At 43.7% G+C, this 52,938-nt stretch overlaps 1 protein-coding gene across 1 annotated transcript; it reads left to right on the top strand.

The window, feature by feature from the left end:
• The first annotated feature begins 19,924 nt into the window (after window positions 1–19,924).
• On the top strand, window positions 19,925–25,844 carry STMN4 (stathmin 4). The gene is made up of 5 exons (XM_049632412.1): window positions 19,925–20,020; window positions 20,688–20,768; window positions 21,182–21,390; window positions 22,501–22,692; window positions 25,687–25,844. The coding sequence occupies exons 1-5, from the start codon at window positions 19,939–19,941 to the stop codon at window positions 25,744–25,746; spliced, it is 624 nt and encodes a 207-aa protein (XP_049488369.1). The 5' UTR covers window positions 19,925–19,938; the 3' UTR covers window positions 25,747–25,844.
• The last annotated feature ends 27,094 nt before the right edge of the window (window positions 25,845–52,938 follow it).

Genomic DNA, 52,938 nt, shown 5'->3' on the forward strand with positions numbered 1-52,938 from the left:
ATGTTGTATAGTTTTTAGAAATTGCACCGGTGTGAGTGTAGCAGCCTGCACGTGCAGTGATCAGATAGTCTGAATTGTTGTACGAGGCAAGGACCATATTTCCTGAAGTTTGGAAAGCGACCAGAGGTTTGTTGAGGGTCCCCCAGGCGAATGTGCAGCTAGCCTCGTAGTAGAACTACCTCTGAGACAGGCAGGGCCCCCTGGGGGCCTGGGCACTGACCTCTGGGTCCCAGGAAGTGTTAAGTGTGACCTGGTGAGCCAGGTCATTGAACAGGGACTGCCCTTATATGCCTGGCTTTTGGATAATCAGTCATCTCTGCTGCTGCTTCTTTCCACACTTCAGCATCAACCGGAAGATGTGGAGCCCCCTTTCCCACACGTTAGACACTCATGTTTCCACCCTTGGAAGGGACGGGTGAATGGAGTCCCACAGTGCAGCCAGGCCGCACATGTGTGTCCAGGGGATGGCCTCATGCGCCCATCTGAGTGTCATTGCCACAGTGTACCACAAGCTGTGAAAAGTGACAGCAGAGCAGTGTCGCTGATCCGCTCCTCATGGGCCCCTAGTCCCTTTGACTGATGTCCAGCTGCTGCATTTAGATGGATTGAACGCAGACAGCTGGCTCGCCTGCAGCCGATGCAGCAGGCCCAGGGATGGCCTCTGCTCACCCACCTTCCTCAGTGGAGCGCGTGACACCTTCGGACATTGGGGTGTAAGGAGCACGCCGTCCAGCTCCTTCCCCGCCGTCTCTTCCCTGATGACAACCCCACCCCTCTGAACCTCCCAGCTTTGACCTTGCTGATTTCTCTCCTCACTCTTTTTATCCTTTGGACTCGATGCTTGTCACCTTTTCTACAATAACTGTGATTTTTTCTCTCTTCCACCCGGGTACTTTATGCCATCTTGGGGAGGCTCTGGGACTCTCCCATCTGGTAAGGCTGGTAGAGGGGCTCCATGTGGCTTGCCCACCCTCCCTCTTCCAATATTACTGCCCCCCTATTCAAATCTAGGCCTCACCACTTTATGGGAGACTGTGCGAGTTACCTTGACCATTTGACTCTGTTTCTTGTATAAATGGGGTGGCGAATCCCTTTCTCACCAGCTGTAGTGAGATTTACTGATTATATATATATATATATGATATATTTGGTCCATCACAACGTACTGTGTGTATATATATATATATATATAGTCCATCACAATGTAGTATATATATATGTGTGTGTGTGTGTGTGTGTGTGTGTGTATAGTCCGTATATATATGGTCCTTCACAAGGTAATACAGATATAGATACGGTCCATCACAACATGGTGGTATATAAATATATATATATAGCCCATCACAACATAGTATATATACATTATGTGTGTGTGTGTGTGTGTGTGTATGGTGTATATGGTCCATATATATATATATATGTATATATATATGGTCCATCACAAGGTAATACAGATATAGATATAGATATGGTCCATCACAACATGGTGTGTATATATATAAATATACACACACACACACACAAACATATATATATATAGTCCATCACAACGTAGTACTCAAATGGTAGCTAAGTGACTCTAGAAACAAGGCAGCTTTCTGCATTTCCTTTCTCCCCCTCCTTGGTCTCCGGTTGTGATGTCCTGTCCTCCCCGCCTGGTCCCAGCCCCCTTCTCCTATCAGTCAGTAAGGGGGACTCTGAGCACTTCCCTCCCCTAGTAGCAGAGTATCTCTCATTGGCTGCCATCACCATGGCAACTCACTGTCTCCTCCCCGTACCCCACCCCCCTTTCCAGAGCAGCAGATTGTGGAGTTCCAGACTTCTCAGCGCTGGAAGGGAGGAGGGGGGAGGGGAGAGAGGATGCCTTGCCTGCAAAGGCGGCCATGGGGTTCTGGTTTATTTGGATTCCTGATACCAGCCTGGGAGGCAGTGTGGCCTCTATTATCTCTGCACATCCAGGAAACCATTTAGATACCCATAGGCACTCTTGATTCCTTTTGAAATGAGACAGCCCCGGGCCTGGGGGAGGGCGGTCTGGGTTCATGGCGTGTGGCGTGCGTGATAAGCATGTTGTTCCAACAAAAGAAGGGTTTTCATCCGACTGCCTTTGCAGGGCCGCTGGGGGTTACAGGACAGGACCTGTGTGAGCAAGCATTGTGAACTCCAAAGGCTGTCAGGGGTCATTCGTTATTCTGGTCACTCCCTCACCCCTACTCAGTATGGTGGCCCAGAGTGGGGCAGTCTAATGGGTGCTTTCTTCTCTTGATGCGAAGTGGCTGGTTTGGAGATATATGTCCACACGGGCCCCTGGAGGACAGCACAGGGCACTGGACAGTGAGATGCCAACCCTGGGTCCCAGCTGTGAGGTCCATGCCAGGGCCTAAAAACCTACTTCCTCCCCAGCACGTCTACAGAGTGGATACACAGGGCATCCTCCACCTGCACAAACTGATGTGCAAATGCTCTTTGGTGCTCTCGCAATTTAAAAACAATTTAAAGGCATGGGCTGAGTGAAGGTGACTTTTGTGTGTTCTCGGTCAGCAGGGATGTGGTGGTAGAGGGTGAGAGTCAGTGAAATTGACTGTAGGTGAACAAACCCTCTGTAAAAAGGGTGAGGTGATGAGATTCTGACACAGGCCACCATGTGGATGAACCTGGAAGACATGATGCTAAGTGAAATCAGCCAGACACAAAAGGACAAATACAGCGTATGATCCCAGTTGCATGAGGTAATACATGAGGTAATGAATTTGCTAGAAGAGGCAAATTCATCAGGACGAAGAGTAGATTAGAGTTCACCAGGAGCCAAGGGGAGGGGAAAGAGGAGTTAGTGTTTACTGGGAACAGAATTTCAAGGCGGGAAGATGAAAGGGTTCGAGGGATGGGTGGTGGTGATGACTGAACAGCACTGTGAAGGTGCTTAATGCCATCCAAGTGTATACGGAGAGATGGTTAAAGTGGTAAGTTTCGTGCTATGTATATTTTATCGCCACAGCAGAAATCCACCCTCTCCCACTGGAAAGAAGGAGGTGAGGTGAGGTGGGGTGGTGGGATGCTGCCTTGGGGGTGCAGGGATGGAGAGCCCACTCAGCGAGGCTTTGATGGGAGAAGCATTCTAGAGAAGGGGGTCTAGTCTGGCAGGCTGCCTGGCCCTGCCACTTCCGGCTGACTGGCAGGCTGAGAAGATGGCTTCAGGGCTCCCTGCCTCCCCTCCCTGAGGGAACTAGGGGAACCACCATGGGTGACCCGTCACCTCCGGTCAGGGTTCCATCTGTTTGAGGCATCACCAGGGTAGTGATGGTCCTCAGCTTCAGTCATGGTCTCCTTCCTTCTGGAAGGCCCAGGGGAGTTGGGTGGGCTGTGAGGGCCCACCAGCTCTAGTCAGGTTGCCACAGAAGAGGCGTGGCCAACATCACAGCCAGGTGGCAAGAGGGGAGCCCTGCTCTCCTGGAACCCGCCTGCCAGGCCCTCACGAGCCCCAAAGCCTGGGGTGTCTGCAACCCCTCCTTGCCTTCTGACTCACTGTTCAAACCCACCAGCCCTTCTGACAGAGCTGGAAACAGGCACCAAGCCCTCCGGAAGCTATTTTTAGGGTTCATCTGTTCTTTTTGATTTCTCCTCTAGATGCCATATTTTCCCACCCCCAGATCTGAAAGAGCTAAAGATTCTGGAAATCATTCATCGCTCCCCCTCTCCAGGTGCTCTCTCTCTGGCCGGACAGCTGAACTTGCAGGCGGTGCCTTCGCCCCCACCTTCTCGTACCGTTCCCTCCCTCCTTCTTTCTGCATCCCTACCCTTACCCTCTGGCCCCCAGCGCCACAGGCAGCATGGAAAGCAGGTTGTTTGTCTGACATCATCTTCCACTCCCTGGCCTGCTAAGAGTTACTCACTCAGGCAATCCCTGCTCCACCAGCGGAGACTGTCCAATTGCCAAGCAACCCCCTGTCAGCCAATCACAGAGCTCAGAGGTGATGTCATGGCGAGAGCCAGCCGTGGTGCTGATGTGGAGAGAAGCCCAGGGTACCACTAATTGAGGGAGTGAGGAAGGAAGCACCTCGCCTGAACAGGACCACAGGTAAGTGGGAATGGAATGCAAATTCTTTGAGGCTTTTCAGACAAAAGAAAAAATTATTAGCAGCCGCAGGGAGGAGGAGCGAGGGGCCTGGCGCCCTTTGTGTTGCCTTTTGGTTTCATTCAATCAATGAAACTTTGTGAAATCCTGGCAGAAATGGGGTGAGGTAAAAAGAATGGGGCTACCCCGAGGGGCAAGGGTGGGCTACAGGCAGTCCTTCTGTTCCAGAGCTCGGAGGACAGGTGCGAATTGCCAGGGTTTCTTTTGGGTCAGATGTCCATGGTGAGTTCTTTCTGCATAAAAATGTTTTGTTGCTTTGGGAGAAAGGTTTTGTTCAGAGTCCGGCTTCCCTTGGAGCTGGCTCTGACCCGTGATTTGTTTCAGGCTAGAAGCTGCTTTGTGTTTTACATTTCCTTTCTCAGCCACCGTTTTTCTTGGCTCCCTTTCCCCTGTGTATCATCCTTTTCTTTCTCCTCTGTCTGCACTGGGTTACTTTTTGCTCTTGGTTCTAAGGATGCAATGAGATCACCACCTCTTCCTGGCTCCGCCTCGCCCTGAGGTCAACCCATCCTACCTGGGCAGGGCCGGCTGGCTGTCGGGCTGCAAACTGCGGGAACCCACAAGTGCCACGCCCTGGTCCCCGCTGGTGGCCGAGCCAGGCCACTCCTCACTCAGCCCACCGCCCTCGCCTGGAGTTTAGGCATTGCCCTCTTCTCATCCAGGGGACCAGGACCTGGATCCGCTGTCCAGTGGCCAGCCTTGTCCCCACGTGGCGGTGCTTTGTTTCATTCCTCCCAGGAAGACACAGTCAGGTGTGGAGGGGTCCCATTGTCCTGAAAAAAGGCAGGTGCCCGGAATCCCTTGGGGGGCTCAGAATATTGAGGTAGCTTGAGTCCAAACACCCTGGGCAGGAATACCCTCGTGTCTCAAGACCAAGAGAACAGTGGGCGGGGATGGCCAGTGGTGGCCCGCTGGAGTCCTGCGGGGTGGGTGGCAGACTGAGAGAGAATGTGGGAGAATCTGTCTCTCCTGACGCTGAGCCCCTCTCTAGGGGGAGGAAATCTCTCCCACAGGCAGGGAGTCAGGGTGCTAGGGGGAATGAGATCATCCTTCTGTTGAGGAGATAATCATAGTGCTGGAGAGAGTGGTGAGGAAGCAGAGGGCCAAGGTCTGATTAGCAGCTCCATTGAGCAAAGCTAGAGTCTCCAGAGACTCTGCCCTGTCCTCTAGGGCCAGCCAGCCCCCTCCTCTCAAGCATGCCCCAAGCCCCCACCTTGCTGCTAGGAACTCCTTGAAACCCACTTGTCACCAGCACCAGAACACCTGTCAGCAGGTCCCAGACCTTCTGCGATCCCCAGCTCCATCTGGCCCACTCCTGGAACAAGTTTGGAGTGGACGGGGATCTTTAACTGCTAGATGGATCCACCACAGAGCATTGTAGGGAGTGAGCTCCCGATCACTGAGGGCATTCAAACAGAAGTTGGATGATCACCCAGGAGATCGGTTATAGAGATTTCTGCATTGTGTTGGAGACTGGGCTAGATTAGTGTTTTTCAAACTGCCGACTGGGATCCATTAGTGGACTGTGAAATCAAATCTGGGGGTTGTAACTGATATATATATTTTTCAAATAAAATGGAGTTAGAGTAGAAAAAAAGTTAAAACACGTTCCATATAGTAGAGTAAATATTTCCTATGCCATTTTTTAATTATGTATTTTTAGTTATATAAATATTTGTAAATAAATTATGTTTATGTTTATAAACATATTTAATAAATGTCATATTTATAAATAAATACACCCATATTTATGCCTATATTTTAGTTATGTGTATATTTATGTGTATCCACGTAGATGTATCAATGACTATATATGTGTGTGTGTGTCAGTATTAGGACATATACATGCTGGCTCATGATATAAAATGAAGTTCTTTATTGTCAGTCCCAGTAAGAAAAAAAACATTGGCTAAGGGACCCTTATGACCTTTTCTAAGACTATAAGCCTATGGATAATTCTTACTAGACTATGAACTTCTTTTGAACATTTTTTTTTTAATTTGGTAAAATACACATAACATGAAATTTACCACTTTAGCCATTTTTACGTGTACAGTTAAGTCGTGTTGACTATATTCCCATTGTCATGCTGCCATCACCACCATCCATCCCTAAAACTGTTTTTATCTGTCCAAATTGAAACTCTGTTCCCGTTGAACACTAACTCTTCATTCTCCCCTCCCCCCCAGCCCCTGGCAACCCCCATTCTACTTCCTGTCTCTGTGAAGTTGACCATTCTAGGTACTTTATATAAGTGGAATCACACAGCATTTGTCTTTTTATGACTGGCTTCTTTCACTTAGCATAATGTCCTCAAGATTCACCCATATTGTAGACTGTGAACTTCTTGATTTAAAAAAAAATTTTTTTTTAACATTTATTTATTTTTGAGAGAGAGAAAGAGAGAGCGATAGAGTGTGAACAGGGCAGAGGCAGAGAGAGAGAGGGAGACACAGAATCCAAAGGAGGCTCCAGGCTCTGAGCTGTCAGCACAGAGCCTGATGGGAGGCTTGAACCCACGAACTGTGAGATCACGATCTGAGCCGAAGAACTGTGACCTTCTTGAAAGGAGAACTATCTTGTTCAAACATGTCCCTATGACAAGTGTCCAAAATCCAAGTACTGTGTTTAAGTGGAAAAACTATCTCTTTAGGGAGATCCTGTGTTCTAAAGGACCCATCAAAAATGGAAAAATCTGTCCTTCCTGAGCAGAGTGTTGAACAGACATACTATTGGCTGGTGGGGTGGTGGGAGTGTCTTGCATTTTTTGGCTTAATATCTAGATTTCCTTTTGGCTCAGTAAAAGAAATCCAAGGGCCAAGCACAGTTGCTGCTTCTCTTATCTGACTAGGCCATTTAAACCACATTTGCCCTGTGGGACATGAGTGGGCTGACTGATGAGGTTTAAAGTAGGACAATAAAGATTGATGAACTGAGATCCAGAGTAAAGTGTGACAGAAAGGGAGGCAGAAAAGGAAGGGAAGAGAGAGGAGAAGAGAGAAGGACCTAGTGTTTATATTAAACCAATCACATAGAAAGAACAGGAAAATTCAGATCTTCTGTGCTGTTGATTTTATTTTCTTTTATTTTTTAAAGTTTATATATTTATTTTGAGAGAGAGAGAGAGAGAGAGTGAGTGAGAGTAGGGAAGGGGCACAGAGAGAGGGAGACAGAGAGAATCCCAAGCAGGCTCTAACATGAGGCTCGATCCCACGAACCGTGAGATTATGATCTGAGCTGAAACCAAGCATCGGATGCTCAACCAACTGAGCCACCCAGGCGTCCCTGTGCTGTTGATTTTAAATGATTGGATATTTTCAAAATCAAAATCCTAATCCAAGAAAAGCTTAATTTTTCCTGAACCCTTAAGATCCTTTCTCCATACCCCTTGATATCTTTGTTTTATTTCCCACTTACCTGGAGACTATCATTTGCAGACACAGAATTCCCAGAGATTTTGAAATGACAGGTAGGTAGAGCTGAGACCTTTATTTGGGGAGAGGGATGGGAATTTGGGGAAAAATGATAAAACATGCAAAATGTAATTTTTATAATGTTCTGTAGAGAAACAAACTCTACCCCGCTTTTTTTTTTTTTTTTGGCTTGGCTAATAAACATTCATCATGTATGACTGAATTTGCTTATTAAGTTAGAATTTGCTATATTTAGAGATGTGATAGACTGGAAAAATGTTACTTTGTGTGTTTTTCTTTGAGGAAGAGTAAGGACAAAGAAAATCTCTTCTGATATTTTAAAAAACATTTTCTAGGTTTTTACATTTTAGTTCCACTAGGAAGACAGGAAAATACACAGATAATGGGTACATTACCCCTGCCTCCCCATACACATCTATCCTTTCCCCCTTCCTTCTCTCATGCTCACTGGTCTTTTCTATCCATTAAAACTGATCGCCGCTGTGCGTCCATTCCCTTAGGGTCCTCTGTCAGAGGTAGGTGGTAGGAAGCAAGAGGACAGAACAGATTGAAAGGAACAGGGGTCTGGGGTGGTTGACCTAATTTATGGCAAGGCACAGGCAACTGGGAGTTCAGAGAACAAACCGGAGACTGTGAATCCAGAGAAAGGAGCTGAGTGCAGGCGACAGGGTGAAAGACCCAGCGGGCAAGGGGGTGGGACAGATGCAGAGTTCCAGTGGATCATTTGGGTGTCAGCGCCCTGAAATGCGAACCAGGTAGAAAGCAAGGTTGAAACACAGAATGTGGAAACACTAACACAACTTGACTATTGATCCCGGGATAGGTTTGTCTTCTGCATCTGCCATCAAACAGATATGCAAGGACTCAGTAGGTATTCCACAAACCCTTCTTGAAAAATATATTACCCCGGAAGTAGTCTAGGTAGCCAAATTTTTTTTTTATCAAATTAAAGAATTCAAATACAAAAATGATATGACATTGCTAATGGTTACCAAGAAAGAAAGCACTAGAATTTAGAGTCTTTGTCTAAATATAATCAACGCATTTACAAAGCTGAATGCAAATGTCGAATATCTTAAGGCCAAGGAATGTGTCTATTAAATTTATCTTTATATATACATGTATATTGTCTTAGCATCTCCCATAGTGCATATAGTAGGTTCTCAATGAATGTTTGTTAAATGAATAATTTAAGAAGGAAATCATTAATAATAATCCAGAACTGAAAACACAGTCACTGTAACAAAATCAGAAATTTTGTAGGGAAGGAAATTAAAGTATGCAAAACTCTCATCTCTCACGAAGAAAAACATTAGATACTGTTTTCTCCTTAAAGTAATAAAATATAGATAGAAATGATTTTAACTTAAAGATCAAACACAAGATGTGAAACATACAAAGCATTGGGGAAGAATGAAAGAATAATGAAAACAAGAATAATATTGCCAAAGGTGAGACTGTCCCTTGATTATAGGTTAAATGTAGGTTGGGAACCTGACTCTGTTCCTCCTACTTAATCTTGGGAAAGGCACCGAACCTCTTGGGGCTTCTGTCTCTTCATCTGAAAAGGGTGGGCAATGCTAGAGATCTCCAGGGCTCCTCCCATCTAAGGGCAGAGAGCTTGCCCCCTGGGAATGTCTACAAATCTATTGCTTGTTCTCTGCTGATGTGAAAATGATTTAATTTATTACACTTGGTGGGTCATGTGTATGCATTTTAACAGGACTTTTTTTTTTTCTCATAAAAGGCTTTTTATTCCTTCATTTTCTAGCTTGAACATTTCTTAAAAGTTTTATTTATTTATTTCCAAGTTAGTTAGCATATAATGTAATAATGATTTCAGGGGTAGATTCCAGTTGATTCATCCCCTATTTAACAGGATTTTCGAAGCCATTGCCTGATGCAAGAGAGAACTTAGTAGTGAGAATTTTAAGCCCTGGGGCTGCCCATGGTGGGAAGGCAGATGTGGGGCCCAGGAGCCTTTGTGTGCCCTTCATCCACATGCCCTAGGCAATCATCTGTCTTACTTACATTTTCTCTTGGCCTTGGATATGAAGAAGTACCATGGAGCTTTGATGTAAGAAGACACTAGTTCAAATCCCGTCTTTATCATTTTCTGCTTGTATGATTTTAGGCAAATCAAGTAATTCACCTGAATTGATCATCAGTGAAATGGGTATAATAGCACCTATTTTATAGGATTTGGAGAGAATGCAATGATAAAATATATATGTCCAGATTGCAACCATGTAAAAATAATGGACATTAGGAAAAAAGAAAAAAACTAGAAGGAAGTGCCAACAGGAAAAAGTAGCAACCTGGCAGGGATTTCTTTTCGTTTCTCTGTCACACAGATGTTTCAAACTAGGATATTAATATGCTTATAATTAAAACATTACATATAAAATGTACATATACACATATACGCAATTGAAAATGTCTGATAAACTGTAAAGTACTCCAAAATATTGCTATTGGTGTCACTAGGACTCAAATTACAAGAGTTTCTTCCATATGCTGATGCTTCCAAGTAATCTGAGTCCAGGGTCTCTCATTGTACCTGGGTCGCAATGCTCTGCACTCCACCCAGAGACCCTGAATGGAAGTCCATGCCCTGGAACTTTGCTTCTGTTTTTTGTCTTTCCTTTTTTTTTCTTTTTAATATAATTTATTGTCAAGTTGGCTAACATACAGTGTATACAGTGTGCTCTTCATTTTGGGGGTAGTTTCCCTTGATTCATCGCCAACATACAACATCCAGTGCTCATCCCAACAAGTGCCCTCCTCAATGCCCATCACCCATTTTCCCCTCTCCCCTGCCATCAACCCTCAGTTTGTTCTCTGTATTTAAGAGTGTATTATGGTTTGCCTCCCTCCCTCTCTGTTTGAAACTATTTTTTCCCCTTCCCTTCCCCCGTGGTCTTTTGTTAAGTTTCTCAGGTTCTACATATGAGTGAAAACATGGTATCTGTCTTTCTCTGACTTTCTCAGCACAAGTGAATTCCATCTAGTTCCTCTAGTTCCACGTTGCTGCAAATGGCAGGATTTTATTCTTTCTCCTTGCCAAGTAGTATTCCATTGTACATAGAAACCACATCTTCTTTATCCATTTATCAGTTGATGGACATTTAGACTCTTTCCATTGGAACTTTGCTTCTAGTATGTTGATTCTTCTGTAGATGTTGAATGGAAAATAAAAGCAGCCCAGAAAGTGCTATCGCTGTAGATTATTTGGGACTCATTTCCCCAGACTTAATTTTCCTTCTCTGGCTTGCCTCCCAATGTAGCTATTACAACTAGGAGGGGTTCCTCAGACTTAGGCCTCCAGAGGTGTGCACTTGTCAACAGGTGACTTCTCCTTATTTCCTAGAAGTGCAACCGAAGCTACATTTCTGAGTCCGTTAGGTACTGTCTGGAAGTTGCTCCTGAGCATGGTTCCCACCTCTCCTATTCTTGAACCCCTTAGAAGCAACCCAAGTGAAGGTGGTGTTCAGGTAAGCGCCAGCTCCCCAACGCCAGCTAATCACACACTGTTGTGCCTGTCCAGTGTCCTGTGGATCTCACTGGCCCAGTCTTGACCTGTGCTCTAATATCCGCTCCTTCTGCCTTTATAACTGCTGGAGAATTGCTGAAGACCCGCGGAGCATCTGCAGAACTTCCAGAGGCCCCGAATTCTCACCCAGGGGACCTGTTTCACATTTTCATCACCAAAAACCCCCGTGGTTACTTTAGGACCCGGCTGAGTGTTTGGCACAGAATTAAATAGTCAATAAATAATGTGGAAAGAATGAACCACATTCATGAAAAAAATAATTTCTCTCTCTCTCTCTTTGTTAACCTAGATATGGCTTTCCATCAGAGTCTTCTGATCAGCACAAAATAACCAGGGGCACTGTGCAGAGATGATATGATTTTGTGACATTGAGGTAGTTTGTGCAGCTTATTTCCAGCACACGCATAACTTCGGTAGGACTAGTGATTGGGACAGATCTAAAGAGCCACCTCCCTGTCCTGCCTGTGTTAGAAGACCTGGATCAGAGCTCACTGCATCCACTCCACAGTCCCTCTATTGTCTCTGAACACCCCTGCCCCAGACCACTCTATTCAAACCACTTGGATGTGTTAGCTTCCTATGCTTCAAAAATAGTCCTCATAAGATTTGACACATCCTGAAGGCCTTATCTGGGCATTCCTTGCAGTGACAAACAAAATGCTGGCTCACTTGGGCAGTGGACAGTCAGAGTTGCCTTGGGAGTTCCGGCATGTGCCCAATAAATAGCCATGTGGCATTAGAGACTTTGGTGTTCTTGTCTATCAGCTCCTGGTCACCAACTGCATTATAGAAACCCTGGGAGCAGGGGTCACCATTTTTGGTCATGTAGAAAAGTTCTTCTGCATCCCTTTCTCTTCCCTATTCCTGCTGTTCTGGTGGCCCCCAAGTGAGCTTTTCCCTCACATCCTCGTGGTTGGGAGGAGGGAAAGGATCAGTATGAATGGTGAGGGCAAACACTTGGACCCTGGTCCCATCTTGGCCATCAACTCAGTGTGACCTCAGAATCTCTGATCTCTGGGAGGAGCATCTGGGCACTTTGGAAGGGACAGTAGTTGTTGTGTGGGAATCTTATGTGCAGTTCAGGGTGTTGGTTTACGTGGCCTCTGCCCACTAACAGCCAAGAACACCTCTAGTCTAGTGACTACCAAAAAGTCCCACATATATTCCTGGGAGTGGGCTGCCCTCATTGAGACCCTCTGGCTAGTGATCACCAGTTCAGTCCCCTCCATCGCTGACATTCTGATATTCTAGGAAAAAACTGGGGGTTCTGATCTCTTCACTTTGGACACCTTGCCCCCCACTGTGCCACATGAGATCCCCTTCAGTCAACAGCCTTAATTTCTAGACCTTCTCTCTCAGCCACCCTCACTGCCAGTCAAAATGTACTCATTCTGCGTCTTACCTCTTCATGGCCTGGGTCTCTGCTCCATGGGGTTACCGCTGACTAATTATCTACCAGTTACGTTAATGGTTCAGTCCATCAACAAAAATGTGTGATCACTTCTTCATACATAGACGCTTAGATGCTGGCACTGGAGTAAATGTACAGGTCAGTTTGTAAATGAGAAAACAGTGCTGGGTGGAATGCAAACAGTCCAAGGTGTTACTGGTTCTAGGCAGTTCCTCACCATTTTGTGCCTAGTCCTGGCTTCCAAACTTCTTCTCCTAATCTTTCCCTCAAGCTGATGTTGCCAGAAGAATCTATTTTTGCATGAGTAGCAGCTAATGGCAGAGATGGGCTTTAGGATGACAATCCCAGCTCTGCCCTTAACTACCTGTAGGACTTGGTGTCATCAACCTGACTCTGCCGAGCTTCAAGTGCCTCCTTACAAATAACCTCAGGGAATAACTTGAGATAACGCTTGTGAATTTTCTGGTACAAGCAGGTGTTCAAGATGGGGTAGCTATTATTATTGCTATTATCATCAGCATTACCATTTCCTCTCTCTCTTCTTATCCAAACGATGAGGGCAGTGCCTTCCTACTGAATAGAATATAAAGTACAAATGCTTCGTCTAGCCTGGAGGTCGCTGATCTTCCCACTGCTATTCCTGGTCCCAATGAGTCTTGCATGCAGCCCAGCAGGTCCTCTGTGTTCCCCCCAAAATCCAGTCTGCACGCCCACACACTGTCAAGTTCTGAAGCCATGGCAGCGAGAGAAGCACCTGCAGAATCTGAATTGCAGCATAACCCAGCACACTCTCACTTTTGCCATTGGAAGCTTGAGTCCCCTCACTACGGGCTTTGCTGGATCAATAACTGACAGCCCCAGGGTGGGGCTGCCCAGGGAGACCCTGCCTCTTGACCAGCAGTCTGCACCCATCAAGAATGCTTGGGAGTGAGCGCGGGGCAAGAGTCAGGAGGCCACTGTCGTGGGTTCTGGTTTTGTGCTATTGGCTGAGTGAGTGTGAGTCATCTACCTTCGGTTGGGGACCGCTTTGATCTTTGCTATGGCTGGATACAGTCATTGTCCTGGTCTTTCCTAGGACTGGGGAGGCCTGGGACTGGCCTCCGCCATAACAGAAAACACACAAAGAGCCTCTGGGAGGGCTAGAGGTTTGCCTCAGTGCAGAGATTTTTTTTTGCCTTACGATGCTCTGATGTGTGATGTTTCAGATAGGATTTCCCCCCATGGGACTGACTCATGTCTACTCTGGCCTCTGTTGTCTCTCTTTTAAATGTTATTTACTTTTGAGAGACAGAGAGTGAGTTGGGGAGGTGCAGAGAGAGAAGGAGACAGAGGATCTAAAGCGGGCTCTGTGCTGACAGCAGAGAGCCTAATGTGGGGCTAGAACTCATATACTTTGAGATCATGACCTGAGCCGAAGTCGGACCCTCAACTGACTGAGCCACCCAGGTGCCCCTGGCCCCTATTGTCTTTTAGTCTTCATATTGCCTCCCTGAATTCCTGGCATTTTGTCCTCTGTAAACTTGAGCAATAACATCGCTTAACGCCCTTCTCTGGCAGTTCTAGGACAGGCCTGGGGGCCCCATTGCAGTGCAGGTGTTTTGCTGTGGCCTGACAACATAACCCAAGCCACCATGCCGTTTAACAGATTCCCAGCATTGTGAGAAGCTTGTAGGGACCAGGCCAAGGCTGGTTTGTGGGCCCTCAGGTTGATTGGATGTATCCAGGAGAATGGCCTGAGATGTTGGTGTCTAAGATGGGAGAACAGAGGCCAAAGGGCCATTCTGAAGGGCCTCCAGGCTACGGGTTAGCATAACCAGATCTTCCAAGTGGTGTGCGTCCAATCTGGGTCTAACCCACCAGCCAACTTGGAGACCTCACGTAGCCGGGCTAAGTGCTGGGGAGGCAGGTATGACCCACCCCATTCGACTCTGATGCTCCCTGTTAATTAGGGGCAAAGTCGGGCTCCTTCCTGTGGCTGCCACCACCCAATGGCTTGGGACCTCTTTGCGCCGCTGGCTTCTCTAGAAGAGTCTAGGCCCTCCCCTCTGCCCCCTTCTATCCTTTCTCAGAATGTCCCATGGGGAGCAACATCTTTTGGGTCTTGAAGGCAATAGAAATGTCACGACTATGGCATGAGGATTTCTAAGGGCCCCGTGTACCTGTAGGTGCAAATATACAAATTATCTTAAGGAACAAATTGACTGTGTATAAACACTGGTAGTTGAGATAAGGTGGAAGAATCATGGGTTTGAGCCCTGGTTCTACCACTTACTGCATGTATTAGTTTCCTGCAGTTGCCGTAACAAATTGCCACAAACTTATGACTTGAAACAACACAAATTAATTCTTTCACCGTTGTGGTGTGCAGAAGTCCAAGATCAAGGTGTCATTCTCCCATAAGACCTTAGAGGAGGGAAGTTTTGTGTCTCTTCCAGCTTCTGGTGGCTTGTGTATGCATCAATCCAATCTCTGCCTCCCTCTTCAAATGGCCTCTCCCCTCTGTGTGTCCCTTATAAGGACTCTTGTTATTACATTTGACGCCACCTGGATAATACAGGATGATCTGACCTCGAAGTCCTTCACTTAATTAAATCCGAAGAGACCCTTTCCAAATAAATCCACGTTCCCGAGTTGCAGGGGTTAGGACGAGGACGTATCTTATTGGGAGACACCATTCAACCCACCCCACTGAGTAGCCTTGGAAATGTCACTTACCCTTTCTGAGCCTCAATTTCCACACCTATAAAACAGGGACGATAATCTTTACATCATAAGGCTCTTATGAAAATTAAAATGAAAGCATTTGCCACATGGTAGATGCTCTATAAATACACATTTTTGATTATGTGGGCCCCAGTCCTGTGAAACAGCTTTCAGTTATAGCTCCCTTGGCTATGCATGCCTCTGCCCATCTTTGGAGTGTCTCCTGTTCCCTGCCCTGGTCTTCCTTCTTGGCCTCTCGGACCTTTGTTCTCTACCTGGTTCTTCATGCTTCTATAACTCCCAGCACAATATCTTCCCAAGAAGTGTGGAAAGCACTCACTCATATTTGTAATTAAACCGTACCTTCAGGCCAGATCGGCTTTCCCTGAGTCTCCAGGACCATGGAGGACCTGGCTGCTAGCATCCTTTTGGCCTCCTCTGGCCAAAAGGGAAGAGCTTACAAGTCAGAAGAGCTGGGTCCCAGAGCCAGTTCTACCACCAAGTAGCTGTGTGACCTTAGCCAAGAGTCTCAGTTTCTCTAAGCCTCAGGTTCTTCATCTGAAAGTGAAGCTGATGATTCCTGTCTTGTTAACTCAGCCTCAAGTGAACATTAATTGGGATAACGTGGGTGACGGCAGTTGTCATCTGTGCTCCAAGAGTGGAGGGCCTTGATCATCATTCCCAGCTTAGGCTGAGGGGCGCAGTCCCTGATTCCAGGTACCCACCTCTAGAGAAAAAGCCCAGTTCAGTCCCCCTTCTTTCTCAGAGTCCCTTCTCTGCCTTACTTCACTTATTTGGACCCCTATGTCAGATCCATTACCTAGGTTAAAATCTGATGAGGCTCCCTCTCCTGGCAAGGACCCTCTCACCCTCCCAGTCACCTCATCAATCAGCCCAGTCGTGGGCTGAGATTGTGTGGAATGGAGCCTCATGACCAGGGATGTCCCCTCCAGGCCCTGTTCAGGGACCCACTGGTACTGTCAGGATCAGCTTGACTCTGAGTAAAGAGGCCTATTGTGCTGCACAGCGAAGGGGGCGGTGCATGGCAGGGCCCCTGGCTCCAAAGAACATGAAGTTGCTGGAGGGAACTTAGTGCTTTTGACCTCGTTTCAGAGCTTTGACCAGAGCCGGTTGACCTGGCTTCCAGTTGCTGTGTTTTTAACTCTCTAACCGCATGACCCCGAGCAATCCACATAAACCCTCTGAACCTCTGTTTCCTCATCTTCAAATGGCAATGACAGTCCTTAACTGCAGGGATGGTGAGGACCAGAGAGGTAGTGACTCCGAAGCAGGTGTGTGGGGGCTGGTGGCCACCCTGATGGAAAAGGCGGACGAGAGGAAACACGTTTATTAAGTACCTCCTTTTTGCTGGATGCTGGATATATGCATTTCTCATTTAACGTGTGCAATTTGAGGTCAAGTCTGTGTTGGAGTCCACATGGGTCTGGCCTAAAGCTGAGCCCGCTGCTCCTGTTGGCACCCCTGCCCACCCCCAGCCAGTACAGACCCCGGTCCCCATTGGGAATATGCCTCATTAAGGAAGGAAAGTGACTCTGAGTCAATCTCAGAGTCCTTTGCCTTGTGAGGATGCAGGCAGGGAAGCTGTTGGCTCATGCCACCCTGGCACAGTGCCCACTGAGGGTGGCTGTGTTAGTCAGCATTCTCCAGAGAAACAGAACCAATAGGATGCATACAGAAAGAGATTTATTGTGACGGATTGCTCACGCGGTTATGGAGGCTGAGAAACCCCACGATCAGCTGCCGACAAGCTGGGGACCCAGGAAAGCTGGAGGCAGAACTCCAGCCCAAGTCTGAAGGTCAGAGAACCGGAGCTCTCGCGTCTGAGGGCAGGAGAAGACGGATGTCCAGCTTAAGCAGAGAGAGCGAATTCACTCTTTCTCCGCCTTCTGTTCCGTTCAGGCCCTCAACAGATTGAGTAAGGCCCACCCACACTGGGGAGGGTCATCTTTACTCGGCCTATCCACTCAAATACTAACCTGTCCCTGAGAGGGGGTGTCCCTGAGACATCCAGAAATAATGCTCACCAGCTATCTGGGCATCCCTTAGTCCAGTCACGTGGACACAAAAATTAACCACCACAGCGGCCAAGGATCAAGTGTTCCCCATGATGGCTACTTACTGCTGGCTACTCCTCATTCCCTTGCATAGCAGCCTTCAGTAGACGTCTGTCCCCTACTGTCCCTGACCTTCTCCCTCCCTGCTTCTCTTGTTTCACCTCCCCCTCCTCTTTTTGCACTCTCTGGTCAACCATAGACGTAGAGATTTCTCACCACACTCCCCCACCTCCAGCTTATGGCTCCCTTAGCACAGTGCCCTCCAGGCTTAATTCCGACTCATCAGTTAAGACTCAATGCAGGTGCTGCTAACACCCGGGGTCCCTTGCTGGCTCCCCAGGCCTCGTGCTGAGCATGAAGCCCCATCTCTGTGCTGCCACAATAATCCTGCGTGCAGATTTCCATCTCTGTACCAACCGCATTGTGATGACATTATTCCTTAATAATATTTGTCTCTTCTCATAGTTGGTCTTAAACGGGGTCAGGGAGTGTTTGGTGGGTAGTGAGTGAGAGGCCATGTGAACTAGGATTTTGACAGCCTCTGTGCAATGCCCTCTCACCCCCTATCAGAATGGGCTGGGAGGGGTAATAGGGAGAAATTCAGGACACAGAGTTATTTTGTGAAAACCTCCCAAGCCATTCTGACTTAAGATTTGTCTCTCACCTTAGCCTTTGCTTTGGCCCAGCCACTGAGCCGCACAGAGACAAATGAACAGCTCTTGACATGTACAGTTTTGGGAAATCCATGTCTGATGCTCAGGGGGGCTTGAGACTAGAAAGCCAATTATGAAGCTATCCTTAGTGCCCGGAAACTAAACTTGCTTGCGGTAATATGGAAGAGGGGGGTCTGTGTTTGGGAAAGGGAGAGTGGGTGTGTAGAGGTCCTGGAGGTGGGGGCAGACCAGGTGCGTCCTGGGAATCCCTCCCCAGTTGTGCAAAGACCTTTCTTATGCGAATAACCTGTCACTGGTAACATGCTCTCTTTCTCAGATTTGTGACAGCGTCCTGAGCTGGTGACAGACCTACTCTGTGACTTTCAGCCAGATTCAGCCCTCACATTCCTGAAAACATGACTCTCGCTGGTAGGTACAAAAACTGTCTATGCAGCGGGGTACCGTAGGGCAGGGTGTTTCTGTACACACATATATGTGCTTACATAGACACAGAGAAGGGTAAAAGATTGACAGAAAGTATACCCCAGGATTAAAAGGCGTTATCTCTAGATGGTGGGTGGGATCACAGCTGAGCTTTTCTTTCTTTTTTTTTTTTTAATTTTTTTTTAATTTTAATTTTTTTTAACGTTTTTAAATTTATTTTTGAGACAGAGAGAGACAGAGCATGAACAGGGGAGGGTCAGCGAGAGGGAGACACAGAATCTGAAACAGGCTCCAGGCTCTGAGCTGTCAGCACAGAGCCCGATGCGGGGCTCGAACTCATTGACCGCGAGATCATGACCTGAGCCGAAGTCGGCCACTCAACCGACTGAGCCACCCAGGCGCCCCTTAAATTTTTTTTTTTTAACGTTTAGTTATTTTTGAGACAGAGAGAGACAGAGCATGAACGGGGGAGGGGCGGAGAGAGAGGGAGACACAGAATCTGAAACGGGCTCCAGGCTCTGAGCGGTCAGCACAGAGCCCGACATGAGGCTCGAACTCACAGACCGAGAGATCATGACCTGAGCTGAAGTCGGACACTTAACCGACTGAGCCATCCAGGCGCCCCAGAGCTTTTCTTTTACTCATCTGTGTGTGTTTTAAAAACTTTTTACAATGCACACGTATTATTTTCACACTGGATTATGTTTTCAACAAGTAAAAGGAAAGAAGAAGGAGAGTGCCTGGGCACCACACTGGGTTTAGCTGAGAACTGAGAGGGCCTGAGGATGTGGAGCTGAAAACAAGGTGCACTGGCCCCAAGGTGGTGGGGGGACAGGCAGGATCACAGGCCAGGGCCAGGGCAATAGTGGGCTGGACTTGACCATATCAGCTCTAACTTGTGACCTCTTGGCTTTCAAATCCTCTCCTGACACAAAGAGACTAGACGGTGGGGGTGCCTTTATGGGCACCGGCACCTGTGCTGGGAAGGTCAGAGAAGGCTCACAGCCTGACCTTGCCACCCAGGGAGAGGCAAGACCGGAGGGATGGTGGTGTGCATCTTTACCATTCAGAGAAGCACTGCTGAGTACTTGGACTAAAATGGAGCGTGGATTTCCTGCATCTCGGAGCAAAGTAAATGGAATATTCTGGGCAAGTGTGAGGAGACAGAGAACTAGGTCCAGCGCGCCAGGTTGGGGTTTGTGGTCTTTACCAGAGGGCATTCTGCATTCGGTACTAAGAAGGGAAACAATGTACTCAGGAGAAGATGGGGTCATCTGGGTGCTCTGGAAGGGTCAGGTTCTAATAAGGTGGACAGAAGTGGATCTGAATCACACACAGGAATCCTAAAATGGGCCGCTCAGGGCAAAGGGGGCTGAATCCCCAGGCAAGGGGTAGATTTGGGTGGTTTAGGTGCCGCTGTGGAGCCTGGTGACCCCTGGCTGCTCAGGCACCCAGACTCACACGGAGCTGACTCTGGAGACTCGGAGGGAGTCACCACCTTCTGCCGGTGTTTCTGCAGCCTACAAAGAGAAGATGAAGGAGCTCCCACTGGTGTCCTTGTTCTGCTCCTGTTTTCTGGCCGATCCTCTGAATAAATCATCCTATAAATACGAAGGTAAGTGAGGGCCACAGTTGAGGGTGTAGCTTGTGGAGGACTCCTGGGCTCGTATCCACGAGTAGCACGCTCCTGTCCCAATTTTATGAAACTCTCCTCCCCGTGTCAAGTTTTCTTTCCCAGAGCCAGTAAAACCACTGCAGCTGATTCTGAGGGTCTAAGCATCAGGCAAAGGCTGGTGTGGGGCTGCAGCCCGGGGGACTAGGTAGCAGCTGAAGGTGAATCAGGCCCTCTGCCTCCTGATCTTATCTTTTCTTCATTCATTTAACAAACGGACGCTGTGGAAGATGCCGAGGTGAGGCAGTCAGAGATTCTGCCCTTGGGGAACACCTGGAATAGAAGATGAGTGCAAATCACTGGATTCCACAGTTGATAGGTCTCCTTAGTGAATGGTGGAGATGCTCTGACGGAGTCCAGAGCGGGGGCGAACAGGAGGACTTCCCCCTGCAGCCAGCCAAGGAGGTTGTGCAGTAGCCATGTTGCCTGGGACCTGTGACAGGGTCCCAGGACACTGGCAGGGGGCACTGAGTGGCCACATTCTGCTCAGGGAGGGGTGGGGAGCAGGTCACCTCTTAATTTCCGTGGGATTAAAAGGAAGGGACAGGTTTGTTTTGGAAACGAGAGATGGGAGTTGCTTGGGTTACCTGAGATTGTTTTTTCTGTCTAGGCTGGTGTGGGAGACAGTGTAGGAGGAAAGATCAAAGCCAGCGGAAAGACAGTGCTGACTGGAGAGAAAGAAGAGAGCAGGGTAGGAGGGAGCAGGGGAGAGGTGGCAATAGGCTGAGCCATCAGATTGGTAGTGGGACGAGGAGTGGACGGGTGGTGGGTGGTGGGCAAATGAGCCACTGGCTGCCGCTGAGGACAATTTGAGCAAGAGCTCAATGACGGTAGGAGCCTGTGGCAGAAACAAAAGTGAAAGCAGTTGCTACGGCCATTATTAGAAACCGCGATGCCTGGGACCTCTACTCTTGGAGCCTGAGCCCTTGCCATGGCTACCAGCCCCTTCAGCCCCATTCACCTTAGGTGCCTAGTTCAGGACCAACCCAGAACTGATTGCCTTGGGGACCCTAGAGCTCCCATATACGTGTGCATGTGTGCATGCTTTTGGGGCACCAATCTAGTTTACAGGGGGTGAGCAGCCCCTTTTATTGCTTTCTTTAGCAGACACAGTGGACCTGAACTGGTGTGTAATTTCCGACATGGAAGTCATTGAGCTGAACAAATGTACCTCGGGCCAGTCCTTTGAAGTCATCCTGAAGCCACCTTCCTTCGATGGGGTCCCCGAGTTCAATGCCTCCCTACCCAGGCGGCGAGACCCATCACTGGAAGAGATCCAGAAGAAACTAGAAGCAGCTGAGGAGCGAAGAAAGGCAAGTGCTGTCCTTTCTTTCCTCTATCTCAGCATGAGGGGAGGGACTTAGAGAAGACAGGTGGTGGCCCTGAGCTGAGGTCAGGTCACCACCAACGCACAAATATTTCGGCAGTGCCTCCCATGGATAGGGCAGAGAATGGAACAACCATTGAGGGAAGCAAAGAAGTGAGGTAACTGGTCTTTAGGAGCTTACAGTTTGGTTAGAGGGATAAGGCACTGAATTACATATGCCCAAGAGATGGCCTTATATGCACACCGACAAGAGGAAGACATCGGCAAACACTATCGATTTAGGGAAAGGCTAAACAATTAAGGAAAAGGATCCTTAACTGGGGAAAGGGTAAGAAGGTCATGGTGTGGTATACTTTCACCCCCTTGTGTGCCTTCCATGTTTCCTATTGATTCCTCTGACCCATCTTTATGGAAGCTCTTCATCTTTTTTTTTTGTAAATGTTTATTTATTATTTTTGAGAGAGAGAGAGTGCAAGCAGGGGAGGGGTGGAGAGCGAGGGGGACAGAGGATCTGAAGGCGGCTCTGTGCTGTCAGCACAGAACCTGACGTGAGGCACAAACTCACGAACCGTGAAATCGTGACCTGAGCTGAAGTCAGACACTCAACCTACTGAGCCACCCAGGTGCCCCATAAGCTTTTCGTCTTTGAAGGAGAAAATAATCTTCTCCCTTGAATTCCTATAGCATTTCCTCTCTACCTCTTAGGGCATATGTCACATGCTAGTCTGGGTTAGACTTATGTATATGTCTTATCTCTAGTAGACTTTTTTCTTCCCCAAGTTGTTAGGATAGTGCTTGGCACTTGGTATATCATCATTTAATATTTGTGAAGGAAGGAGGGAGGGAAGGAAGGAGTGAAGGAAGGAGGGAGGGAGGGAAGGAAGGAGGGAAAGAAGGAAGGAAGGAAGGCAAGAGGGCAATGAGAAAAAGAACTGAGGGTATGGTGGGAGAATCCAGAGTGTCTCAGCTTCCTGCCAATGTGCCAGGCTCAGGGAGGCATCTATTCTGGGTGCGCAAATCTTAAGTGATGGTGGTGAAAATTCACCCTGGTATGCTCACTTTCAAGGGCCTCTCTCTCCCTTTTGTGCTTCCTTAGTACCAGGAAGCTGAGCTCCTGAAACACCTAGCAGAGAAACGAGAACACGAGCGGGAGGTGATCCAAAAAGCCATTGAGGAAAACAACAATTTCATCAAGATGGCTAAGGAAAAACTGGCCCAGAAGATGGAATCCAATAAGGAAAACCGGGAGGCCCATCTTGCCGCCATGTTGGAACGGCTGCAAGAGAAGGTAAGTGGTCTTGGAGAGAGAAGAGATTCCTGGAAACTCTCTTCCTTCCATGGCAAGTATAAAGGGCCTACATATTATTTTAGGCAGCAAACAGCCTCAGGTAGGAAAGGGGTGTTTCTGTTAGGTTGGATCCTTAGAGAGTTCCAAGGAATGTTCTGGGAAGTCGTAGGCAAGAAACATGAGCCAAGCTTTGGAATTCTGTGGGGGCTATGATGCACAGCTACACAATTGAAGTTTCTCATTGTCTTAGGGAGATGAGACCTCTGATCTTCTAGAGGAACCCTGTGTGATGCAAGGGAGTAAGGACAAATAAGCAGTTGTACATTCCCGGCTTCATCCTTCAATGGACTGATTCGATTTAATGCAAGATGATGATTTGGGCTCTTGGCTCTAAGCCAAGGGCATGATAAGCTGGTTTGACCATTGAGCAGGAAACCTGATTCTCTCCAAACCTCTTGATATGGACTGAGTGAGTCACGGGTCTTTCCAATATTCTGCCTTTTGTCAATACACCAAATGGTGTCACCTACATAGGAGAAACGTGAGAGACTGGGATTGGTCCCACGTGTCAGCAGAGTAACAGCCCGTTCTGCTGAGAACATGTTGGCCTCATTTCCTGAGTCTCCAGACTGCCCCAGTTTCTCCTGCAGCTCCTGGGAGAGCTCCAGCTCTGTGTTTTATTTCCAGGAGCCGCCTGCTGCGCGGTGACTCCCGGGACCCGATCGGTGGCCTCGTCCCATGGTGAGCAGCGTGGTCCCCACTCTTTTCCTGCCCATCCACCTAGAGTCTCAGGCCCTTGGCAACAGCTACTAGAAAGATCGGTTTCTTCACAGGGGATCTGAATGTTGCGTAGGCCCTGCCTCTGGCCAGCATGTGGCAACCCTTCCACTCTCACGCTCCACCCTCCTAGGAGAAGTAAGGCCTCCACCAAGTATCGGATGGGAGGGAAGTGATCTGGGTCTGATTTTAGCCTTCCCCAGTTACTGAGGGCTGGCTAGGAACAAACTCTTGCAGGAAAACAAAACAAAACAAAACAAAAACCTGGGATTGCGATAAAATGGGGCGTGGGCTGTCAGGCTAAACCCAAAAGAAATCATTGAAGCTAGAGCCACGATATGGTATTTAAACGATGGCAAAAACACGTTTACTTTTCATACCCCTATCCCCACAACAAATCCATGAGGTAAGCACAGCAGTGTTATCCTTATTTAATTGATGGGCAAACCATGTCAGAGAAGGTCAAATAACTTGGCCAGGGTCACACAGACACTAAGCAGTGCAGCTGGGACCAGAACCCGGTTCTCTGGGTACCATAAACCTAGGGGACTCTTTCAACCCCTATTTCGGGGGGATCAGTCCACAATCATCCTGTTTTCCCTTTGGCCAGAGAGGGGACCATTGGAAGCCAAAGAAAAGGAATCCCAGAAATCTAGGGTTCTCCCCAGAGAGCTCACCTGAGTGGAGGTAGATTCTGAGGGGAAGAGATTGAGAAGGTCCCCACTCTGGTGTAATAGCTACGGAGGTGAGGTAAGACTTCAAGAAGCAAAATGTCAGAGTAAGAATCTGAGTGGGCATCACTCTTTTGGGATCGTGACCCCATTCACTCTTGGTCACTGATGGAGGCAGGAGGTGGAATGAGAGATAGATGTATGACTTCTGCCCTGCCCCAAGCCAATGCTTTGTGTCAGTTTCTGTGTGGATCACTGACCACCTGCAACAGATTCACCTGGTGTTAAGTTTAAAGCTACAGATCCTTGGGCCCTACCTCAGACCTACGGACACTGGCTCTCTAGGAATGGTGCCCGAGGACCCGGCGGTGTCACAAATTCCTTAGGTCATGCTGATTATGGGGTGAGGTTTAGAACCACTGTCCTAGACACACCAGTACCCACACTTTTCCTAGGGCCATGGAAATTTCTAGGGCCTCTTCAAGGATGGATTCATAGTTTAAGATATATCCTGAACTCCTGGACTGACTTAACGGGCCTACTCCAGGCTGATTTTTGATATGTGGATATGATGATATCTGGATGATTGCCAAGGTCTGGTAGAGACAATATTTACTGAGCACCTGCCATGTACGAGGTGCTCTAGGAAGAATGGGGAAATACAAAGAAGAAAAAGGTGTGCTCCTTGCCTGCAAGAAAGATACCGTTCAACTGGGGACCCAGGCATATGTACAACGATCAGTGACAGAAGGCAGGCCACGAGGTGCCCTGGAGGTGAACACTAAAGTCACAGAATTCTAGAGGTAAAAGGAGCTTTCCGTTCATGGCCCTTTCTTTAAAAACCAGGTTGCTGAGGCCTGATCGGTGACGTGATTGGTAAAGGTCACATAGCTGATGGGTCTTTGAAGTCAGATCCCATCTTTTGGCTATTATGCTGTGAGGCAAAGAGGGTTCTCATACCCCACTTGTGAGAGAGTCCACTTTCTGGAGTTGGGTGACATTTCCAAAAATTCTTCCATCAATTCATACCTTAAGAGCCCTCATCTTTCACCAAAGGGCTTAAGAAAACAACTTGCATGGAGGGAGGGGAAGGACAGAAGTGAAGGCAGTGGTCACGTTGCAAGTGTTGGGCGGGGGGGCACTTGTCATGAGGCCTGGCCGTAATGCCACATGCTCCTCTCGCATAGTGACACTGAGCTGCTTCTCACACTGAGTCAAGCAATGCACTGAGTGCGAGCTCAGGACGGCCAGGTGAAGGAGGGAGAGGTGGGTGGGCTCTGGGGTTGCTGGGACGTGGGTTCCCCGTGGGAGGTTGGCCCCAGTCAACGAGCTCCCCGGGGCCAAACCAGTGGGCTTGCTCCACCTGCCTCCTGCCGGTCTCACCTGCCACCTTCTGCCCCTTCTCAGGACGTCTTTGCAGACTTTGCTCTTCACTTCCTGTGGCCGCAATTCTTTACTTTGTGTTCTCTTTCCCCTGGCTTCCTTTTATCCCCTTATCCCCGGGGAAGCCTGTGTGACCTGCCCTTTTCGCTCCCTTCCTTCTCAGGACAAGCACGCGGAAGAGGTGCGGAAAAACAAGGAGCTGAAGGAAGAGGCCTCCAGGTAAAGCCCAGAGGCCAAAGAAGTTTCCAGAACAGCCGGACAGCTCCAGCAGCTCCGCAGTTCCCGAGGCAGCCTCGTCCGCCGCGGGCTGCTCTCCCAGCACTGGGGTTTGGGGGGGAGGGGGGTGGCCAGGGGTGTTTCCTCTGCTTTTGGTGTTTGTACATGTAAAGAATTGACCAGTGAAGCCATCCTATTTGTTTCCGGGGAACAATGATGGGGTGGGAGAGGGGAGAGAAGGAGAGAACTTGGGAAAGAAGATAGAGAAGGACTCACGGACATTGCAACCCTGCCCACCGCAGACTCAGGTCAAGTCCTTGGCTTTTCTTCGCGGTGAATGTCCAGGCACCATGTTGAGGGAGGCTGCAAACGGGGCAGAGTCCGGGGTGGGGCAGCGGCTGCAGGCCCCTGCGGGGGAAGCCCAGGGAGAGGGTGGGGGGCCCCCGGACGTGTTGCTTCCGCCCTGCAACAGGTGGGATGAGGTCCGAGTGTGTGTGTATTAACCATCATCTTTTGATCATCATGACCAACGAAATATTTACTCCAGGTCTCCCGTTCTTTATTTCCTGAATTTGTCCTTTCAGTGACTGACAAAATATTCTTGAATTTGGTTTCCACCCATCAGGGGGCAGCTGCCTCTTTTGTTCCTGAGTTTGACCATCAGAGCATCTGAGAGGTGCTGGGGGAGGTGGGTTAAACATGCCAGACTTTGGCATAATTAAAGAGTTCGTTTTTTGCTTTTCTCCTCCCCCTCCCCTCCCCTCCTCCCTCCCTCTCCCTCCCCTCTCCCTCCCCTCCCCTCTCCTACCACCTCCTCCACTTCTTCCTCCTCTTCTCCTCCTCCTTCTCCTCCTTCTCCTCCTTCTCCTTCCTCTTCTTCTCCTTCCTCTTCTTCTCCTTCCTCTTCTTCTTCTTCTTCTTCTTCTTCTTCTTCTTCCCCCTTTGTGGATTGTCCATTTTTGGATTGAATTCACTGAATTGATGAGGAAAGAAATTCCATCTTGCCTGCTATGGGTTGACATTTGAATGGTCCCTGACATCATCCTAAGAAAGAAGTTCTCCTCACTTTGGGGGTGTGGGATTCTAGGTGGTCACAAAAAGTGAGCAAGAAAATTAAATGTCTGTTAGTGGAAAGCAGAGGGATCATTTCAGAGCCAGCATTCACCTTATCCAGAACACTAAACCATGAGCAAGAAAGGGGTCTCCCTCCCCTTCTTCCCTGCAAATAAGGGCACAGCCTGCAGAGCAGGGCCCCCACCCTGTCCTGCACACTGTGTAGTTTTGTACAGCCTTGTAAATAAATCTTTTGGTATTGCCCCCGCCCCCCACCCACCAGTGGTACTGTATTTGGCTTCTCCATTTTAGGTTGGGATAGCAGGAGGGATCACTGATGATGATGAAGAGCAGGGAGAGGAGGAAGGTAATGGCAGTTAACACTTAACCAGCACTTACTAGATGCCTGGCAATTTTCTGGAGACCTATATCTATATTTACCTATATCTGTATCTATCTATACCTACGTTATCCTATTTTGCAGACAAGGAAACTGAGGTACAGAAAGGTTAAGTAACCTGCCCAAGCCACACAGGTAATAAGTGGGGGAACTGAATTCTGGCCATTTGCTCCCAGAGTATAAGTTCTCAGCCACTGTACTGTGCTGTTTCTCAACACTTCCAAACTCACATGTGAGTTCTAGAATAGGGTTTCTCAAAGTCGGGTTGTGTCTTATTGGATTGTGAAATCAATTTAGTGGGTGCCACCCAACCTTAATTTTTTTTAATGGAATAGACTAGGAAACAAAGCATCAAAGTGATCACAGGAAACAATGGACACTGGTGGAAATTGTGTTTCAATTGTATGTTTGCTGATGTGTGTTCTAGCATAACATGCACTTCTTCTGGGGGTTGCAATTAAACTCTTTGAAAGCCACTGCTCTCCAGTGAATGTGGAGATTAGAGGTTAGCCCCAGGGGCCTCCAAAGCTGCTGAGCTTGAGAAAGTGAGAAGCTGGGGCTATGCCATCTAGAACTGTCTGCTTCCAAGTGGAAGGAACCAAGAGTGGCCTCAAGAGTCTATTCCCACAAATCTACGCCATCAGCATCTCCATCCTCCCACTGGAAAACCCAAGGCCAAGAGGAAGCTTCATTCCCACTATTGTCTTTCCCCCAACTCTCTTGCGCTTATCATTCATTCCCTGATAAACCCAATAACCACCCCTCCATCCTTTGCAAAGGCTGTTCTCTTGCTGGGGTTGCTCTTCCCTGCCTGGCTGAATATGAATTCTCGCTCATTCTTTAAAACTCAGCTCAGATATTAAGTTCCCTGCCTCCACCAATATTTCTATACCTCTTATAGGCTGTGTTTATTATGTAATTATTTGTTTACCTCTGTCTCTCAACTATTAGATTTGAAGTTGTTTGGAAACAGGAACCAGTTTTATTACTCTTTGTGTCCCAGGCAGTGGCCGCTCCAGAATTTCTGCATAGGATGGGATTATGGGCAGCAATCTGGATGAAAGAAACACCAGGGTACTTGTCCCAAAGCTTCATTTGTATAGCATTTTACTAAAGCACTGTATATAAGACCCAGAAAATACTATCAATTGCACATATCAAAGAATATGGCTGATCCAGATGATGTAGAAGACTGTAAAATCTGTCAACAAGACAGATGGGTCCCACCAATTCTCAGCGCCTGACATTGAAAGCTGGAAACTCCAACTATGTGCTCGGCATGGGACTAGCTTCTAAGCATTAAGAAGGATTCCTACATTGGAAGGGTTTCCACATCAGTTGGGATGCAAATGAAATGTCTAAGGCAGTGGGTCTTAAATTTTTAGTTTATATCAAAATGCCTCTGAGAGCTTATTAAAATGTATATTACAACGTACATTACAAACATTGGGTGTTTGTAAGTGGAAATAATTTACCAAGCTTATTGAAATGTTACCTTTTTGAAGGTGTTGCCTGGGAACCTACATTTTGAAAAGCCACTTTCCAGGTTTTTAGGTGCCAATCATGACTACAGTGTGAGGAATTCTGGACAGCTAAGAGCTAAGCCTTAGGTAGTATTTCCAAAGGCAAGAGGAAGGGAGAAGTCTTCATGAAGTGGGCGGCACTTGAGCTGAGACTTTAAGGATGAGCAAACTTTGAACAGAGAGGAAGAGGCAGACCTAGGAAGGGTGAGCTGGATATGTGAGTTGGTAATCATGAACATTGGGAAGCAGCTGCTGCCGACGTGAACGAATTCATCACCCAGGAAGAGTATACAAAGAAAAGGGCCCTTGGGATGCCCCTGATGTTGTGCAACATGAGGAACGGGGGCTAAGGAAGAGCAGAATAAAAGGCGTATTTTAAATCCTGAGATCCCAAATCAGTGGTTTTCAATGGGGCAGGAATGCCCCCTGGAGGGCATTTTGGAAATGTGCAGCAGCGATTTGGTAAACAAGACAGGCTTAGAGCACTTCCTTTGAATGGATGGAGACCAAGGCTGCCTGACTGCAACGAAGGGAATGTCTCATACCTATAGCATTCAACTTCTGAATGTAAATAAGAAACCCTTTTATGATTATCGAAGCCCAGAGCCTAGCTCAGTTTTACATATAAACACAACTTCTCCCACCCCCACCCCAATTTAAATATTCACTGACTTTTGCAGGAATACAGCTTCTCAGGTCTGCTGGTCTCTGATATTTGCCCCCTGATCTATCTCATTCCTCCCGCTCTTTTCTGCCTCCTGAGTCCTATTCCTGTCCATTCACTCTGTCCTTGGACTCAATTCTTCTCTCACTCAGCACCTTCTTAAAGACAAAGGCTAATTTGAACCCACTCTGAGAACACTTAAAAGCAAGTCATACTGCTTTCAAGTAAATTAAAGGCATGCCAGAAAAAAGTCCCAGTTGATTTAAAGGAATCCAACAAAACCCAGGACCAATAATGTAGAATTCAAAATGTCTGGCATTCAAAAAAACTTCATCAGGCATACAAAGAAGTAAGACACTATAACATTTAGTCAGGAGAAAAATCTATGGATGCAAATCTAGAAATGGTGGCTGTGATGGAATTAAGCAAGATTTTAAGATTTCTACAAATGTGCTACATGTGTTCAAGAAACTAGTGGAAAGTATAGATAGAAGAAATAGAAGATATTAAAAAAAAAGACCCAAATGCATTTTCTAGAATGAAAAATACAATATTGGAAAAAAATACAGGGGGTGATATTAATGGCTGGTTAGTTACAGCAAAGGGAAACTTGAAGTTAAAGACAAAGAAATAAAAACTATCTAAAACTAAGCAAGGAATGAAAAGGACTAAAGAAATGAAGAGGACAGCAGTGACCTGTGGAACAAGATAAAATGCTTTATCTTATGTGTAATTAGAGTCTCAGAAGGAGAGGAGAACGTTGCGGGTGGCGAGGGAACAGAAAAACATAGGAAGAAATAATGGCTGACAGCTTTGAGATTTCATAACAAGTATAAGCATCAGATTTAAAAATCCCAACAAGCTCCAAGGAGGATAAACAGAGAAAAATCATACCAAGACGCACCCCAACCAAAATGCTGAAAAAAAAATGATAAAGAGAAAAAGCTTGAAAACAGCTTACGGAAGAAATACCTTACATACAGAGGATCAAAGCAAAGAGTGATAGCTCACTCTTGTCAGAAAACAATTGTTATGGGCTGAACATGAAGTCCCCAAATTCCTATGCTGAAGCCCTAATGCCCAGTACTTCAGAATGTGATTGTGTTTGGAGATAGGTCTTTAAAGAAGTAATTCAGTTAAAATGAGATTGTATGGTGGTCCCTAATCCAATCGGACTGCTATTCTTTTTTTTTTAATGTTTATTTATTTTCAAGAGAGAGAATGAGCGAGGGAGGGGCAGAGAGAGAGGGAGACACAGAATCCGAAGCAGGCTCCAGGCTCTGAGCTGTCAGCACAGAGCCCGACACAGGGTTTGAACTCATGGACCGTGAGATCATGACCTGAGCTGAAGTCAGATGCTCAGCTGACTGAGCCACCCAGGCACCCCTGACTGGTGTTTTCATAAGAGGAGGAGGTAAGGACGTGTACAGAGGAAAGACCATGTGACAAAGGAAAGACACAGCAAGAAGACGGCCATCTGCAAGTCAAGGAGAGAAGCCTCCGAAGAAATCAACCCTGCAGAGACCTTGATCTTGGACTTTCCAGCCTCCAGAACTGTGAGCAAATAAATGTCTGTTGGGTAAGCCACCTAGTCTGCAGTAGTTTGTATGGCAGCCCTAACAAACTAATAAAATAATGAAGCAAAATCTTTAAAGTTCTGAAAGGAAAAAGAACTGGCAACTAAAAATTATAACTGCAACAAAAATATCCTTCGAGAATGAAGGTGATTCAGATCACCGATATCTGAGAGAATTCATTGCCAGCAGATCTGAACTAAAAGAAATGATAACAAACTTTCCTCAAGGAGAAGGAAAATGCTATCAGATTTATGTAAAATAGTATCAGGAATCATAAATATGTGGGTGATATAAACACATCTGTTTTCTTATTTAAAAATGTTTAAAGCAAAATTAATGACAGTGTAGTGAGGGCTTTTTAACACATAAAAATGAAATGTATTACAAGAAGGAACAAAAGATTGGAGGTCTGAAATGGAGGTATTTATAAGGTTTTTATACTATAGGAGAGGGGTTATGATGTTTAACAAGAGACTGAAGTAAGTTGAGGATGTATGTTATAAGCCTTAGAGTAACAATGAAAACAACAACGCCAGCAATAAAGATGAGAACCAGAAAAACAGAGAGGTGTAGCTAATAAGCCGAGACTGGGGATAAAATAGAATATTAAAAAAAAATCCAATCCAAAACAAGACAAGAGAAAAGAAACAAAGGCCAAGTGGGACAAATGTAAAGCAAATAACAAGATGATTTATTTACATCTAACCACACTAATAATATTTTCATTTATTTCCTTGAGTTTTATTGAGATATAATTGACATACAGCACTGTAAAAGTTTAATGTGTACAACATAATGACTTGACTTACGTATATTGTGAAATGATTACAATACGTTAGCATCCATTATCTCATATAGATACAAAAAAAAAAGAAAAGAAAAAAATGGATTTTTCCTGTGATGAGAACTCAGAATTTACTCTCTTAACAACTTTCACATATACCATATTGATAATTCCATTAAATTTAAAGGGTCTAAACACTCCAATTAAAATGTACAGACTGTCACGTTGGACAAAAAAGCAAGATGCAGCTATTTGTTAGACACAGATAACCCACTTTAAATATAAATACAAAGGTAGGTTAAAAGTAAAAGGATAAATTAAGATCTATCATGCAAGTAGCAATGAAAACCGAGCTGGAATGGCCACATTCATATCAGACAAATTAGATTCCAGAACAGGGATTATTGCCAGGCACAAAGGGAGAAAATATATAACAACAAAGGAGTCGATTTATCAAAAGAAAATAATAATTATGGATACATGGGCATCTAATAACAAGAACTTCAAAATACACAAAACCTGATAGAACTGAAAAGAAAATCAGTTGACCAACTTGACCAACTAAAACATTATATCCAACAATAACGGAATGTACATTCTTTTTCAAATTCACATGGAATTCATCAAGAAGGACTATATTCAGGTCCATAAAACAAGTTCCAAAACATTTAGGAGGATGGAAATGATACAAAATAAGTTTTTTGACCATGATGGAACTGAAGTAGAAATCAGCAAGAGAGATATGTGGAAATCCCCAAATATCTAAGAATTAAACAACATACATTAATCCATGGGTGAAAGCATAAATCACAAGAAAAATTAGAAATATTTTGAACTGAATGAAAACAAAAACATATGAAAAATTATAGGATGCAGCTATAGAAATGCTTAAGGAGAAATTTGTATCTTTAAATGCCTATGTTAGAAAAAGAAGATCTGAAGTCCATCTTAAGAATTTAGAAAGGGAAGAACAAATTAACCCCAAAGTAACTGAAAGGAACGCATAAAGATAAGAACAGGGGACCCAAGTTGGCTCAGTCAGTTAGGCATCCAACTCTTGGTTTTGGCTCAGGTCGTGATCTCGTGGTTCTTGGGATCGAGCCTGCATCAGGCTCTGTGCTGACAGCATGGAGCTTGCTTGGGATTCTCTCTGTCCCCCTCTCTCTGCCCCTCCCCTACTCTCTCTCTCTCTCTCTCTCTCTCTCTCTCTATATATATATATATATATGTATATATAAATAAATAAATAAACATTTTAAAAAACCAGAGAGATAATAGCCAATTATTTCTCTGGATGAAGATATAGAAATGACAGTACCCCATGGATAATGTTGAGTTTGGTTTCCTTGCAAGTGTGATGCAGAGTAATGTGTCTCAAACTGGGCACGTGACACGTGGGGATATGCAAAGCTACAAGATAAAAATTTCACATCTTCTTAGAGGATTATTTTTATTGGAAAGTTGGGAGAAAATCTTGTTATGGTAAATATGAAAATCAAATACAATACAAAAATGTACCTAGATTTTTAAATTGCAGTAAAAGCACATCATGTAAAAGCTACCATTTTAACTATTTTTAAGTGTACAGTTTAGTAAGTGTTAAACATATTCACATTGCTGTGAAACATATTTCCAGAAATTTTTCATCCTGCAAAACTGAAACTCTGCACTCATTAAACCACTCCCCTCCCCTTCTCCCTCCCCTCAGCCTCTGGTAACCCCCACTCTACTTTCTGTGGCTCTGAGTTTAATTGCTTTAGATACCACATATAAGTGGAAGCAGACAATATTTATATTTTTGTGACTGGCTTATTTCAGTTAACATCAAGTCGTTAAGGTTCAGCCATATTGTAACATGGGACATGATTTCCTTTCTTTTCAAGAATTGTATGAATTCCGTTGTATGAATACATCACATTTTGTTTATCCATTTATCCATTGGTAGACATCCTCTTTTTGGCTAATGTGAATAACGATGATGGGAGCATATGAACATTACAGAAGGTTAGCTTTGTCTACTATATTCCACAAACCCTAAGGATCAATTTTCACTCTTCTCTACCATTAGGCTTACTTGGTAGAAAAGTTTGGGTAGTCCCAGGGTAGTGGTTAAAAACACGGTCTTTACAACCAGTGCAACCTGGATTTATGCATACCGATCTCTTATTAATTACCTCTGTGAATCTTGGTAAGTGACTAAACTTTGGAAGCCTTTTTTATCTCTCTGTAAAACGAAGATTCAGTAACTACTATGGCTACAATGCTTAACACAGTGCCTGGCACACGACTAATGTTCAATAAATAGTAGCTAGTGCTATTCTATTGTTGTTTTCTATAAATGACACCAAAGTCTGTTTCCTCTTCCTAATGATAGTGTTATCATAATGTTGTCTTCATGATTTGAAAATATCATTTCCACCCTTACTTCTATTCCATGTATCTCCAATAATTACTTGCATGTGATATTTACAAATCCCTCAAATTTGTTTCATTCTGCTATAGGTGCTTTCTAGTTGGCCTGTATCTCTTAAAATGTGATGCTCACCCTCATGTACTGCTTTTCTAAACCCTAATAGGTTGGGCCATTTTAGCAAGCCATTTGGCAATATTTAACATGACACTTAAAAATGCCCATACCCATTTATTTAGGTATATTCCTTCTAAAAATCTAATCTAAAGAAATATTCTGAAACACAAAGCTGCATCAACACTAATGTTCATCAAAGTGTTAAATATAAGCATGCAAATAATGTAAATGTTTAGCAATAGGGAAATAACTTAAAAAGTAGACAACAAAGGGGCACCTGGGTGGCTCAGTTGGTTGAGCATCTCTTTTTTAGCTCAGGTCATGATACCAGGATAGTGGGATCTGTCCCCATATCAGTCTCTGTGCTGAGTGTAGAGCCTGCTTGAGATTCTCTCTCTCTCTCTGTCTCCTCCCACCTACCCGCCCCTCTCTTCTGCTCACACTTGCTCTCTCTCTCTCTCTCAAAACAAGTAGGGAACAGTTATATAATAAATATTTATTAAAAATTTTAATGTTATAGGGAGTGTGATTCAGCAGTCCCTATGAAATAAAAAAATTATATAATATTAAGTAGAAAAAGCAAGATAATTCTCAACCATACAAAATTATATGGGCATAAACACAGCGACATGCTAATTTATGCACTAAGTCTTTCATTTTACTAAGATCCTATTATGGGTTAGGTCTTGTGCAAGATTCTGAGGACACACATATAAACACGATTAAAATTCCTATTCTGAAATGTCTTGCAATCTAGCTAAGACAGAGTTTTAAAATATTGTAATAAGTCCTATAATGTAAGTATATGCTTCATGAGCAGAGGGCAGGCCTTACTCTTCAGGGGAGGGGGAGGAGGCGGGGGCAAGAAGGGCACACAGAGGAATCATGTCTAAGCTAACTTTTGGAGGATAACTGGGAAAAGGTAAGGCCAGCAGAGGATGGAAAGAAAAGAATGGGGGACAGAAGTGGAGAGCCTTCCAGACAGAGAAGAGCAGGTGCAAAGGTGAGAATGTCACATGGCATTCTGGAAGTGACAAGTGGCTCCCCAAAGCAAGGATTTATGTTAATATGTGGAATTGCCAAGAGCTGGAGCTGGAAGGACTGGCAGGATTCTTCACATGGCCTGGAGGGGTGGGAACTAACCAGTGTGGGCGTGGTCCTGTGAGTCTTATGGGGCGTTTAAGGCAAGAGAACAACACACTTGTAATTTGGAAGGCCATTAGCAGCGAGGAAAGGGCTGTGACCAGAAGCAGGAGTCTGGTGGGGAGGATACAGAAGAAGACCAGGCAGGGTAGGAGCCTGCACTAAGAATGTGATGGTGAGAAGGGACACTGGGTGGCTCCGTCAGTTAAGCGTCCCACTCTGGATTTTGACTCAGATCATGATCTCACAATTCATCAGTTCGAGCCCCACATCGGGCTCCATGCCACCAGTGCCAAGCCTGCTTGGGATTCTGTGTCCCTCTCTCTGTGCCTCCCCTGCTTGCACTCTCTCTCTCTCAAAATAAACAAAAATAACGTGATGGTGAGGGAGTGGAGGGAGGGATTGAAACAGGAGGAATCGACAGAACTTGGTGACTGAATAGAGAGATTTCCACGTTTCTGGCTTGAGCAGATGGGCAGATGGTGCTGCCATCATCAAGATGAGAGTATGGGAGGAGGGGAAGGTTCCGTGAAGAAAGATTTGGTTTGGGGTGTGAGAAATTTGAGATGTGATTTCTTTAAGTAATATAATTGAGCTGATTTCTTGATTACAATTAAGTTACATAATTTGCTGATGAGCCGTTTCTCATTAACACTATTAGGGAGTAGTGGGGTGCTGTGCTTAACAACCAAAGCTGGGGAACAAGTAGACATAAGCAATCTCAGAAGCAGGAACCGCAGTAATATCCCAATATTCACATGCTTGAGTGAAGTTTCAGCCCTAGCTATAAATACATGAGAAAATATATGCTTGAATGTAGAGTAACTAATTAATGCTAAGTGTGGTACACATTTTAACTTGCCTTGAGCATAACTTCAAATTATCATAAGTCATTACAGCCGCGGGGAGTCTGTTTCATAAGTATGTGTTTAGTTTGCATCCCGAAACTTTGGATAAAGACTCCACACTTCCCAAAGTCCCTTACTGCTAGGTGTCAGTTTACCAATTTTTGACCAGGAAATGCAATTAGGACAATACGATTTTCAGGAAGTAGGGGTTTTTTTTAATTAATTTTTTTTCACATTTATTTATTTGGCAGGGGGGAGGGGCAGAGAAAGGGAGACAGAAGATCTGAAGCAGGCTCCACACTGTGAGGGCAGAGACCGATACGGGGCTCAAACTCAGGAACCATGAGATCATGACCTGAGCTGAAATCAAGAGTCGGCCACTTCACTGACTGAGCCACCCAGGTGCCCCTCCCGGAAGTGTTTTTAATTGGAGAAGTGTGCCCTTTTTCTTCCATTTCCTATCTCCTGCTGGATTGACCATTGGTGGGATGGCTGGAGCTGGGTCAACGATCTTGGATCCTGAGGTGAAAATAGGAAAAGAAGTATACATGGGGGCAGAAGCCTGGATCCCTAACAGCACAGGCACCAAACATACTTCAGACATTTGAAAGAGAAATAAACCCTTTTGTGAGTGTGTGTGTGTGTGTGTGTGTGTGTAACAATTGGATCTAATCATATTGAATTTAATTTCTGTTTTCATTAGTAACATTAATATAAAATTGTTGTCTTCCCAGTGCCCTGACACTGTAATAATGCTGTGGGAGCACTGGGGTCATGGACATGAATAAAAGGACTATAAAACTTGCGTTCTCTTGGGGAAGAATCACCCACCACCAACCACACAGCCACAGGTGATCAGTTCCATTGCTGTTATTTGCTGGAGGCACAGAAGAGGGGGTCATTAGCTCAGGTTGAGTGAGAATGACATTTAAGCTGAATCCTCAGGGTAAGGAGGCAGTCACCAGGTATGGAAGGAGTGTGGGGAGAGGACATTTCGAGGATCATACAGCATGGATAAAGGCAATGGCTATGTGCAACTTCTAGGAATGTTTTCTGGAAGACTAGTGTGTTTAGGGAACAGTGTGTTATCCAGAATGGCCAGAATGACATTTGCAATGGGACTGGCAGAAGATGAGCCAGGGAAGGGCCCCAATGTCAAACTAAGTAATTCACACCTAATCTACAGGTAGTTAAGAGCCATCTAATAATCTGCAAAGATAAGAAGTGTAGTCCCAGCCTGCCAGGGCAATGATCACACAATTCCATTTTCAGAACATCAATCTGTTGGCAGCAAATTAGCGGAGGGACTTCCTATAGAAATACAATATAATTACGATTTCTTTTTAGAGACTCAAATAATTTTTTGGGCAAGAAGTGGGAGTTTGGAGAAGGAAAGGAGGGAGGGAGGGACACACACACACACACACACACATACACACACAGAATGTGTACGTTGGACATATTTAATAGATGCTCCAGATGGTAGATAAGGGAGAGAAGAAAGCCTGAAGCCTGAAGCCTGAATAAGAAAAGATTTCCAAGGAATGGAAGGAAGGATCAAGATGAATTTTGAAAAGTTTAATTAAGATCATGGGAGATTTTTGCCTTAGGGAAGGAGAAAACTGTGTCTAAATTTATTTGTAATGAGATCTTCACACTTTCTTCCTTGGTCTATTTTTGTGGCTTCTTTGCAGGTGAATGGTAATAGAGGTTAAATGTCTGTTTAGTTTGGTTTCTAGAAATGTTATATGTGGTATTTATTTAATTTCAAGTTTATTTTTTTATAAATACCCAAGGGAAATTTTATAATTTTAAAATTAAATTCTACACTGGGAACCAGAGAAGAAAACAGACCTGAGATGTCTCCTGTATGCACTATGGCCCTTAGACCATCTCACTTCATTTGGTTTACTCATCGCCATAACCCTATGAGGCAGACATTATTGCACCCATTTCACAGAGGTTGCCGATGGTCTCAGAGATTGAGGATAGTGCCCAGGTTCTTTCTAAGTGGAAGAACCAGGATTTGAATTCTTTTTTTTTTTTTTGAGAGAGAGACAGGGAGAGAGAGGAGGAGGGGGGAGGGGCAGAGGGAGGGAGAGAGAGAATCTTAAGGAAGTTCCTTGCTTAGCATGGAACCCAACAGGATGGGGTTTGACCTCACGACCCAGGGTGGGGTTGACCTCACGACTGTGAGATCATGACCTGAGCTGAAACCAAGAGTTGGATGCTTAATCCACTGAGCCACCCAGGCCCCCCCCCCCCCAACCCCACAGGATTTGAAATCTAATCAGCTTGACTGTAGAACCTATGTTCTTTTGAAACACAAAGAACATTCTGGCTCTGCCTTTCACAGGCTGAGAGAATTAGGGCTTTGTCATACAGCTGTAATGAGGTGAACTAAGTTATGCTCTGAATTCCCAAAGGAGATACCTCTGGGTACCTTGAAATGAGGCACACTAGTGATTCCAGGTTAATTTTCTCATGGGAAGGAAATAGAGCACTCATCCATTTTTTCTTGTTGGCAGTTTTATTTGGGTCCTTTGAATCTATGCAGAAAAGACTTCTAAAGCCACTTGTAATGATCTGGCCTCAGCGAAACAGGGGAGATAGCTGAACAATCCTAAGCCACCTTAAATCACCTAATCTCTTCACTTATAAACCATATGCTTCTTTCAAAGGTGAGGACTGTAAGGCTCTTGATTCATATGGGAAGCTTCAAGAACACGGGGATGCCTTGTTATGTGCTGTTTTTAGTCAGTTTGCTTCAGAAGTCTTGAATGTCTCAAAAATCAAACAGGATATTAATCTATTTTAACTTCTAAAATTCAAGAGAGGTATTCGAACACTCATGGTAATGTGCATTTAGTTTTCTTACTTCCTTTCCTCCATGGTGATTTCATGGAATTGCCATACATGTGGAAGTAGAAATATGGTCTTATGGGTCGAAAGCTCTGTCTTCAGACTGTGGGACCCTGATGCAGAGACAGGAAATGGTCGAAGACATACAAGCACCTTGTATTGCCCTAAAGACCAGACGTCAAGAGTTCACACATTCTGGCATTTCTCTTTTCAATCCTAGCTTTTAATGTTTCTTTTTTGCAAAGCCCTCTGGCCTCCAGGCATCATGCCCATCATGAAATACATATTTCCAACTCTGTGCCTTCCCTCCTGCCTCCCTCCTCCTTCCCTCGTGCTTCTCCTTCATCTATTTATTTGCCTCTGATTAAATTATTTGAGAACCTAGCCAGCACTCAATGGGCTGCTTAGGAAATGCTGGTGGAGAACTGACAGGTGGCACACCCCTGGGGGAACCCTCCTTTCCGCTGCCTGGCGGGTAATGGAAGTACAGCTCCACTCTCAAAACCTCCCCGGGGACCCAGCTCTGTTCTCCACCTTTTTTTTTTTCCTGGTGTTTCTCACTCTACTTCCTGAGAGTCTTCTGTTTGCTCGCACATTGCCCACCGCTGTCCTCTGATGTTTGTCTTTCAGATCCTCAGGATTCTTGATGCTGGCTTTCTGCTGTTGTCTGGCCCACAGACCTGGTGTGCTCTGTTGGTCTCAGAAATACCAGGACATGCAGCTCTCTGCTTCCCTGAAGGACTGACAGTGATCGCGATGCCTATAGCTCATCTGTGGGATGGCGGTAATATAGTTGTGACAAGTCACAGATGCAGTGTCTGAGGCTTTACTGTGGTACAGGAAATATAATAAACACTTAATAAAACGTTAGATCTTATCATTAGCTTCCTTTACATGCCTGTGCTTCCTCACACCTGGGATTACCTGACTTTTCTTGATTAGTTTTGGAAAAGTTTCAATTATTATTTCTTAGTCGTGTATGCTGCCTAGAAGCCAGACACTTTACTTTTTTTTTCTTAATGCTTATAAATATTATTGAGAGACAGAGAGAGACAGAGCGTGAGCAGGGAAAGGGCAGAGAGAGGAGGAGACACAGAATCTGAAGCAGGCTCCAGGCTCTGAGCTGGCAACACAGACCCCAACACGGGGCTCGAACCCACAAACCGCGAGATCATGACCTGAGCCAAAGTCAGACACTCAACCGACTGAGCCACCTAGGCGCTCCTAGAAGCAAGACATTTTAAATATAAAGAGATAAAGAAGTTTAAAGTAAAAACAATAAAAACAGACATGCTAACGCTAATCCAAACAAAGTTGGTCTGGCTTTCTCATAGGCAGCATATAACTGAGTTCTGTTTTTCTACTCAAAGTATTTTTACCTTTGAACTGGCGTGTTTAAATGATTATATATATATATATTTTTTTTTCTTTTTTTTCTTTTTAGAGAGATAGAGTTCGAGCCAGGGAGGGGCAGAGGGAGAGAGAGACAATCTGAAGCGGGTTCCATGCTTATCACAGAGCCCGACTTGGGACTCAATCTCACAAACCATGAGGTCATGACCTGAGCCAAAATCAAGAGACGGACACTTAACCAACTAAGCAACCCAGGCACCCGAACTACCTTATGATCCAGTAATCACACTACTGGATATTTACCCAAAGAATAAAAAAATACTAATTTGAAAAGATATATGCACCCGTAAGTTTATAGCAGCATTAATTACAATAGCCAAATTATGGAAGCAGCCCAAGTGTTCATCGATAGATGAATGGATGAAGAAGATGTGGTGTACACACACACACATACACACACACACACACATATACATATGTAATGTATTATGAGTAATACTACTCAGGCATAAAAAAGAATGAGATCTTGCCATTTACACAATATGGATGGATATACCCATATGAAATATTATGAACATGAAATATTATGTATATGAAACATTATGTATAATATGAAATATTATATGAAATATTATGTATAATATGAAATATTATAAACATGAAATATTGTGTATAATATGAAATATGAATACGAAATATTTTGTAAAAGAAATATGTATAATATGAATTATGTATAAAAATATGTATAATATGAAATCTTATGTATAAGAAATCTTACATATAATATGAAATATGTATATGAAATATTATCTATATGAAATATTACATATAATATGAAATATTATGAATATGATATATTATGTATAATGTGAAATATTATCTATAAGATGACATATTATGTATAATATGAAATATGTATGAGAAATAATATGTATAATATGAAATATTATATATAAGAAATATGTATAATATGAAATATTATGTAGAAGATATATTATGTATAATATGAATTATGTATAAGATATATTATGTATAATATGAACTGTTATGTATAAAATGAATTATGTATAAGATATATGTATAATATGAAATATTATGTATATGAATATTATGTATAATATGAAATATTATATATAACATGAAATATTATGTATACTATGAAATATTATATATAACATGAATATATATATGAAATATTATATATAACATGAAATATTATATATAACAAACAAATATTATATATAACATGAAATATTATAGATAAGATATATTATGTATAACATGAAATATTATGAATATGAAATATGTGTAATATGAAATGTATGAATAATATGAAATATTACAAAAATGAAATATTATGTATAATATGAAATATTATATACATGAACACATAAGATCTAAGTTATTCAGTTATATTTCAGTTGTATACCTCCTTAGGTATACACCCAACAGCGACCACACAATAAGAGGAGACAATGTAGATGCATGTTTTCACAGAGTGGTTTGCCCAAAGCTAGATTCTCACGCATTTTCTCTTCCTCTCTTGACCTACCCTGTGTTCTGATTTCATCTAATCCCACGGTTTAAAAACCGTGTTTAGTTGGATGTCTTCTGAATCATCTATATCGGGTCTTTCTAACTCCCCTGAGCTACAGCCTCTAGACGGACACTGTCGCTCTTACTTAGATCTTACTGGACACCGCAACCTAGACATATCCTCAAACCAGTCCCCAAGGCTGGTGGCCCTTTGCTTTCCTCCTGATTTCTCTGTAGCTCTCACAGAAAGAGACAACAATGAGATTAAAGCCCAAGTCTTCACGGAAAGCCTTCAACGCCCTTCTCTGTGTCCTATGATCTGCGTGTGCTCCCGATGCCAGAGGTCCTGAACCAATGCCAGGATATGAAATATTACATATGATATGAAACACTATATAAAATATTAAATATTACAAATCATATAAAATATGACATATGATATTAAATAGTACATATGATATGAAATAGTACAGCAGATATGAAATAATATAGATGATATGAAATATTATATAAGATATGAAATATTACACATTATATGAAATATTACATATTATATGAAATATTATATATGAAGACATAACACGTAAGTTATTCAGTTATATTTCTGTTGTATACCTATCCTTAGGTATACAAACAACAGCGACCACAAAATACGAGGAGACAATGTAGATGCATGTTTTCACAGACAGAGTGGTTTGCCCAAAGTTAGATTCTCACGCATTTTCTCTTCCTCTCTTTACCTACCCTGTGTTCTGTTTTCATCTAATCCCACCGTTTAGTTGCATGTCTTCTGAATTTTCTATATCGGGTCCTTCTAACTCCCCTGAACTACAGACTCTAGATGGACACTGTCACTCTTACTTAGATCTTACTGGACAGTGCATCCTAGACATATCCTCACACCAATCCCCAAGGCTGGTAGCCCTTTTCTTTCCTCCTGATATCTCTGTAGCTCTCACAGAAAGAGTAACAATGAGATTAAAGCCCAAATCTTCATGGAAAGCCTTCTACGCCCTTCTCTATATCCTATGACCTGCATGTGCTCCCAATGCCAGAGGTCCTGAACCAATGACAGGAAAGGAAATCATATATATACTATGAAAAATATTATATATCATATGAAATATTATAGGTGATAGAGAATATTACAGAGGTTATGAAATATTAGAGATGATATGAAATATTAGAGATGACATGAAACAATATAGATGATATGAAATATTGCAGATTATATGAAATATTGTAGATGATATGAGATATTACATATAATACGAAATGTTACAGATGATATGAAATATTATATATGAAGATGTAACACATAAGTTATTCAGTTATATTTCAGTTGTATACGTCCTTAAGTATACAAACAACAGCGACCACAAAATAAGAGGAGACAATGTAGATGTATGTTTTCTCAGACAGGGTGTTTTGCCCAAAGCTAGATTTTCACGCATTTTTCTTCCTCTCTTTACCTACCCTGTGTTCTGTTTTCATCTAATCCCACAGTTTAAAAACCATATTTAGTTGGATGTGTTCTGAATTTTCTACATTAGGTCCTTCTAACTCCCCTGAGCTACAGACTCTAGACGGACACTGTCACTCTTACTTAGATCTTACTGGACACTGCATCCTAGACATATCCTCAAACCAGTGCCCAAGACCGGTGGCCCTTTGCTTTCCTCCTGATTTCTCTGTAGCTCTCACAGAAAGAGACAACAATGAGATTAAAGCCCAAAGCTTCATGGAGAGCTTTCAACGCCCTTCTCTGTATCCTATGACCTGCATGTACTCCTGATGCCAGAGGTCCTGAACCAATGCCAGGATATGAAATATTATATATCATGAAATATTATATATCATATGAAATATTACATATCATATGAAATATTACATATAATATGAAATATTACATATAACATGATATATAATGTATAATATGAAATATTACAGGTAATATGAAATATTACTTATAATATGAAATGTTATAGGTAATATTAATATTACATATAGTGAAATATTACAGATGATATGAAATATTATATATGATGTGTAATATTATATATGATATGAAATATTATGTGTAATATGAAGTAGTGTTTTTTTCTACCATGAAAAAAATATATTACATTGATGGTAGTCCTACAATCTTTGTCATCATGAAATCCTAAGAATTAACCATACATGAAAATGATACAAGCAGTAGTCATAATAGGATGTTTTATTTCATGAGGAGCCCTCCTAACCTGAAAAGAATAAAGGACATAATGAGTGTTTAGTCTGGATTAAGGTTATTGAGTAAGGAAGTGGGCAGTCAGAAAAAAGTAGGCTTCCCCAGGAAGAACCTAACAAAGATTTGTCTTGTTGGAGTCAAAAACAGTATGTTTAAAATTTTTTGATATTTATTTATGTTTGAGACAGAGAGAGAGAGTGAGAGCAGGGGAGGGGCAGAGAGAGAGAGGGGGACAGTGGATCTGAAGCAGGCTCTGTGCTGATAGAGATCGTGATGCAGGGCTTGAACTCCCGAACCAAACCATGAGATCATGACCTGACTTGAAGTCGGATGCTCAACCGACAGAAACACCCAGGTGCCCCCAAAACAGTATGTTTAGCTTAACATCACAGAGAGCAGAAGAGGATGTAGGAGAGTCAAATGTACCAAGTTCAGTGACATCAAAGCTAAGTATTAAAATTGAAGTCACATAGTTAAGAATTCAGAAACTGAATTATTTAATACCAAGCAAAGCAAAACAAGAGGAACAGAGAGTGGGGTGTTTGAAGCCATGTTTTCAAATGCCAGTTAACATTTAAACTATTCCATGGATGTCCTTAGCAATAAGAAAGGGCTGAGTCAGTCCTAAATGGCTTACCTATGTTAGGGAGTAACCTCACGGGACCCCTCTTCTGACCCTTCCTAGCCCTTGCTGGTCCCCATGAGATATTTCTAAAGCATCCACTCTGCTCTGTTTGGGAATTATTCTATATCTGTTTCCTGCCCTTTACACTCAAACCTCTCTCTGTTGGCAGCGGGTTTTACAATCTTCATCCTTTTTCTTGGATAGAGACTAACCCTCCAAATTGACCACCTAGATAGGTCTGCTTTCTTTTTTTCCCCTCCAAAAGTGTCTGCATGTGGGGTTAGCTTAGTATTTTTTTAAATTTTTTTTTTCAACGTTTTTTATTTATTTTTGGGACAGAGAGAGACAGACAGAGCATGAACGGGGGAGGGGCAGAGAGAGGGAGACACAGAATCGGAAACAGGCTCCAGGCTCCGAGCCATCAGCCCAGAGCCTGACGCGGGGCTCGAACTCACGGACCGCGAGATCGTGACCTGGCTGAAGTCGGACGCTTAACCGACTGCGCCACCCAGGCGCCCCTTAGCTTAGTATTTTTTAATCAAGATTTATTTAGTCAAACACATTGGTCGTATACACAGAGTAAATTCAACCCTTGGTATCAGAGATAAATGTTGAGTTCCAATTATCTCCAATTGTGGGACTTCATAGTAAAACCCTTACTCAAATTCACGTTATGGGTGTTTTACCATGGCAACAAATGAAATACAAGTCTTATACTACTTAGTAAAGAAAAGGAAACGGTTTACTCATGAAATTTACTATCAAATAAATTACACTTCTAAAACACCATCTTAAGAATTATAATTCTATCCAATTTCCATCTGAGTATGATCACTTGACTGTAGCAGTGAAACCAAATGAAAGACAATTCAAAATTACTTTAGAGGAGAAACAAAAAATTGGCAGTGTTTCTGGAACAACAGAAGAGATTTGTGAAGTAGCAATGACACGTCTAGACTCCCTAGAAATCAAATTAGGAGGATATAATTTAGTAGCAGGATTCACATTTATATAAATGTACATTTATAAAACACTATCCTAAGATTTAGAATTCTTTCAGACTACCATTAGAGCTATTGTAGAGTCACTTTGAAAATAGCAATAAGGGGCGCTTGGGTGGCTCAGTCGGTTAAGGGTCCGACTTCAGCTCAGGTCACGATCTCACGGTCCGTGAGTTCGAGCCCCGCGTCGGGCTCTGGGCTGATGGCCCAGAGCCTGGAGCCTGCTTCTGATTCTGTGTCTCCCTCTCTCTCTGCTCCTCCCCCCTTCATGCTCTGTCTCTCTCTGTCTCAAAAATAAATAAACGTTAAAAAAAAATTTATAAAAAAAAAAAAGAAAATAGCAATAAAACTAAAAGGGAAAAAGAAATCAAAATTACTGTACCAAGTCCAAGAAGAAAGACAAAAAAAAAAAAAAAATTCTTTGGTCATTCTGGATTATTCAAATGGGTTTGTTAACAATAACAAAAACATTAAAACAAGAGCACACTTATAAATAGAATCAAAAGAAAGCAATTTATAAGATTGACATTTAAATCATCTACAATTAGAAAACATTACCCTAAAAATTATAATCCTACCAAGCTTCCAGTGAGCCAAAAGACAGCCTTCATTTTTGAATATGAAATATTATATACAATATGAAATATTGTCTATAATGTGAAATATTGTATATAATATGAAATATCATGTATAATATGAAATATCATGTATAATATGAAATATTGTATATAATATGAAATATTGTATATAATATGAAATTGGGGAAATTTGAACACAGACTCGTTATTAGGGTGTTCACATAAGTTGTCATATGAACAGGGAATGTTGAAAATGAAAGGGTCCGAAGGTATAAACTGGGTCTGTCCGGCAGACTTGGTTGCCCTGGTATTACTCATTTGTATGGAATTGTTGGTAATTTTTAGGCTGACCATGTTATTCTATTTATTTTTTTAAGCTCTGTGCTAGAAAAGCAATTCTTTTTTTTTAACTTGTTTTATTTTTTATTTTTAAAAATTTACATCCAAATTAATTAGCATATAGTGCAACAATGATGTCAGGAGTAGATTCCTTAGTGCCCCTTACCCATTTAGCCCATCCCCCCTCCCACAACCCCTCCAGTAACCCTCAGTTTGTTCTCCATATTTATGAGTCTCTTCTGTTTTGTCCCCCTCCCCGTTTTTATATATTTTTTGCTTCCCTTCCCTTATGTTCATCTGTTTTGTCTCTCAAAGTCCTCATATGAGTGAAGTCATATGATTTTTGTCTTTCTCTGACTAATTTCACTTAGCATAATACCCTCCAGTTCCATCCATGTAGTTGCAAATTGCAAAATTTCATTCTTTTTGACGGCCAAGTAATACTCCAGTGTGTGTGTGTGTGTGTGTGTGTGTGTGTTATATATAGCACATCTTCTTTATCCATTCATCCATCGATGGACATTTGGGCTCTTTCCATACTTTGGCTATTGTGGATAGTGCTGCTGCTATAAACATGGGGGTGCATGTGTCCCTTCGAAACAGCACACCTGTATCCCTTGGATAAATGTCTAGTAGTGCAATTGCTGGGTTGCAGGGTAGTTCTATTTTTAGTTTTTTGAGGAACCTCCATACTGTTTTCCAGAGTGGCTGTACCAGCTTGCATTCCAAGCTAGAAAAGCAATTCTTTAAACTTTCAGTCTTGGGGCACCTGGGTGTCTCAGTCGGTTAAGCGTCCGACTTTGGCTCAGGTCAAGATCTCAGTTTGTGGGTGTGAGCCCCGCATTGGGCTCTGTGCTGATGGCTTGGAGCCTGGAGCCTGCTTTGGATTCTGTGTCTTGCTCTCTCTCTGTGTCCCACCCCAGCTTATGCTCTTTCTCTCTCTGTCTCAAAAATAAATAAAAAACATTAAAAAATTAAAAAAAATTTCAGTCTCAGGACTCTTTACACTTCTAAAAATGAGAGTCATACTCACAAAGATGTCTAGAATCAAGAACGCTGGAAATAACAAATTTGGGGAAACCTGTGGAGAATTGGAACGCCTATACATTGGTGGTTGAAACGTAAAATGATGCAGCTGCTGTGGAAAGCAATTTGACAGTTTTTCAGAAAGTTAAGTGTAGAGTTAACACAGAGTTCAACACATGACTCAGCAATCCTGTTCCTGGGTGTAGAGCCTGGAGAACTAACAACAAGGATTCTTACAAGAACTTGGACACAGATGTTCACGGTGGCATTATTATTCCTGATAGCCAGAAGAGGAAACAACCCCAAAGTCCATAAACTGATAAATAAATGAACAAAATGTGGTATATACGTGCAGTGGAATATTATTCAGGTATAAAAAGGAATGAGGTTCTCACCCACGCTACAATATGGATGAACCTTGAAGACATGCTAAGTGAAATTAGCCAGACACAAAAGATTTCATTTATATCAAATGTCTAGAAGAAACAAGTTGGAGTCAGAAAGGGGATGATGGGGAGAGGGGAGAATGGAGGCTCACTGGTAACAGTTAATGGAGTTTCTTTATAGCATGGTAAGAATGTTCTAGAATTAGCTAGTGGTGACCATTGCCTAACCTCATAAATACACTAAAACCTACTGAATTATATACTTTAAAAAGGTGAATCTTTTAGTATGTGGATTAAATCTCAATTAAAACATTAAAAAAGTATTGAGGACCCCCCCCCAGAGCTTTTCTTTATGTGAAATAGATGTTTCTCTATAGTAGAAATTAAAACTGAAAAGATTTTTAAATCACTTTTTTATGTTTACTTATTTTTGAGAGAGACAAAGAGAGAGCACATGAGCAGGGAGAGGCAGAGAGAGGTTAGAGGATCCAAAACGGGCTCCGCGCTGACAGCAGAGAGCCCAACGTGGGGCTCAAACTCACGAACCGTGAGATCATGACCTGAGCCAAAGTCAGACACTTAATTAACTGAGCCACCCAGGTGCCCCAAAACTGACAAATTTTTAAAATATCCATTTGATTCTTTTAAGAAAGCAACAACATAAGCATACATGTTTAAATAAATATGTTTCCAAACTTATTTTTATAGAAAAGAAGTATATATTCGAAGACAAAAAAAATAGATTGGCATTGTCTTATATTTGTATGAACAGATTCATCAAACTTTGCAACTCTCTTTCATGTGGGTTTAGTTCAAGACAGCTGGCTTGTCAGATCTGCCACTGCATTCAGTCCGTGTCAGAAAACTCCAATGTACCTTCGTGAGGAAATGAGAGTGAAAAGACGAACAGTGTATTAATATTATTATAATAATAGTTTTGACCTGGTAAGAAAACCCTCCTGATAAGAAAACCCTCAGGGGTGTCCAGATCACACTTGGAGAACTGTTATCTGGAGGACACACAAATATTCGCAGTTGACATGATACGATATCTGGGATTCACTTTAACATTCACTCCCTGGAGGGGGTGGAGAGAATGAGTGATTGAGAGATGGACGGCCAAAGGTTATCTTGGCCGTGGTGACAACGTTGAATTTTGGTGGTGGACCACGGGTATTCGTTCTGTTAGTCTTTCTACTTTGGTGTGAGCCCGTAATTCTCCATAGTAACAAATTGTCATTGCTCTTACTTTTCATCAGTGCTGGTTTAACTGTGCAAAAGGCCTTGTGGTCATTGGTAGGAAGGAAAACCAAGTTAGGGGTTAGATATGTAAAGATGCAAAGGTGAGTCCGATACAATCCCTGCTTCAGCAGGCTTTCATCCGCGGGGGCACACATGGAGAGGAGGCTGTGGGGAAGGCATTTGAGAAACAGTGTCACCTATACAGAGCATCAGGCACTCTGCTCAGGGCCTTCTAGATGTTTCCTCCTCACAGCCACCCTCTGAGGCTGACACCATTATCTCCATTCTGCAGATGAGGGAACTAAAGCTGAGAAGTCGGGTAACTTGCCCAAGATCCCACAGTGGAAAGGGGTAAAGTGGGGACTTGAGGTGAGGTCGGTTTGACCCCCAAGCCTGTACTCTTCATGGCTCTGACCTTCCTTTCTAAACCCCCAGATGCACAATCATGGAGGACCACTTTGCACACCTTGTGAATAGAGTCCCTCCACAGAGGCCCAGACGGTCACCTGGGGTGCCTCCAGTCTTTAGAAGAAGTAATAATAATATAAACTGGGTTGGTCATTACCCTGTACCTGTGCCCTCATTCAATCCACACAATTTATTTTATTTTATTTTATTTTATTTTATTTTATTTTATTTTATTTTATATCCAAGTTAGCAGATAGTGCAACAGTGATTTCAGGGGTAGATTCCTTAATGCCCCTTCCCCATTTAGCCCATCCCCCCCTCCCACAACCCCTCCAGTAACCCTCTGTTTGTTCTCCATATTTAAGAGTCTCCAATGTTTTGTCCCCCTCCCTGTTTTTATATTATTTTTGCTTCCCTTCCCTTGTGTTCATCTGTTCTGTGTCTTAAAGTCCTCATATGAGTGAAGTCATATGATATTTGTCTGTCTCTGACTAATTTCACTTAGCATAATACCCTCTAGTTCCATCCATGTAGTTGCCAATGGCAAGGTTTCTTTCTTTTTGATTGCCGAGTAATACTCTACTGTGTGTATACTACATCTTCTTTATCCATTCATCCATCGATGGACATTTGGGCTCTTTCCATACTTTAGCTATTGTTGATAGTGCTGCTATAAACATGGGGGTGCATGAGTCCCTTTGAAACAGCACACCTGTATCCCGTGGGTAAATGCCTAGTAGTGTAATTGCTGGGTCGTAGGGTAGTTCTATTTTTAGTTTTTTGAGGAACCTCCACACTGTTTTCCAGAGTGGCTGCACCAGTTTGCATTCCCACCAGCAATGCAAAAGAGATCCTCTTTCTCTGCATCCTCACCAACATCAGTTGTTGCTTGTTAATGTTAGCCATTCTGACAGGTGTGACGTGATATCTTATTGTGGTCTTGTTTGTATTTCCCTGATGATCAGTGATGTTGAGCATTTTTTTTCATGTGTCAGTTGGCCATCTGGATGTCTTCTTTGGAGAAGTGTCTATTCATGTCTTTTGCCCATTTCCTCACTGGATTATTTGGTTTTTTGGGTGTTGAGTTTGATAAGTTCTTTATAGATTTTGGATACTAGCCCTTTATCTGATATGTCGTTTGCAAATATCTTCTCCCATTCCATCAGTTGCCTTTTAGTTTTGCTGATTGTTTCCTTCACTGTGCAGAAGCTTTTTGTTTTGATGAGGTCCCAACAATCCACACAATTTAAATTCACAGGGTAAGCATCTTGTCCACACTTGCTGTCCTCTCCTTGACTCTTCCTTCCTCTTCCAGTTTTTTGGAAAGAAATCTGGCAACACCTCTTAAAAGAATGAATGAGTAGGGGAACCTGGGTGGCTCAATTAAGCATCCGACTTTGGCTTAGGTCATGATCTCATGTTTTGTGGGTTCGAGCCCCACGTCGGGCTCTGTGCTGACAGCTTGGAGCCTGGAGCCTGCTTCAGATTCTGTGCCCCCTCTCTCTCTGCCCCTCCTTTGCTTATGATTTCTCTCTCTCTGTCTCTCTCAAAAATAAATAAACATTAAAAGAAATTTAAAAAAAAAGAATGAATGAATTCACTGGTAGCTGGACTCCTGAGACCCTGTCAGGTACAGACATCCATATGTAAGGATATGGGTTCAAGACCACAAGGGTAAACAAGTAGGTTCATTGTGTGACTTCACAGGGCAAAAAGCTGAACACGAAGTGAAGGCTCATCAGTGGCACCTCCACATTGGGGAATTCTTCCACCATTTACTAAAAGAATGAAGTGGAGCTCAACCAGAATACTGGGAGGGTTCTCTATAAGGTGTTGTGCAGTGGTGATCACAGGATGCAAGAGAGACGCTATGACCACCGTTTTATAAAACAATGCTTTTAAAAATGCATGCTTCTGCAGGAAAAGACCTCTCTGACCTCAGCCGCAGCAATTTCTTACTTGACACATCCCCAAAGGCAAGGGAATTAAAAGCAAAAATGAACTATTGGGACCTCATGAAGATAAAAAGCTTCTGCACAGCAAAGGAAACAATCAACAAAACTAAAAGGCAACCAACGGAATGGGAAAAGATATTTGCAAATGACATATCAGACAAAGGGCTAGTATCCAAAATCTATAAAGAGCTCACCAAACTCCACACCCGAAAAACAAATAATCCAGCGAAGAAATGGGCAGAAAACACGAATAGACACTTCTCTAAAGAAGACATCCAGATGGCCAATAGGCAAATGAAAAGATGCTCAACGTCGCTCCTCATCAGGGAAATACAAATCAAACCACACTCAGATATCACCTCACACCAGTCAGAGTGGCCAAAATGAACAAATCAGGAGACTATAGATGCTGGAGAGGATGTGGAGAAACGGGAACCCTCTTGCACTGTTGGTGGGAATGCAAATTGGTGCAGCCACTCTGGAAAACAGTGTGGAGGTTCCTCAAAAAATTAAAAATAGATCTACCCTATGACCCAGCAGTAGCACTGCTAGGAATTTACCCAAGGGATACAGGAGTACTGATGCATAGGGGCACCTGTACCCCAATGTTTATAGCAGCACTCTCAACAATAGCCAAATTATGAAAAGAACCTAAATGTCCATCAACTGATGAATGGATAAAGAAATTGTGGTTTATATACACAATGGAGTACTACGTGGCAATGAAAAAGAATGAAATATGGCCCTTTGTAGCAATGTGGATGGAACAGGAGAGTGTGATGCTAAGTGAAATAAGCCATACAGAGAAAGACAGATACCATATGTTTTCATTTTTATGTGGATCCTGAGAAACTTAACAGAAACCCATGGAGGAGGGGAAGGAAAAAAAAAAAAAGAGGTTAGAGTGGGAGAGAGCCAAAGCATAAGAGACTGTTAAAAACTGAGAACAGGGGCGCCTGGGTGGCGCAGTCGGTTAAGCGTCCGACTTCAGCCAGGTCACGATCTCACGGTCCGTGAGTTCGAGCCCCGCGTCAGGCCCTGGGCTGATGGCTCGGAGCCTGGAGCCTGTTTCCGATTCTGTGTCTCCCTCTCTCTCTGCCCCTCCCCCGTTCATGCTCTGTCTCTCTCTGTCTCAAAAA

Source organism: Panthera uncia, chromosome B1, assembly GCF_023721935.1.
Source record: "Panthera uncia isolate 11264 chromosome B1, Puncia_PCG_1.0, whole genome shotgun sequence".
Taxonomy (NCBI): domain Eukaryota; kingdom Metazoa; phylum Chordata; class Mammalia; order Carnivora; family Felidae; genus Panthera; species Panthera uncia.

Excerpts from the sequence above, each read along its gene's own strand:
- STMN4 (XM_049632412.1), top strand. The coding sequence starts at position 19,939 with ATGAAGGAGCTCCCACTGGTGTCCTTGTTCTGCTCCTGTTTTCTGGCC. Across the intron at positions 20,769-21,181 it reads GAGAGAAAGAAGAGAGCAGG|CAGACACAGTGGACCTGAAC; the intron begins GTAGGAGGGAGC and ends TGCTTTCTTTAG. Across the intron at positions 22,693-25,686 it reads TGGAACGGCTGCAAGAGAAG|GACAAGCACGCGGAAGAGGT; the intron begins GTAAGTGGTCTT and ends CTTCCTTCTCAG.